General features: G+C 43.3%; 2 protein-coding genes and 1 long non-coding RNA gene across 3 annotated transcripts; 2 read left to right on the forward strand and 1 right to left on the reverse strand.

Moving 5' to 3' along the window:
- Nucleotides 1-19,419: 19,419 nt before the first annotated feature.
- LOC112880788 (putative D-cysteine desulfhydrase 1, mitochondrial) lies at nt 19,420-33,495 on the forward strand. Its single transcript, XM_025945540.1, has 6 exons — nt 19,420-19,563; nt 32,438-32,632; nt 32,783-32,848; nt 32,971-33,165; nt 33,249-33,359; nt 33,490-33,495. The coding sequence occupies exons 1-6, from the start codon at nt 19,420-19,422 to the stop codon at nt 33,493-33,495; spliced, it is 717 nt and encodes a 238-aa protein (XP_025801325.1).
- A 422-nt stretch (nt 33,496-33,917) lies between these two features.
- On the forward strand, nt 33,918-34,747 carry LOC112881805. Its single transcript, XR_003226529.1, has 3 exons — nt 33,918-33,979; nt 34,052-34,165; nt 34,419-34,747. It is a non-coding gene; the product is annotated as an uncharacterized LOC112881805 (long non-coding RNA).
- A 1,566-nt stretch (nt 34,748-36,313) lies between these two features.
- On the reverse strand, nt 36,314-40,865 carry LOC112880789 (primary amine oxidase 2-like). Its single transcript, XM_025945541.1, has 5 exons — nt 40,701-40,865; nt 38,881-39,821; nt 37,820-38,204; nt 37,630-37,743; nt 36,314-37,248 (listed from the first exon to the last, which is right to left on the reverse strand). Exons 1-5 carry the CDS (start codon nt 40,863-40,865, stop codon nt 36,478-36,480), a joined length of 2,376 nt encoding a protein of 791 aa, XP_025801326.1. The 3' UTR covers nt 36,314-36,477.
- Nucleotides 40,866-68,455: the final 27,590 nt, after the last annotated feature.

The raw sequence follows: 68,455 nt of genomic DNA on the forward strand, positions 1-68,455 counted from the left end.
TGGTCCATTGGTCGTCACGGGAAAATGATATGGGGACCTCCGACCATCGGAGCGGTCGTGGCACCGCCGGTTCGACTGATAGAATTTCTCGTAGCAGCAACTTTTGTTCCCTCCTGGAGCAAAAATCTTCGTCACCGCCAAAGATGACATTGACGGTTTTGGAGGCATCCTGGAACTTGGGCGTCTCTGATTTATCCTCCTGTTCCTCGTCTTCGGGCTCTTTGCCCGTCGACTTGTTTTTCTTGCCGTTCCCAGGAGAGCCGAAGGTACGCTTGAGCTGAAAACAGTCGATCGCTGCATGTTTAGAGTTGACACACCACGGGCACTTCTTCTGCAGAAGCTTTTCAAACTGCTCCTGCGTGGTCGACTTCTTGCCACGCGAAGGACGCTCCACAGCCGCGACGAGGTCGTCTGGCTTGCGTTTTCGGGATGAACCCGAAAAGTCCTGCTGGCCTTTGCCAGCCCGGTTGTCATTGTTGCGCTTCTGGTTGAGATCGGTGCGTCTTGGGAACCTCTCGCGCATCTTCTCTTCTTGTTCGGACCAGTCGTGCATCATGTCGCGTAATCCTGCAACTGTTTTCGGCCTGTTACGCCCAAAATCACGATATATACCTGGGTCTGTGAGGCCGTTGTAGAAACAGTCGATGATGTCCTCCTCCGAGATGTTGGCGATGGTTGCCCGTACATCAAAGAAACGACGGGTGTAGGATCGGAGGAGTTCATTACGCTCCTGCTTGCACTGAGCAAGGTCATGCCGTGTGCCTGCTCGAGTTATTGCCCCCTGGAAGTTGTCGAAGAAAACCTTCTTGAGCCCTTCCCAGGAGTCGATGGAATCGTCGGGGAGGCTTTCCAGCCAAGTCAACGGTGCTGGCTCCAAAGCCATCGGAAAGTAGACGACTTTGGTAGTGTTGGAGCCGCCAGCCACCTCAACAGCAGTGGAATAACAGCGGAGCCATTGTTGGGGGGCCTGCTTGCCGTCATACTTGGTAATGCCAATTGGCTTGAAACCCTCCGGGTACTTGTAGTTGTTGAATCTCGCAGTGAACGCGGGGAAACGATCGCTGCAGTCAGCATCGTCTCGCTCGACTACCTCGCGTTCCCGTCGCCTCGAGTCGAGGACTGACCGGGCATCGCGCCCCTCATTGATCTTCTGACGAAGATCAGGTTGGTGACGTGGAGGATTGGGCTGCCTCGGGGTGTTTGCCGGAGGTGGCTGTCGCCTCCCACCGGTGATCTGGCTTCCACCCACGCCTTCATTGTTGTTGCTGCGTTGGGGTCTCGGGCGATGACCCGTGGTTCGACTTGGGGCCTGGCTTCGGCTGTCTCCGACGTGTTCGTCCCTGACGAGCGATGCCGGAGCCTGCTGGTCCAACTGGACCCACGCCCGTTGGGCGTAGACGAGTGCTTGTCGGACATTGGGGTCGTTGCTTCGCTCGAGTAGCGCTGTGACCCGAGCAATGTTGGCCACAGGAGTCCTGAAACCACGTTCATCTGCCGCGGCGAATTCGGCGTCGAGTTCACGCTGTGCAGAACGTATGCGCTCGTTGGCGCGCCTTCTGCGAACCGCACGAGCTCTGTTCCTTGCACGTCGCGCGTCGCGCTCGACGTCGTTCTCGTTCTCGGCTTCTGCGGTGTTTTCATCTTCCGATATGCCATCAAGTGCGCCAATGGGGATGAGGGCGTCGTTGTCCCCTTCTTCCGCCATCAGGACTTGGCGAGCTGCGAGTTCTTCGGAAGGGGCTTCGACTAGCTCAGTCGAGCCCTCGAATATGGCAGCCAACGTCCTGCCCTCCTGAAAAGGCAAAGGCTCCAGATGGGCTACCAATCGGTCCTCATGTCTGAGTGGGTCAGACAAGTTCATCCCCCCCCAATGAACAATTCGTCCTTCGGAGGTGGTGGTGATCATCAGCCCGCAAGCGGCCAGGTGATCCTTGGCCTCCCGACATGCGGTGGCCTCGGAGCCTCCGGCCTGGAGCAAAGAGTCCAAGTCCTTTTCCAACGTGGAAAGAGGATCGGTGGAGACAGACGCTGCCTCGGTTTCCCTGGCAGAGTCAGAAAACGGCAACTCGTCGAGATTATCGACAAAGTCGTCGAGCCTTGCGGCAAGTGTTTTTGGCTTGAAGATGTCGTTGGCGATGTGCCGACGGAAACCGCCTGCGCCGTTGGCAACGCAAACCCATGAGCCAAAAACAAAGGTCGTGCCCTCAAGGAGCACGGGACTGGGGAACTTGAAAACTGCCATCGAGTTCTCCAGCGGATCTCTGATGCGCCCCCCTACCTGGCGCGCCAGCTGTCGGGTTTTATCCGGCTGCCCACCGAGGGGTATCCCCAAGGTGGTAGGTTTTGGGTTGGGATGCGCCGAGATCAGGAACTCGAAGGTGCAGACAACACAAGATTTAGACAGGTTCAGGCCGCAATATGCGTAATGCCCTACGTCCTGTATGATGGTTTGTATTGTCTTGATGTTGATCTGGTGATCTTATGTTTTGATGGGGTCCCTGCCCACCCTTATATGTCCGGGGGGACAGGGTTACATGAATCCTAGCCTGATACTAGCTCAGGAATCGTACTCAAGTACAACTCGAGTAGTTTCCTTCTGTATCGACTAGTTCTACTCCGCATGCGGGTAGAATACAACATAAACGAGGTACAGGACATGTCCTATCCCCTGGTCCAATACGGACTCCTTAATATACACGGCCCCGTGGCCCCGGGTCTGACAGGGATGGCTCATGATCTTCTCGCTCCTCACGTTTTTATTTGATTTTGTGAATTGAATGGGTTGATCCATCTTATAAAAGAGTATCTATTAATCTATTGTATTCCCCAGCTAATTCTGTTCCACATGTTGAAGCAAAAAAAAAACTAGTACGTACAAGCTTTATCGTTACAACAATTTTGTACTAAACAAAGAAAAAGTGAAATAAGGAAAACAACGTCTTTGAGGTCATACAGAGTTTGTACCAAATCCTTGGTGCAGGGTAAGACCATATTATTTTTCTTATGAGTAGGAGTAGCTCTAAATATGGCACATGTTGCTCGAAACCACTGGTACACACACAAAAAAATTTCTAATGGCGGTTCATAACCCCTTTCTACCAGCGGAGAGGGAACTGCCAGTGTCCTCCCATCAGTGCAAATCGCCAATTTCTACTAGTAAAAAACACTATTACAAATGGGGGCATTTCCACGGCAGTGGCTATTCGTTCAAAACTTCAAGCAGGGGACTGCAGCTCGAGGATAGAGGGTCACGTACACGTTACGACAAAAACACGCAACAATATTGGCTCATCCATTCCGGCTAGTAAAGGAGCTAGCAGAGATAAGAGATACCCGAGCCCGCTCTCAATAATAGCTGGCACGGATAATCCTGCAGATGATCCATGCCAGCTCTCAACAATAATTGGAGGCTATGATTTTCTAGTGATTTTTGGAGCATAGCTGCAAACAAGCGTTTCTTGAAAATGGATGTGACTGTACTAAGCAGCAATGCAGTCACTTGGAAGGGCCTCCATGCTGCTTGCTGATATCCTGATGCATGGCAACCCAATGTTGGCGCCAAATAAGAGTAGGTAATGAAATTGATTGATACATAGGACCTGTCACAACATAACTAATTAGTTCAAGAATCTCACGGTATAATGCCCCGCCTAGCTAGTGTCAAATGAAGCAAGCACTACTAGTCTACTAGATATTCATTATAACTAGGAAAAATGTCATAGAATTCTGAGTATCACTTTGGCACGCATAACTAGGAAAGACTCTGGCCAGGGAAACGCTAAACCAAAACGTAAACAGACATGAAGATCAGTAATAATATCGATTCAAGGGTATTATTCTGAGCTTGAACCTCAACATGTGTCCACCAGGCATGCATGAAGTCTAACCAGGTACTCTGTTCACATTATGAAACAAAATAGAAGCCACAGAACAAGAATGACTATACAAGCAACTTTATAGTCAAATAAACTCTTGCATGTATAACCGCTGACATTTTTTTTCCATGGATCTGCACGGTGCTCTTGTTGAGTTTTAATTTGCTGCAGAGAGATCTACAGAGTTTACTGAGTGAGCCAAGGACTGGAATGTCATGCTGTGAACCGTAACTATCACAATATCTTACAAGGAAGAGGATCGGAGGAATTATACACGCTCACACATAAAGTGAAGTGAACATCTTCTATCCATTCTACAGCTTTTGGTGCATGAACCAACGATACCCACTAGCTTTCGCAGCAGGGACGTCAAACAGAGGAAGTTTGATATCCAACGCACTCATCTGTATCTCGCAAAAACTGTCAGTAGCTAGGCGCAACACTGTCGCGTTCACTTGGATGCTGAACATCTGATACAGGCCAATACGACCTCACGCTGACACTGCTGCTAAGTAGCACATTTGTTAAATTCACTCTCCAGGGAGCACACCTCTGTTCTTTTTCATGCTAAGGAGCAGAACGGACAATCACTGGAGATCCTCTTGCTGGCCACTCAATGGTATCCCGAGACCTCCCAATCCCTTGCATCTGCTCGCTATTCGCTGGCTAAATAGACTGATTCAGTTCCGCTGGGGATCGCCACCTCCGGAAAACGTGGTTGGAGGTTGTAGGCGAGCCAAGGGGATTTAATTGTTGCGGATCGCCACCTCGGAGTTATAGAATCGAAGGTTATGGGCGGATCAAGGACTTGAAAGCTTCATAATGACAACCTTATTCGGTCGGTCTACTTCTTGTTAGTTTGACTTTTTTTTAAGGAAACATCATCTTATGGACCGAAAGTCGTCCGAAGACCTGAATAAGACGGTCATGAAGAATGGTGGCCTCCGATCCCTCGGACGTGGCGGCTGAGAAGAATGACGACCTTCGATCCTTATTATGGCGCCCAGGGTGCTTGAAGGATCTCATCCTCTGGGAGAGAAGTCAATCTAGGAGGAAGGGACCTTCGATGAAGAGAGGACTCGATCCACGACGCGAGATATGAAGAAAACATGATGGATAGACCAGCGGCTATCTTTGATCCCACGAAAGAAACGTGATTCAGTAGGAGTAAGCAATTTGGACACTCCATGCATGAGAAATGTCCTCGAGGATAGAATATTCTCCGGATATTCCGAGCAGTTAGGGGTATTTTATGAATCATGTAACGGAAGCAAGGGAGTATAAATACCTCTTCTTTTTACTGTAATCGGGATGATTTTTTAAGATTTTTAGAGTGCATACACGGTTATTTTATTGAGCAAAGAGAACTTCCAGTTATTCTGCTTGGGGTCATATCCTTCGGACCCCAACAAGTTCAGCAGGCGCAGGTCCAGGGATGATCCCATTTTGCAGAGCGAGATGTAGGGATGATGTCTACAGCCTACACATACATTGGTCATATTATATATATGGTGCAGGCTGTAGAATGCTCAAGCCTAACCATGCCATTTGATGACACAATATTGACTGTGGCAACCATCAGTTTGGGATCAATATGTAGTGTTGCATAGGTAGTTAAACTGGGGCAGTTAATATAAGTGGGTACCCCCACCCGCCTGGTTTAATGTCAAAAGTGGATAGCTTCAGCATAATTGTAGTACTTTGGGTTCATTCGTCAAGGATAAAATGCTAGTTACAAACAACCCAGTACTGTAATGAACATACTAAAGAAACTGAACATCACATTCAAGTCCTTCCAAGCATGCCTCTGCTATTCTATATATGAAAGAAGGCTTCACTGCTGATTTGAGTTAACACATATGGTTAGGAATTTGCTGGCCTTGGAACCTTTTTTTTTTGAAGAGTTGGGCCTTCAACTGTTCCCTACAAACATAAATAATGATAAAACACTGTTTCAAAAAAAAATGGTAAAACATAAGTAATGACTTGTTCCTGGCCTAGATGCGGGGCCTGCTAATCCAGTAGCGCTCGTGGTGATCGATCTCCGCCAGCACCTAGATTTCCCTTTTTGAAAGTATTTTTTCCACAACTTTCTATATTTGGTAAGTTATAACTTATGAATATGATTTTTGCACGTAACTTTTGACAAAACAAATTCTTATCATAACTTTTACATATAACTCCTTTTTAATACCTTCTTAATAGATAAATGTTTTAATACAACTTTTATGATACATAAAAAATTAATGCATAGCTTTTTTAAAAATTATAAAGGATAATCTTTTAGCATAACTTATATAAAGATGTTATCGGGAAGATTTGTTGCACAATTTTTTACACACAAGTTCACCATACAACCTCTAATTGCCTCCTCCATATCATTTTTTAGTAAAATTTCTAAAGTAGTTGTCAAGAGAATTTCTCCAGAGAAAACATAACAGAAGGTAAAAGAAAAAACCTGAAAAAAGAAAAAAATTGACAACACTTGCCATTACGGAACATATAGGAAACAAATAGTAGAAAGCAAACTAATACCTGGACGTCAGGACGTGGGTGCGCGCTTCGTGGCTGTAACATCGCGCCGAGATGTTTCGTGTCGAACCGCTCGCTGAGATGTTGCAACCAACGAGCGAATGTAGAATTGGATCTGTGCCTTGATGCACGCATTACAGGCCCCACCTGCCAGTGGATCATGGCCAGGAACATTATCTTCTCATGCGTTACCCTGTCCACGTACGGGAGGTGCCTCAGATTAAGCTCCAGAAACGTCTGCCATGGTTAACATTATCGAATGGTGAATGTGCAAGTGGCCTGGCCATGAAAGGACCAGCACCACCACCCAGGGCGATGACCTCAATACAAGTAGGTTCATAACCTGGCATGAAAGATTAGGATGATATATTTTTTCAGACCAGTGACACATCGGTGGCTCTTTCTCATCATCCTTAGCTTGAAAGAGATTTGGTTGCCCAAACAGAAAGGCTGGATACATGGGCCTGCTTGGTTGGCTACCAAAATGTTGGCATACTAAAATATGGGCATGCCAATATTTTTTACCAAAATCTTGGCAACTTTAGAGTAGGTGGGCTATTTGTTGGGTTCCAACCAAACGAGTGCTAAAATTTTAGGCTTGCGTGCCCACATTTTGGCTGGGCAGATTTTGGTATCCCACGCAGAACTCCTGTCGGTTGTGTAAAAAAAATGATAGAACTCACAACATCAAGAAGAGATGGCACATTGCAAGGTAGGTTGAAACGTTTTTCTTTGTTTCCTTGTGTCCCGATGAATCCATCACTCCTACCCAATTAAAGTAGCCACACCATCAGCCTAAAATCGCGATAAGAAAGCAACATCTCAGGTGCTCGTATATAATTTTGTTTTCATTTTTGGCACATTTAGTGGTAGCCCATGATAAAAATGAAGACAAAGCTAGCTCCATTTATTACTACTGCAAATTCTGTTTCGCAGATTGAAATAAATTGAAAGGGACACAAGAAAAGTTTCGTCGAAGCAATTTGTAGTTCAATAACCTCAGAGTACGGTAAACAAAATTTCATGTTTTATTTACAATACTACATCATTCTCTATTGTATTTGCTACATCGGATTGTGTATTGGAGCGGTAATCCATGATATATTGGCCCAAGATAACCTATCGCCCGAGCATGCGTTCTGATAGAGTAACCACCACCAGCCACATGGTCGCGATGGCATCTTTTACCACCTTACCGCTATCTGCTAAGCTTGTAGAAATTAGAATAATTAGACACGGATGCTGATGCTCAACGTATCGAAGGCACTGCAGCGCGATGCGGTTAGCAGCACCGGTGCATGTGGTATCGCGTGGGAGCTCTCGCGACCATGCTTGGTCCACGATTGAAGCCTGTTTTACATTTTTGTGCAGCATAAAAGGGCTGAGGGCATCCAATTCATAACACTCAGTGCCGCGGTTGCTGACCTACAGCTGCACCAACTGGACGGCTCCGCAAGATTCCCTCCGCGATGCACCATTTTCTTGCTCCTATCAGCAGGTCCATCGTACCTTATGGACATGTTTGTTTTCCTTATGCAGCTCATTCCAACCTCAGAACACACGCACAGTACACACCTCTAACACCTAGCTTGTAGATGTGGACTCATCTTAAAACTAGGCATAAACATCAATACAATGCAATCAATTAAAATGGGAAGAAATGACCAGCAGGTCGTGCTCCCCACTGGTATATATAGAACTGACATGGCACAAGTGAAAAGTTGGCAAGAGGGTGTTGGTACTCTGTGACTCGAAAGTACCTTTCCACAGTCCTTGGGATGAACCAAGATGTACCAGCAAGTTATGATTACGGGAATAAATCATCTAAAAAGGGAAGAAATGGCCGGGTTCCTTTTTAGTTGGAGCACATAAAGACATTAGCTAAGCCAAAGGAGGTACCCTACCTAGATTTTAACCTTTAATTATTTTGCAATATACGGAGTATCATTAATTGCTACAAAATTAAATCATACCAACTTTTGTACACTAAATTATGTTACAAATAAAAATACACCTTACATTAATAGACATGGGAGTATTCATCAAAATGTGAAAAAAATCTGTTATGTTTCTAGACATAGAGCTAACCGCGAACTCTAAAAATACATAGAAATGAACTCCACAAATAAAACTTCAAAGTGATATTGCTCCACCACCCATGCATGTCAAAGAACCCAAATAGGGATGAAAACAAAAATGGTAATTCTTGATTTTCGAAGATTGTTTGTGAAATTTTATCAACATTTAAGGCTAAATAAAAATGAAAATAATTATCGAAATAATAAAAATAAAAATGGTAAAATAATATGGAAATGAAAATGAAAGTGAATTGGGCGTCTTCTGATCGTTTTCGAGAAATATCACATTTTTTCAATATTCTACCATATTTTATCGATAGAAATACCGTATTTAAGAATACGCTCTGCTATCTTCAGATTCATATCTATATTTTTAGTCATGACTCATGTATCCTAACTCTAACCTACAACCTAGTTAACCTGAATTCATGATGACTATGGATAGTTTCATTGATGATGGGATTAATATCTAAACTTTTAGTACTATAAAATGAGACACATATCATGTATTGTTGGATATTTGGATTAATATGTTAATCATTGGTACTTTGTGTATGAGATGTGTCAAGTCATATGGTTAGTGTTGTGCTCTATGGTTTGATATGTTCATCGTTTTTGGAATATCCTCTCAATGGGTTTCGATCGTTATCGATAGGTTCTCAATCATATATTTTTATTTTTGAAATTACCATAATACCGATGCCATTTTTGTTTCCGATAGTATCGTATCATTTTCGTTTTTCGATGATAAAATGTAAAAGTGAAAGTGACGGAGCTTTTCACCGCTGTTTCCGAGCGTTTTCATCCCTGAATCCAAATCAACGAGGCCTTTACTGCAATAGTTGGTACGTGCGTAACGTCCACCTACATACGGTTCCATGTATGACGGAGGGCCTTGAGATAAAGAAGCATGGCATGACATGGAGCTAATGGGACCATAGGGAGCGCCAATGCAGTGCAGGGTAGTTCTGGTCTGCAGTCTGCAGTCGATGAACGGCACCGATCAGGTTGGCGTTGGCACATGACTTGGATCAAACGGTGCATTAGTGCAAGTGCTAACCCTAGGTGTACATCCATGTCTCCGTCTGCATTGCTTAGCACTACTTAAAAAAGGTTATTGCTTAGCACTACTTAAAAAAATTCATAGGGACATGTAAAAATGTATTTTTAGGACGGATCTCAAGTCCTGCGTGTACCTTATTTTCCACCACACTACACAGTCACTTGTGACTCTATGGGGTATGCAATTCTTTTATATTAACTCTGAAATTAATTTGTAGAAGCAGGTGATGCCATCACCCGTCTCTAAAAATATTTTTCTACTTTATTCTGAAAATTCATTTAAATCTTTACATATAGCAAAACAAATAAAAAAGTAAAACTTCTACACTATGGTTATTGTGATTTATAGATAAAAAAATATGTCAAGTATATTTTAATGTATATAAAGGTTAAGATTGTGGAAATCTCAAAGTATGACTTGAGTTGTATGAGATACTATATAGTCATAGGCATTAGACAACTTATAATAATTTTTACTATAAAATGACCTTAAATGAAAATATTATCAAATTTTGTAGGTCTCGTCAATCTCTACAATTGTGGTGTAAAGTTTGACCTCATCTGAAATCATATTAAAAAGTTATAATTTTTTATGCGTAGGACTATTTGTAGAGGTGGCTCATGCTATCACCCGTCCCTAAAAATGCATTTGTAGGGACGGGTGACACCGTTACCCGCCCCTAAAAATGCATTTTCGGGATGTGTGAATTGCTACAGTAACCCCGCTATATTTGTAGGAACGGGTTATCATTTGAACCGCCCCACTGCTACAGAAACGATTTGTAGCAATGTCCCGGTTTTTTGCAGGGGCAGATCAAAAGGTAATCCGCTTCTACAAAAGGAGCACGGTTAATGTACATCCGATCCGCCTCTAGAAAATGCCACCATTTTCAGGGACGGGTGACGGCATCACCCGCCCCTAGAAATGGTATTTTTAGGGACAGATGGTGGCGTCACCTGTCCCTACAAATGGTTCCATGCAAAAAAATTCACAACTTTTTCATATAATCTCGGCTGAAGTTGAACTTTATATTAAAATTATAGAGGTTGACGAGATCTAAAACTTTATAGTTGATAACTTTTTTATTTAAGATTTTTAATAGTCCAAAAGGTTATTATAAGTTCTCATATGGTTATGACTATATAGTATGTCATACAACTCAAGTCATATTTGAGGTTTCCATAATCTTAATCTTTATTTACAGTGAAATATACTTGTTATATTTTTTATCTATAGTTCATAATAAGCATAGTGTAGAAGTTTCACCTTTTTTATTTATTTTGCTATATGGAAAGATTTAAATAAATTTTTGAAGTAAAATAGAAAAATATTTTTAGGGGCGGGTGGTGGCGTCACACACCCCTAGATTTTTAAGGTCGGGCCAACCCTAGAAATAAATTTTGGAGATAATATAAAAGAATACCATAGAGTCACAAGTGACCCTATAGTGTGGTGGCAAGGAGGATACACGCGAGGCTGGAGGTAAGCGGTTCGAACCTCGGTTTACGCAAGTATGCATATTTTGTCAAAAAATTGTACTTTGATAGTAGAGGGGTGGTGGCTGGTTGCTGGGATATTTTTTCTTTTTTATTTTGCTGTTTTTCATTTTTTTCCTATTTATTTCCATATTCTGGACATTGATTTGTAAGAGCGGGTCATACCCTAACCCGCCCTACAAATCGATTTCCAAGGACGGGTGATGCTGTGATCCGCCCCTAGAAATCAATTTTCAGAGGGGGCGGCATTACCCGCAACTAAAAATAGCTATTTTTAGCTGCGAGAAATAGGGGCGGGTGCAGCACCCGCCCCTAAAAATACAATTTTACCCGTCTCTAAAATTTTTTTTTATGTAGTGCCCTTAGAAAAATAAGACATCACTACGAATATTTTTTTAGTAGTGTAGCCCAAAAGCTGAACCATCTTGGTAGCGAAACACCGTTTTCCCAAAACCGCTCATTCCCATGCCACACTATTTTGGGTCACCACGATCGACCATGACTGAGGCTTGGGCTTTTTGTAGGCTGCATTGTGGACATACATATAGCAACGGTTGCTGCAGCAGCAGGCATTACGACGTCCTTAAAATTCATTATGAGCTACTTGCTTGCCAGACTGCACATGACCTTGGCCATGTGGTGCTTTTCATTTGCACGCTGCAAACTGCAATTGCCACATGCTCCGTGTTGACGAGTTCTGCGGATTAAGGCCCGACAGTCAAAGTGTCATGGGCAATGTGCACGTTTGGGAATTTTATGGGCCAGTTCCCGGGTCCCTCACCATTCGTCTTCATCATTTCAGTTCCATTAGCTAGTACAACAGTTTCTCTTCTTTCAGTTCCGCTGCTTGGGCACCAGTAACAGTGCTTGCAAAAATGGCTGCACAGGGGATTCGTTCCATGGCGGTAGGTCGGCCGGGTCGGAGCAAAGGAAGAAAGCTGCTCGTGAGCGCATTGTTGCCACACAAGTATGTCAGGGCATGAGGCAAGCATGTTGCGTGGTCCTGTGTCTACTTGGCGATCAGAAATAAACAGTAGTTATTCGGTCCGGTCCATTTACGACATGTCTTAGGGCGACACCTACTCTGAACTCTGAAGCAGTGTGTATAGTTCTTCACATCTGATACTTGGCTTACTATGAGGACATGTGAATTGTATATTTCCATTACATGAAACACAAACCATGATAATGAAAGGATGCTTTTTTAAAAAAAAGAAAATACACATAAGTGTGTTGATTATTTGTGTTTTTGTTAAAAAATTCTTCCAAACGGTGAGACTAGCGAGCTACGACGCAGGAATGGGTATATTGTATTGGGTTCGTCAAGGTTCTTGTGGAGGCATGAACTGATGAAGAGGCGTGCTGCACTCCGTAGATGCCGTCATGGTTTCGCTTGGGCGAGCAGTGGAGGCCCTAAGCAACTCCCTGATGAATGAAAGCTAGCCAAACAAATTCCTATCCAGAATCGAATGCTCATGTTGGATTCATCTGGAGAAACTTGTTGACAAGCGGCTAATCCACTCGATAACCGCCACAGCAGCCCAGAAAGCTAGCTTGCTCACGTTTTCTCGATGCCGCTCATTCCAAAAGCCCATGATCGTGTCTCCAAATGCTTTGCATTGGACACATGAACTACTTTTCGCTCAGTTTAATCATCCACGCTGCAGGTCTTGGGGAGTTATGTATCTGAGTTCAGCTACCCCGATAGTATTAGATTCACATGATTGCTCGGATGAGAGCGCTAGATCATATAGAGAAAGGAAACATGGTGGGTATATAGAGACTATTGTTTATGCACAGAAAGATGTGTCTCTTGTGGAGGGTAGGCATGTGGAAACACTAGTGTGGGTTCTGTGAACACCTTAATTAGTCACAAACTGAATATATAGCAAGGAGGAAAGATGCAGTCATGGTGATCTTTTTTTGTTGCTGCCCGCGTGAACGAATTGTGATAAAATGTCTTAAAAAGCATCCACAACAAAAAATACAGATGTTCCACATTAAAAAAAATCTGGAAAGGATGTGGAGGCTAGGCCTACGACAACCAGAGCTCATCAGGAGTGCTACACCATGCACTCCATGTGGAGTTCATCAATCTATGGCAGAGAGCTGAAGATCAAAGCTGCTTGATTGGTGATGAAGTGGTTTAGTGTTATCAACTACAGTGGTTGACGATTTTCGACAACCGGTTAACTCTTGTGCAATGCTGATGTGTAATAATGGCACTTGCGGGCTTTCACATTCCTTGTATGCCGTTGAAAGTTTAACTCATCCCCTCTATACCATAAAAAATTAAACCATCCCTTCAATACTATTAAAATTTGAAATATCCCTTCTATACTATTACTGTTATAACACTGTTACATGAAGGTGAAATGGACAATGTTACCCCTACAAGAGAAGAGATGAAATATTTTCTTTCTATCCTTTTTATGCCTACATTAAAACAAGCAATTGAAGCTTTCGTCTCCCTACTCATCTCACGTGACCCTCGCTGAAGAAAGAAGCAATCCAGCAACTACCAATCAATTAGCATAAAAATAAAATCAATCCTCCAACCATGACGCCGAGCCGGGAGGAGGCTGCCCTCAAGCGCGTGCTGCAGTACGCTCCCTGCAGAGCGAGAAGCTGGCCATCCGGCGGCCGCCGCTTCCCAGAGCCGTTGTCCGTCGACCCGCTCGCTGCCTCACTCGGTAGCGACGCTGACCGGCGCGGCTGCTCGAGCTACTGGTTGCTGCCCGCGTGCTTGGATTTGTTGGTTGTGGAGCTCGGCATGGAGAGGAATTGGTGCCGTCCTTCTTTAGCTTAGCCAGAATCTGCTGCTCGTACCAAGCCATTCTTCCGTTCCCATCACAAGCAGAGCGCACTCTCACTCAGAACACTCGCTCGCCGCCGCCTCCGGCCTCTGCGCGGCCGCGCTGGAGAGCTACTACTGGCGGGCGGGCAGGCGGACTGGAGCGATGGCCGCCGCTCGCGGTTGCGCCCTCTGGCACTCGGCGGGTGAGGCGAGCAGGCCGGGCACGCCCCAGCGGCGGTCAGGCGGGGCCGCTCGAGCCGCAGCTACGCGAGCGCGCGGCGGCCAGGCGGGCTCCGCTCGAGCCTCACGTGGCGAGCGGCGCCCACGACGGGACCAGGCGGCGATGCGGCCGTGCGGGACCGAGCCGTCGCCGGGATTTGGGGGCGCGGCGGGGGGAGGGAGATGAGGAGGAGATGAGGTTGGGGAGGGGTAAAATCGGAATAACGCTAAAAGATATCAGCGATTAAACGGCGTTGTTTTGGACAGACATAACGGTAATGGCGCATAGGGGATGAAAATAGAAAAATCAGTGGCATTAAAGGGATGGTTTAATTTTTTATGGTATAGAGGGGGATGAGTTAAATTTTCAATGATATATAGGGAATTTATAACCGTTCAATGCAATTTTTTGATGGAACAGGAGGGGTTGTGAGCCCCTACTGATTATATATTAAAAAAAGAAGAGTTATGGTCAAGAGACCTTACAGCAGAAAAAAGGAAGGAAAAAAGAAGAGAAAAAGGAAAAGGAGCAGAGCTAAAGAGCTAAGCAAGATTCTGAAACCAATCTGAGATTCCTAGGAAATATCTCTTCTTTGCCCTGTGAAGCAGACGGCCAAATTCATGTCTGAAGATTCCTCTGCATTGATCTTGTGTTGGGATGACATTGTGAAAGATCCAACTATTTCTGATGGTCCAAATACTGCAGGCCATTAAGACAATAACTTCCATAGAGAAAGGTTCCCCAATATGTGTTTAGAACAAGTTTAAGAGCTGTAGAAGTGTAGAGGATCCAGGTTCGTGTCAATGCTTATGCCCAGTATACTCCAACAAGATTCTGCCATTTCACAAGATATGAAAAGATGCTCTGAGGTTTCTAGGAGATTATGTGGGCAAAGAACACAGCTGTAACTCTGAAGATGCATATTCTTTCTTTGTAACAAGTCCCTCGTATTTAGTCTGCCCTTAAGTAAAAGCCGGAAGAAGATCTTGTGCTTTAACTTGCAAGAGCTTTTCCAAAGCCATCTGTACGAGGGATGTATGTCAGCTGTTCCTTTTAAGACTCTATATGCTTTTTGAGAGCTGTAGAGGCCATTTCCCCATATGTAAGACCAAGTGTCTCCCTCATTTGAGAGATTGCACTCCTCCATTTGCTGTAGCAGATCATTGTATTGCTGAAAAACTTGCTCAGACAGGGGTAGGTGGAAGCATGAGTGAAGGCTAGGCAGACTGGCTGCTTTCTGAAGTGAAATCTTCCTGTTTCTAGTAAAGGAAAAGAGATGAGGATAAGCAAATTTTGGAACAACTCCTTTCCATAAATCCTCCCGTAGTGAGATTGTTTGCCCATTGCCTGGCATTGGGGCAGCTAGAGTTCAATGCAATTTTACACAATAGACTCAATTGTGGAGCCGTGTAAGCTGAAGACATCGGCTGCAAACAAAATCAGTCTAGCTACCAAATTAGTTGATCATGCATGCCCTGCACCAAGTTTCGATCATGCGTTGGCATGGGATACATCAGGATGGTGCGTACTGCCACATTTAGCTCTGTTTCATCAGTGTGACCAGCCGTGTTGTCTCAACCATGTTGTTGCTACTCAAATACTCCCTCACGCGTGTCTTCAGGTTGCACTTGAGAAAACTGCACATGTTATGGACCTAGGATAAAAGCAGCATGGTTTTAAATCGCCGACTAAGGCATTTAGCGGCAGGGCTACCATTACGGCATTTAACGGGCTATAACCGGCATTTAGCGGGCTAAATGCTATAGCGGCTGCCCTTCCTAGCAGCTATAGCCGGATTGAGCGGCAGTTATAACCGGCCATTTAAAACCTTGAAAAGTAGAGGACATAAGCACTAAGATGAATCAGAGTAGCAGCAGTGGGAACGCTCATCACTTGGGTCCTTCTATCTCCACTCCTGAGAACTCTCATGGGTGTGTTCTCTTATCTGTTTTCCCATAGGAAAGCTTCAGTATTGAGAACATTTTGCTGGTACACACTGATCTCAGCAAAACATTATGCATTCATGTGTAATCTGCTTCTATAAACGAAGAACATCAGTCGGTGTTATTCACAGCAACTATTGATTGAAGATCATGTCCTCCGTTATCTGCAAAACTATATCCTTACTACCTCATTACCAGTAGGAAACTAGGAATCACATAGTCACATGAAATATCTGCAATAGTGGAAGCATATATGTTATTTTCATCCGCATAGTGAAGTCTGTATGTTAGAGATCGAGATGCTTATTGCAGTCTTTTGTTTCCATGCAAACTGTGTCTAGCAGACATGCAGTTTGGACTTGCCTGAAAAGGTCACCATTGGAGAGCTTTGGCAGTACCCACTGTTGGAATTATGCCCAAGAAAGGCTAATGGGCCTCCTTAATGACCCATCAATAAAGGTTATAAAAGGGGCAACAACCCTAGTGATCCACGGGTCTTTTTGATGCTGCCTGCCTCTGCCACTGCTGCACATCTCCTTCCCGGACCAAGGGTTGGTGGTCGGTGCGCATCGAGGAGTGCTAGCACACGCCGACACGCTATTCTGCCCTGTACGTATGGACTTCCATAGAGGTGCTGCTCGTTTGCGCACTACATCAGGTTGTATGACTACCTCCCCGATATCGACTGCATCGACTACTCACGCTTCACCAAATCTTCCGCTGCACCGCGTGACGGGAAGGTACAAGATCCATGATCCCCGACTCGCACAAAGAGAGGACATATACTCTTCATTAGTAATTATTGCACTGGTTGATCTGGATGAATTTATGACGACCGGTGGTCTTCTGTGCAATACTGACCGATGTACTTACATATATAAAGGCTCACTGCTCTAGTTTACACAATACATCCAATCATGGAGCTGTATAAAATTTTCACTTTGTTTGCGAAGGAAATCAATCCATCAAGTTAGTATTAGCTGATCCTGATCATGCATGCCCTATCATGTCTGGATCATCTGGGAGTGAGATGCATCAGGATGCTAGCTGGTGTCCTTGCTACAGACAGTGTTGTGCCATGAAGGCAACTGGCCTTGTTGTCTCATCCATGCTCTTCAGATGCTTCCTTCCGTCTGAGGAGCCACCTGCTCGGTTGCCCACATTTTGGGACCCCAGAGAGCACTTAATTGTACCCAGCGGACGGTGATGGCGATGGTGGCATGGCTCAGTGAGGCTCGGCTGTGTTGCACGAGTGGCAGTGGCGCACTAGCGGCACCATGGGCGGCGCGGGCGCGGGCGCCGAGGCTCGGGCGGCCAACCTTGCCGTGGGCGACGGCGACAGATGTGCGCGCGGGGCTTGGCCTCTTCGACGCGGGAGAACCGAGCTTGGGGTTCGGCATGGTCGAGCGCTCCAACGCGATACTCATTTTGTTAGTAGTGTTTGAGCTCAGCCGCCAATCCTCTTGCGACTTGCTCTAGTTTGATGTTCTCATGTTCCTTCGGACAATCGCCCGTCACTCATGGCAGAGATTGATATATGGTAAATCTACCACGCAGGCTTTTCTTCCTGCTCGATCAGAAAATTCTGTTTCTTCTTTTTTTTCCTTCACTTTTTTGGTTTAACAGAGATTGTAAAAATGACAAGTTATGATGACGTTTCTTCGTTTGTGTCTTTGATCTTGTTTCCGACAATCTGCTTGCCGCACCTGCTCCAAGTACAAACAAGGAGTCCATACCTATACTGCTCATGAACCACCTAACTCGATGAACCCGACCCGGCCCGTCTGAAAAATCCAATCCAACCCGACCAATATGTGGGCCGGACTCAGACTAAAATTTACGACCCGCAACAAAAAATCAGGCTAACCGCTAGCTGATTTTTTGACCCGAAAACTGACCCAATCCGACTGGACCCTAAAATAATACATAACAAATCGGATTTAACCCGATCCAAAAATAATACATAAAAAAATTAAATTTAACCGGACCTAACCCGACCACGTGTCGGGTTAGGCTTGGCCAAAAAAATCTGGCACGATGGTCGGATCGGGCTGGAGAAAAAAAAATACCGAGACCTTGTACCCACAATACCTTATATGTATGGATTGAGCGAGTATGCATTAATCATCAAAATCACGCTATCTGTGTAGACTATGATCATCGATGCCTATCGCCAGAAACCATGAGCATAGTCTACTTACTAAGCTGCACCTTCATATTTCTGCGTTCTGACGAACAGTGCATAATGAGCCATCCTGTCCGGCCTTTTGTTTCTGTAGTGGATGCCCTGGGAAGCGCACCGCCCATGAAAGGGTAGCCGCAACGGATGTCACTGCCCTTATGTCTTTTTTTCTTTGTACTGATTAGAAGCTACGAAGCCGATGGTTTTGCTTTAAAATTGATAAACCTGTATGACTGCTACCATATCTTAACCTATATCTCTCTTTCTTCGCAAAAGAAATATCTGAACCTCTCTCTGTCTTTTGCAGTGCACCGTCTGCATCCTACAGCAACCGGGAGAAAGGATGCACACCACTATGCTGATAAAAACTGCTTTACTAATGTTGGCATTGATCTTTCGAGATAAAAGGAGACAGTTATATACGTACCAGCTTGATTAAAGACCCCTCCCCTTTGGCCTCCTCATTCCACGCGAAAAATAGGACTCAGTGTCGATCCTTACAGGCTCTGGTTATTTTACAAAAATACCCTCCATTTTTTAAAAATTTTAACTAAATGCATTATGTCCAGAACGAATAGGAACCGTGTTCTTATATTTTTCATATAGGTTCTCATGTTAAATCTTAATTCAACGCCAAGAAGAAAAAAATCCGATATGACTGTTATTTTTACAACCCCCCTCCCCGCAGCCCCTCCCGCAGCCCCCCGCGTTCTCTCCTCCCCGACGACTTCTTTCCTTCTCCCCGCCGCCGCCCTCTCTCACCCAGCTCTCTGACTCTCCGCCGCCACCTCCCCTCCCATTCTCCCTCTCTGCCTGCCTCCGGCGCAGGGGGCAGCGGCGCCCTGTTCCTCCGCCCGGCTCTGCCCCAGAGCTCCACCATGTCGCCCCTCCTCTGCCCGACCTCACCCTGGCGCTCCTCAGCTAGGCCTCAGGCGTCGCAGCCTAGGATCTCCGGCACCGCCTCGAGCTTGGACGCCGTTGCAGCGCTCCCAGACGCAACCCTAGCTTTATTTCCCTCCTCCACATCACTACCGCCGCCGCCGCCCCATAGATCCAAGAGGGCGAGCTGCTCCTCGCCGAGGCTCATGAAGCTCGGGATACAGTAGCCGCGGGGTGAGGTGGAGCGGTGGTCGGCATGGGGCAAGCCCATCTGCACTGCAGCCTTCATGGCTGCGCGCGCGCGGAACGGTTGCGGCAGACTCGGCACGCGGAGAGCTTGCCCCGAGCAGCCACATGGCTGATGATGCCTTGGCGCTTGGCCTCGCTGCCTGGGAGAAGGACGCCGCCTTCGTGGGGGGACCCTGGGCGCTGCTTGCCTGCGCCACCTGCCGATGCCTCCAAGTGCCGCAGTTGCAGCTCTCTTTCGTGCTCACAGGGGTATTCCTCCCCGGCTAACCTTGACAATGTACGGTACAGCGCGGTGACAATTCCTAATCCTGTCAGGATGTGGCTTCTTCCTCTATCCCGTAATATGTACTCAATCTCTTGCTTCTTTATAGGAGTCCTCGATGATTTGTTCTGGAGCTCGGATGTGGAGTCTTTTAGTTTCGTCGAGGATCTTCAGCATTGGCATGGAGTCTGCTACCGCAGAGACTGAGGCCAAGGCTGTCGTTTCCTTCATGGTTGGCTAATGGTAATTCCATCAAACATTGGAGTGCTTTTGAATTTGTAACGACAACGAAATTGGTGATGCTAAATCTACGACACTGGCTCTTATAGCTTCAATTGGCACCCATGCCATAATCTTGTAATTTATGCTGTATTCTTTTCTCATGTCTTTGGCTCCGTACCCCTCTCATGAAACTTCAGGACTGCTTTGCTCCTATGTGCATACGTGGCTGTATTATTTTCCACATCTTCTGTTAGATTAGGTTTTGTAATGAAGTTTTCCTCTGGAAACACTTTACTTAGAAAATCTGTAGAAATATCAAGCATTGCTTTTGGGGGTTTCAGTACTGATACTCTAGCTTTTTAGTGTACATCTTAAATGGTTGAATCAAGACCTTTGTTTGCACACAATGCCCTTTGATTGACTGTACCTTCCTTTGGTAGTAACCTGGGAAATCGTTTAGTCTTTCAAATAAGCTCCAGCTATTAGTGAGGTGATTCATCTGGTCTTCTCTCTTTCAATCATCTTTTCCATTGTTTTCTTAGTAGATAATAATTTTACCCAAATTTCCTATTGATACTTGATGTAATTGATTGTTGTCGATTGAAAATATTAAAATCTGTCCTTTTTTGACTTAGTTGAATTCGAATCTTCTATGCTATGTTTTAACAATTGGAAGACATTTTTTTAAGAATGTTTAGCAATATCAGTCCAAACTTTGCTTTGTGGACTGATGCCACCTCCCAGGGAACATGGATTTTTCACATGCACTTGTGGCCGCATGGTCTATCATAGCCATCCATTTTGAAATCAACAGTTCGAGATGGTTGAAAGAATCATAGATAGGTGAGAGAATCTGGGGTAAGTGAGAAAATCAACGGTTGGAAGGCATCTCATGTAGACGAGATGAACGATCCAGATAGATCATGTGGTCACAAGTACATGTGGGGAGACATTTCCCACCTTTCAGGAATGAAAAGGCAATATGGTTGAGAAGTAAGAAAACACTTCCTTGACAGCTTATGAAAAGACTCTATTCTGACTGGCTATTTATATGTCAAAATAACTAATTAGAAGTTGAACTTCTCAAATATTGACTTCTTTTTTTGTATGTTTGCTGTTGATGCAAACATAAACTCCTCTGTTCCAAAACATATTGCCGTCTGTTTTTCTTTATCTCTTTACATTGACTTCTTTTCTTGTATCCATTATCTGAATGTTTTTTTTCTATCTTTCTAATTTCTCATTCGGATGAAGGCTATTCTGAACGTAGTTTACATTGCTGATTACCTGCTGACCTTATAGCAAAATGTTATATAGTGCAAGGTGAGTCATAAGTACTCCTTTCTTGCTATGTTCTGATCGTTCAGTTGCTGCGTACCTTATCAGTTTCCTTCAAAATTTAAAGTCTATTGCTGCTTGCCTAGGAACTGCTTGGGGATTCATCCTATCGTCTCACTCGTCCTCTATGCTCCATTACTGACAACCCAAGGTCCGTCTTCTCCCATCTCTTCCCTCCATTGCACACAGTGACTTGGTTCAGTTATCATTTGATAAATTAATTAGTTGGTCATGAGATTGTGACCTGAATGATTGACCTTGTACTTGAAAAATTGATGACAGATTTTATCATTTTATTTGCTACAAGAGTATCTAATCTGGGCATATGTTTAGTTAGATCTCAGTATGATTGCATGGCTGCTATTTGCTCAGCCTTTTATGAAATAGGTGCTGCACGCAATCAATAGTAACTGGTAACAAGACTTGAGATTTAGCTATCCTGGAATAAGTTCAAAAATTCAGGAAGTTAACAACTTGCTTTTCTTTGGTCAAGATGTAGAAATTCTGTATACCTAAGCTTCCTTCGAACGGTTGTGCCCACAAATGAGTTGTATTCTGACTTGTGGGAGATCTGAATGAATATGAGTTGGCCTGATGTAAGTTTGAGATGCCCAGCATAATGCTACTGCTATCGAAATGGTGATGATTCTCATGAGTGTGTGTTTGATTGCCAACTAGCCATGAAATTGTTGATCGATGAGAGTGGGAATCCTTCTCAGATTGGCAAGGATTGGAAGGACTTGGAATTGATTCAATTTGTTGGTAAGAAGCCTAACATTCTCGGATGGATTTTTTTCCCCTTGGGAACCTTTGGAATTGTTAGCTGTACAATGATACATTAGAGCTGGATTAACCCAACTGATTTATATTTTTGCAGATATTAAAACATGCATTGAGAGACAAGATGATGGCGTACAACTGTGATAGATTGCTTACCTTTCAAGCGTTTATGCTCTTGCTCTCTACTGACAGTATTTAAGCATGTTTCATGTATATATTCTTTTTTCTTGGGTAAGTATGTGTTTTAAATTATTTGTAGTGTTTTGCAAGCAATGAAATATTCTATGAGCATTCTAACTGTAACATAAAGTTATATTGAACTTAGCAAAACAGAATGCAGTCAAAATTGTCAGTCTTCTAAAGTTCTGCAATGTGTTTCATGCGGAGCCTCAAATATCGCTTTGATGTCAGGGCGAATCACTTGCAAGTCCCACCATCGAAGGTGTGTGGTGTCATCACATCTTGTTTTGTTTTTCTACTAATTTTTCCTGAGTCAATCTGTTGGTTGTGCCTTGATTTGCTAATTTCGGCATGATTGATTTTTATTAGGGACAATGGATGTATATTCTTCAGTTGCAAATAATGAAAGAAAACAACAATAACCTCACTGAGCTCAATTCCCTTCTCTATTCTGAAGAATGTTTGAGCTACAGTTTGCCAAAAAAATTTAACACCACTTACAACAAAATTGAACTGTATGCGGATTCAAAGATGTTTGTCTCACTGAGCTCAATTGCCGCCTCTGTTCTTTTTTGGGTATTTGTGTGGTGTTCAGTGCACTGAAGATCGAAAAAGGTGGATTACCAATATATCTCTAGAGATCTCATATGTTTTCGCTTCACTTTTCAGGGTACATTTAGGAAAGCAACATAGAGAGGCATTCTGCTTGTTGCTGTTAAGAAGCTTGATGATGAAGAATCATCGTCAATGGCTGATGTGCTAGACTTACCATGACCAAAGGACGAGGCAAATTATTACAATCATTTGATGGGTATTGCCGGCAGTCTCCTGCTTTAGCTTGGGTTGCATTCTTAGGAAAAGATTGTAATTAAAAGTTAATATGTTTTTGCACTGGTTGAGTATGTAATTTAAGTTAACAAGTAATGGAGTGCATATGCCCATTTTATGTAGAAAAATTATGACTGCTATATAAGATATGGTGTGCCTAATCTTTGCTTTATATTCTGACCATAACCAGACATATTGCAATATCTAGAAGAACATTTTCAAAATAATAGCCATAAAGAGATTGTTTATATTTTGAGAAAATAAGAAAAGTGTTTCTGCTTTAAAAATGTTAACTGCATTAGAACATCTCACATTCCAGTATCACAACTTTGGCTTATCTATGTATAAGTTCAAACTAAAAAGTATTGCATCAAAATGAAACATTTCAGTTCCAATTTTATAATTTTCTATTATTGCCATGATAGGGCGCGCAACGCGCGCCAAATGTTCTAGTCTCTTATGAATTCTCTTAGAATGAAAATATACATGTACTCCCTCGATCCTAAGGATGGAAGTGGATCGGATACGAATGGAATCGGATTCGGATAGCACTTTTTACCATATTTTAACTCGAATACGGATACAAATTGGGATATTTTCGAATACGAATGCAAAATGAATGCCTCGGATTCGGATTCGAATTCGGATATTTACTCGATATATAGGATAACATTTAGCTATTTTCTTTATTGATAGTTTTAGAATATAAAATCGTTATATATGTACAAACTAAAGTATGACAATATAACAAAGATAGCTAAGTTAAAAATAGCTTATTTATCAATAAATATTTTAATAAATAAATATATAAAAAATAAAACTAGACATAAAAATGTATTTTCAATAAATATATAAATATTTTTAATTACAAAAATTGTAAAAGTAATTTCACCCATAAATAGATAAAACAAGAATATTTACGAGTAAACTTAATCTTCTTATAACTTTGTTATAAAAATTAATAATATTGGTTATGGAAAATAAATATGACTTGTTAAATAGTTCCATGGAAAATGGATACGGATAGTGTTGGATATTGTCGAATACAGATGTGGAATCGGATAGAGAAAAATAATGAAAATCCGATTCGGATGTATCCACTTTACTACCACATTAAATTCGAATACACAATATTGATGTTTAAGCGGATACGGATATCGGATATTTCGGATATCCGCATTCATATTCCCATCCCTACTCGATCCCACTGAGGCACTGAATATCTTCTATATGCGGCATGTTGTCGAAGGCATACAGTACCTGGTTGCAGGAGCTTTTGGTGTCACACAAGACGGCGGTAGTGTCCAGGCAGGTCGGGCAAAACTCACGCATCTGCTTTGCTGCTGAACTCCCCCAACAGATGGGACCAGCAGAAGACTCCGCTACTAAGGAGTGCGTTTGTTGCATGCAGCAGCCAGCAAGAAGACAGGATTCACATATCGGACAAAGGAGCAGAATGGCCAATCACTAGAGATGCCATGGCCTGCCGTTCACCTGAGTCCCGACACATCCCAGTCCCATGCATCTGATCCGGTATGGTCTGGGTAAACAGACTGGTTCATTTCATCATGCACAACTTCAAGCATGACCATCTCGACCTTCTAGCATGTAATGGAGGGATAGCTACATCTTTCAGAGACATCCTTCTTATAGCCTGGCGCGGTTGTAGAGAACGTGCAACCCATTAAGATGGGCTTCCGAGCATTACATCCACATGCTATTTGTATGACAGACTTGATTGCGGCAGTGTCAAAGTTTGAGTGTAGTGTCAGAGTTAATAAAGTGCCCCAGTTTGGGACAGTTAAATTGCATTGGCACCTCCTGGTTTAACCTCAGAGTTAAATTGCTTTATCAATTGGTGATTTGGATCAGATAGGCTACCAATTTTCTTGACATAAACATAACACGGATGAAAAACCAAAGCTAATAACATTTTTCTTTATTATTTATTTTGTCTCCTTTTATTTTTTTACATCAACGCATATTGAATTTGAAACCGATTGTATTCTACATATAAAGATGTGGTAGAGAAAACAAAAGAACTTGCATCTATGGTTTCTTGATTGCCCTAAAATTTTCCATGCTCATTTGCTGAACACTCCTGCGTATAACAACTAGTTTGGAGTTTGGCGTTAATTTCCAAGACTGCAAGGTATACATCATTGCAGCCAGCAAATCGATATCAGTAATATATGTATCTGGCTGACAGGTCACATATGTAGTGACCGAAAGAAAATAGTATAGTATGCAAATTAAAGTTTTGCTCTGTTGGCGTAGTCTACCGACGTGCATCTTTGTCAAATAGGAACGTGTGCGTCAATCAAGGATGGACACATGATCTGAAGTAGCAATTGCAGGGATTTGAACATCTTAGTTTAACCCATATAGGTTGCTAACCGTGGTTATTTGGATGGTGACCTGTTATTTGTAGCAAAAGAGTGCAGACAGAGATATTATACATTTATACTAGAGAGTTCATTTTTTTCAGAGGTTTGACTCCCGGTATTGGAGGCATCTATGTGAAGAGGCGCAGCCGACGGCCGGCAACATTGGCGGAGGAGGAAGATCTCTGACTTAAGGATTGCAGGATTGCATACTAGTCTCTGTTAGGTTGTAGTTCAAAAGTAGGCCGTTTGATCTTTGATGGTTGAAGCTTTAAAATGTGAAAGTAGACGTCCAGTTGCAGGTGAACAGTTTGTGTCTGCTCCAGTACTGTGACCACTACTGATCATTGGGGATAAAAGGAAGTCCATCAGTTCTACCTTCAACCTTTTCCTTGGCTGGCACAATTATTGCTCCAGCGTTGCTCTTGCTGCCTGAACGAACGATAACCACTAGCTTCAGCAGCAGTGATGCCACTTTGGTATCCCACACACTCCTCCCTTTCTCACAAGCTACCAGCAAACATCCGGCTGATTGACCTAATGCTTGTATAATCAGGTTCACTTAGGGGCTGAACCACTTCAAGAGGCTGTCTCGGACTGCCGATAATCTTGTTACTAAGGAGCGTGTTTGTGAAATACAGCCTTCAGCGAGCAGAGTAGGGGATCAGAATGGCTAGCCACCGATAATCTGTGCTGGGCATCTCATTGACATCTCGACACCTCGCAATCCCTTGGACCTGCTCGAAACAGATTATGATCATTTCATCATGCACTGCTCTAGGGATGGCCCTGGCAGCTCTCTTGTAACACGCAATGGAGGGTGTGGGCTACAGCCTACACCTACAGCATTTATATTAATTATATACTTGTATACGGTGGGGCTGTAGGATGTGCAAGCCTACAAGTGCCTCTAACTGCATATTAATTAGGATGGGCATCCGAGCATTACATACTTGTATTTGGCTGAGTCAGTCATCAATTTGGGTTCAACTTGGAGATATAATCAGTGAATTGGAGCAGTTAAAATGGTGCCGCATTGGTTTAGTGTCAGAGGGGGAAATTCAACCCTACATGTAGTACTTTGGGTTCATTCATTACAAGTGAAATGTTAAGTCTTTTTTGCTTTGTAGGGCACAAGCGATATATATGTTTGTTACAAACCGCCTCATGGAAATAAAATGACAAATAAACTGCACATTACATTCTCAAGTCCTTCTATGAGTAGGCTTCCCTGTTAATGATTCTAGTGAACATATCTTGACATATGTGGTCAGGAATAGTTAAAGTACTTTGTGAGTACCAACATGATGGCTCAGGGTGGGCTGCTGCCCCTATGCCCATAAAATCCACCATCTTTAGGAATTTGCGAGCCTTGAGACCGTTTAAGGTCTAGCCTTGAGACTGTTCACCACATACATGAATCATGATAAAGCACATACTAAACATGAAAAGGCAAGCTATAATGGTATGGCAATGTATTGTATTGGAATGTGTTCTTTCTGGTTTCTCTTCATGTAATTGTTTAGGTTTCAAAGTGCCATGATTTGAAGTGGTTATTTCTTTTATTTAATTTATAGCATGCTCCTCATTTCTTTTATTGTTTGTCTTTTAGACGGGTGGATATCTGTGCCTCATTAAATTGTTGCAAATCTTAAAAAAATGTGGATGTCTAACAGAAATTCAAACCTAGGGTTGCCATTTTGTAGTTAGAGGTGTAGACCCTAGGTCAAAAGTACGCAAATAAATGAGTACAACACCAAAAAAAAATCCAATGAATAAATCTAACAACATTTCCTATAGATGCATACAAGGCTATATGATCCCGTTGATTTATTACAGGCACCCAAGATAACTCAATAGGCTGAGTTGTGTTGATCATAGATAGAGAGGCTTACGAGCACGTTTGTGCATCGTAGCTCGCTCCGAGCAAAAAAACTTGATCCACCTCCGCCTGTGAAGAGATCATGCAGCACAAGTCCAAAGGAAAGATGCAATAAAGCACTTGGACTTGACTATAAAGCGGATACTACAAAAACGATTTGCATGATGCTCCGTTTTTTAGGTGCGGCTTAAAAGATAATCCGCTCCTACAAATGGAGCGGGGTTATTGTAGCCATGCATCCGTCTCTAAAAATGCATTTTTAGGAGCGGGTGACGCCATCATCAGCCTCTAGAAACACATTTTTTTAAGGGCGGGTGGGCGGGTGATAGCAGGTCCAACCGTACAAATAGTCTTATGAAAAAAAATCACAAATTTTTCATATGGTCTCGGATGAAGTCAAATATTATACCAAAATTGTAGAGATTGATGAGACCTACAATTTTGTAGTTGATAAATTTTTCATTTAAAGCTATTTAATAGTCCAAAAAATTATTATAAGTTGTCTAATAGCTATAATTATATAGTATCTCCTATTCTCGTACAACTCAAGTCATACTTTAAGGTTTCCATAATCTTAACCTTTATATACACTAAAATATATTTGATATATTTTTATCTACAGTCACAATAACCATAGTGTAGAAGTTTTACTTTTTTTATTTGTTTTGCTATATATAAAGATTTAAATAAATTTTTGAAATAAAGTAGAAAAATATTTTTAGGGCGGGTTGTGGCATCACCCGCCTTTAGAAACGGATTTTTAGATGCGGATGATGGCGTCACCCGCTCCTACAAATTAATTTCAGATTTAATATAATAGAATAGCATAGCCTATAGAGTCACAAGTGACTGTGTAGTGTGGTGGAGAGGAAGGTACGCGCGAAATTTGAGGTATGCGGTTCGCTAGGGGCTTGTGGTAGTGGCTAGTTGGCTACAATATTTTTTCTTTTTTATTTTGCTATTTTTGATTTTTTTATTTTCTGAAAATTAATTCGTAGATCCACCCCTAGAAATCGATTTCTAGAGATGAGTCATGCCGTGAGATGCTCCAGAAATTATTTTCAGGAGCACCTGCCCCCTAAAAATAACATTTCTAGCTGCGAGAAGTAGAAGCGGATACTGCAACCACTCCTGAAAACATTTTTTATAGTGGGATCACGTCTTTGTGAGCATTGGCTGCTTCCTGATATCCTAATGTATCCCAACCCGATGTTATGCAAACGATGGCGACTAACAGACTAAGTAATGGAATTAGTCGATACCTATATATGTAGTTCAGCATTAGGATGAAGGATAGGCTCCCAGCTTTCCATGTATATATTACAAGTTCCTCACAGAAAAAGGTTATTTATTACAAGTACCTCTGCCAATTGATGGGAGGAAAAAAAAACCTTTAGCCAGTCAATTCAAATTCAATATCAAAAAAACCTATATATGGCACTCTTGAACTTCTCGGATGTATCTAAAAGACATGTCTTCTTTAACGAAGCTTGATTATTAAGAAATGGTTGACATTATTGAAATCCATTATGCACTACTACAGAAACACCCATCACTGCCACATATATTGTGTCAGTGTGGCATTGAAGCCCATGATTGTGTCAAGGTGCCTATAAGTAATCATGAAGGATTGTGAAAGCACCAGATAGCGGTCACACTATTTGGATCATGTGAGATGGATATGAATGTTTCTGACAGTCCAGAACAGTTGCAGTTCGTAGGTTGTTAAATCAGCAAGGTTTTGTAGACATAATGGGAGGAACGATGAAGGGAATAATCTCGAAGAGAGAAAAAAATTATCGCAGCAAGGAGAGGGAATCATTCCTCCTAGAAAAGAAACCAAGCTTGATATGTAAACGCCACCGGTCTTGTAACATTCATATGTTTATGGGACAAAAAAAAGGACAAATTTTTTTTGTATTATTAGTGCATTTTGTAGCTAATTAAATCCATGTAAATTCAAATAAATAGCAAATCGTTGAAGACAAAACAATATTTTTCTATCATATATACAAGAGTTAGATGCCCTTCAAACACTACTACAAAAACAATTTTTCTTGACCCTCCTATTTTACTACACAGATGGTTCAGATGGGCAACTACCAGTGCAGTGTACCATGAGGAACAGGTCCCACGAATGAGCCCTGTCTCTGGAAATTGTTTTCCAGAAGTTGGCTTTACAAGCAACTACCTTTAGCGATAGGCCTAGTTTTAGAAGTGGGCCACATAAGCAAGCGCATCTAGAAGTTAGATTTTCAGAGGCGGCCCAGTACAAACAATAACCTCTAGAAATGTAAACAAAAATATTTAATAATATTGTAAATAGTGGGCTACCAAGTGTTACAAAATAGATGATAAAGAACAACGAAGAAGAACCGATCACCCCAGAGGACACGAGGATTTAACATGGAAAATCCTTCCAAAGTAGAAGGGAAAAACCACGGGCACCACCTAGCAGAACTTCACTATATCGAGTGCGGTTACAAACGCCGGAAATTTACAATGATCTTTCTGTATCCCGAACGGCGGCTTACAAAAGGTATATATATGGAAAACCCTAATCAATCTCTACGACAGCCTTTATATATGAAAAACCCTAATCAATCTCTGCGACGGGCCTCCGCTTCGCGACGACCGAAATCGACCTTTATACGTGTATTATTAAACAAAAATATTTAATAATATTGTAAATAGCGGGCTACCAAGTTTAGCGGCAGACTTCTCTAAAAGCTATAAAATGCTATAGCGGACTATAACGAAAGTTAGCGGAATGATAAAATAATCAATAATCATATATAAAATTTTAAGCATTATTGGTCTAATACCAAAAAATAAACTCTAACATATCTCTTAACTGCCCAACAGTGCCCATACTACGTTGTCTAGGGTCTACACTATGTTCATTTAGTTATATGAATTCTTTTGACTGCGTCTTTAAGCAATGACACTAAATCTCGCAAAAGCCACTTTAGCGGATATTTAGCACTGCTAAATTTCATAAAACCCCTGTAGCGAACGTAGCGGACAAATATTACATATCATAGTGGTAGATCTCCTAAAAAGCTAACAGCGGGCTATAGCGAAGCTATAGTGGGCTATTTCCAACATTGGTATTTTAAGAAAGAGATCTTAACTTTTTATATGATATCAGATGAAGATATTTTATAAAAGATTATAGCTCTCGAAGAGCTCTTCTACCGTGTAGTTCATTCTTTTCATTCAAAATTATTTAGGGTAAAAATATTCATTACAAGTATTGAGGGCGTTAATTTAGAAGAAGAATTTTATTTCAGGATTCGAATCCTGCGTACCGCACATGGGTGTATTTCGCGTTAAAAAATGTGAGATTTGTTACTGTGTTGATACTTAACAAGGTACAAAATATTTTGCTACTTTTCTTCCCGCTTGCAAACATAATAAAATGAGATCTGAAAATTTTATTTCCACAGGCAGGTCACACATCGAAGAGACCACCTCTTGAGATGTATTTCTAGAGGCAGTTGAGTAAAGATAACCGTGTATGCAAATGATTTCCAAAGACGGTTGTTTAACCACCAATGCAAATGCAAGATTTTCACAGTTGCTCAAATGGAAAAAGTTCACAAAAACACATTTATAAATACTGTTTTAGCCGCCAGTTAAAATATTTTTTGTAGTATCAAAATACCCTACGAGGTTTAAACCACAACAAGGAGAATGTGCTCCTGAATGTTGTGCACCGTGTAATTTGTATTTGAGCACCACTATTGTACAAATCTTGAAAATACTTTGGCTAAGGAAGAGCTAAAGAAATCACTAGGCAGTGATCCTAGCTAAACTACACACATTACTAGCTGGTGGTGTTGGTATCCGAGAATTTAGAGGGTCCTGATGCAAAACATGCATGTGTCCACCATATCCACCAGACAGTCTCACCACACGTAGCTCTTTGCGACCTACTTACACTGCGATGATTCCTACGGCAGGCCATGAATGAACTCCTAATATTCGGTGACTGGCTAGTCGTTGATGTCCTGATGCATCCCAGCCTCATTTGGATCTGCACTCATGCTCCGGTCAACAGGACTAGTAGCAAATTAAGCAGACTCATAACATTGTAGTGCTTGTCTCTCCAGTAAAATGAAACGGAGCAACCATCAGGGGCATTTCTTATATATGTGCGTGGTGCCGTGTGGGAATTGGGAAAGCCTGGACATGGTCTTCATCGCGCATCAGGTGTGGTATATATAGAAAAAAAATGAGAGAATATTTTGTTTGTATTGTGTCAAAGATAAATGTGAGAGGGATCTCACTGCTGTCTCCTGCTTACATTAACACCAGAAATATCACCAAAAACGTATTAGGTATATACAGGTTACCTATCTCATATATACATATATATATATATATATATATATATATATATATATACACACGCCCAATGCAATATAATAGAACTAAATATCATCATTACACTGCAAAATTAATTGAAGTTGATTAACTTTTAGGTTTTTCACCGGGAGGTAGGAACACTGTTAGGGCTGCATGCTGTTGAGCACGAGGTCTTGCCTGCCAGGTATCCAAGTGCTTTAGTAGCTCCTTCATCGTCTGCATCTATCTGCATTGCCATGCCACACACATCACACCTTCTCAGAGACCACACACTCTCATGAGACCAGGCGCCCTGGGCGTCCATCGACAGGACAGGAAGACGAGAGAACCGGGGGTTTATCAGCAAGCAGAATACAACACTGATATGGTTTTAGGTGCGGTATCGATTATGTAAAATTAAAAGAAAGTTTACGTGGGTTATGTGGACTTGGACATACTTCTGCGAGTAAAATGGATTTTTTTCCTTTCTTTTACAAAAGTGATAGGATATCACATAGTGGTCACAACAAAATCAGGCTGATTATTATCTGAATCTGATACAGTTATAAAACTGCTAACAGTACGTAATGCCACATATATAGACGGCCATGCAAGTAAGATTTACTGCGCTAATTAACTAACTAAATTGCAGCTTCAAACTGCTGTGTTCTGGAGCAGTGTGCGGATGAGTCATCGACCGCAAACTTTCTCGCTTAATCGCTTTGCTGTAGTGCATGCCCCCGAGCAGCGCATGCATGTACACCAATGTAATAAGGGAAGCTGCATTGGATGCCATCCACACTGGCCTTTCCATTTTTAAATTAGATAGCATCTTTGCTTACCCTTCCCACTTACCCTTTTTTTCTTTCAAATTATTGACTTTAACTTGTATGAAAGCTACCACCGGAACCGCTGTCTTCTTCACTTGCACTCCTCGCTCTCCCAGCTGCCACCGGGAGGATGAACACAGCATCTGCCTGCTCTTCCGCAAGCGCACCGGTGGGAGGCTTCCTCTCAGAGAAGCCATACACGCCGCCATCCTGGGCAAGGCACCTCTCCCTTGTCCCTTCCCACGCCTACTCGCTCGGCCATGTAAATTTCTGCATCTCTCTGCAGTGCCAGTTATTGGGTTTAGTACAAACTGACTAGATACCATCAATTCCACATGAATTTACCACTTTTCCCTGAGTCGCGACTCATGTGTAACTTGTATTTTTTTCTTCTTCTTTTCAACGGAAGCAGTTCCCAACACCAATTCATATATGGAAACTACCCAATCTGCCGCAAGGCACAGAAATATGGATCAAGGTGAAGTGAAAAAGCAGTCGCATCTTACTCAATCTCCAATTCTTTTAAAATCACTGCAGATAGCAAAATGATTTAATTCACCTTCCGTTCTGATATTTGGAGCTTTCTTGTGATATTTGCAGCGAGATGATCTGTCTGGCATGCAGTTGAGCGGAAACAAGGTCCGGAAGCTGGAATTTCTAATGGCAGATGCCGTGGCACAGGGTGCGGACTGCATTATCACCCTTGGTGGTATCCAGAGCAGCCATTGCCGTGCGTCCGCTGTGGCAGCCAAGTATCTCAATCTTGACTGCTATTTGATACTACGTACAACCAAGGTGATCTTGTGGTACTGTGAAGTGAATTCAGTAGGCCATGTAAGTATGGCATATGAACGTGTTTATTTGGTGGATATTTTTAGGATCTTGTAGATAAGGACCCTGGTTTGGTGGGCAATCTCCTTGTTGAGAGATTGGTTGGCGCACACATTGACCTTATATCAGAAGAAGATTATACCGAAATCGGCGGTGAGGTACACACTCTGCAGAATCCATGCTTGAGCTCTTCATCGTATTACAAGTCCCTATAGCCAAACCCTTGTCCCCATAGTAATATTACTATTTGTCCATGCCTAGTCAATTGGTCATTATTTCTTGTTATAGATCTGATCAAGCAGTCTGCTGATGATACAGTAATAGACTCCAAGTACACACTTTAACATGCTCAATAAAAAGGATTAATCTAAAATATATATTTTAAGAATCTTTAAAATTACTGCCTATTCTTTGGATACATACACATCTCTGTTGCTTTTTTATGATAAAAAAAGCTTTATGACTTTTTGCATGGTAATCATCATTACTCACATCATCCAAGTGCGTAATACAGGAACGGGTTGAAGGAAAAATAAAACACATACTACAGCCACATCAACATACTCCCTACATTCCAAAAAGATTGCAATTATATTGTTATTTTTTGTGATAGACGGAGCATATATAGTGATCTTTTGTGAAACTGCCACCATCTGGAAATTGTAATTTGTAAGACCATTATTTTTAAGGCTTGATGATGTTAAACTTGTATTGATGCAGTGGTGGAACCATTGCTGGCCTCGCATTAGGATCAAGGTTAAGCAATTTGAAAGCAAAAGTATGATCCTATTTTATATTATCCTGCTCCATTCTCTAAACTAATAACTAATCATCCACTTGTAACATATAGGTCCATGCATTCTCTATTTGGAATGATCCTGGATTCCTCTATGACTATATCCAAAACTTGATTGACGGACTTCAATCTGGTTTGAATTCACATGATATTGTCACTATTGAAAATGTAAGTTACGCTCTTAGTCAATCGGAACACTTGTAGTTGTAGCCATCATTCACCTCATGATGCACTGGCTGACTATGAACACGGTGTAAGTGCTAGCCAGCCACTAGAGTTGAACACCATAATTGGTAGACATGTGTTTTTCTATAAAAATATATTATATTATATATAATAATGAGCTAGAAAGGCACTTTTATGAAGGTGTTGGTTGCAACAAAGGATGAATTTTAACATTTGTGAACCTTGCCATCAGTAGGAAAACTATTTGGCTGTCGGGAAGAACAAACACCAAGGTGCCAAAGTCATTTCATTGAGCATGGACGTCCCTGCTACAAGGAAATTGGTGATTCCAAATCATCATGGCCCGATCAGTATGAAGAGGCTACTATAAACGCTTGTTTCTTCACCAAAGCGAACAAGGAGACCACTGGGCAAGTAGTTAAGCTACGATTTATCCATCAGCTAGCATGTAGCCTCTGTTGAAACGTTATGTGATCTCTTGTTGTTCAGTGTGTAGCATATATATATTTATTAATTTCAGTATCTAAATTTCATATAGAATTGGGATCAGTGTGTACAGATGAGGATGGCCTATTTGAATTATACATCATACTCGAAATGAGACCAAAGCAGTATCGTCTGTATTATCTTTTCGAATTCATGACCAACTTTGTAAGTGTCAACTGAAGGTCTAGGTGGGCTTGTATGTGCAGCAATGTAAGTGAATGACGAGGATCGCCAACTTGAGGAAGCAGAAACCTGGAGCTGAAAGTGTGTGAGCTTCATCATGCTATAATTGGAACCTGTAAAAATTTGAGCAGAAAATTTCCATTTTGCCCAAAACACTCTGTTTTTACATTTGGTTTACAGGTTCAGGAAACTCTCAACATGGTATGCCTACGGAGATCCTTTTCTATTACGATGAGTATTGCTTTGGAAAATAAAGTCTATTTCGATGAGTGCTAATCGTGATAAACTTACTCCCCAATTTTACATTTTGTCCTGTAAAATAAAATTTCCCCCACATGTCACACCAAAATTACGACATAACTTCAGGCTGCTGACGCCTTCACTCACTGGCTCTCCTTCCCAAGATATGGCAAGCAATTAAAAAAAGTTGCAATTCATTGAAGTAGTTGTTGTTTCTACAAAACGTCGGGTAAGCAAGGGATCTGTTTCACCAAAGTCGAATAGTTCCCCTCTCTTGACAGATAGCAACGATGGTTCACGGAAGGCTATGCATGATTAGTTCATCAGTCCCTAGTTGCTTACTTTCTCTAGAAAAATCATGTTGCATTTTGTTTGTTGTTCAGGGCGTAGCTGCTAAAGGGCAGAGGAGTGCAGAGATCGTGTACCAGGTAGGCTCTGAGCCCAGCACCGTTCCGGATAATGCGGTGGGGTGCCGAAGTTAAGACTACTTGTTCATTGCTCAGGTTCCAGACACTACACAATGTCCTTATCAATTGCTAACTTGCATTGGTAGGATCGCATCTCCATGCTCTACAGAACAACCAAAACATAGGGCAACGGCTGGAGATCTGCTAGGGTGTTTAATTTAATTTACCGTTAGCAAACACTGGGCCAGATCCCAGAGGGCACCAATGAGGTGATGAGACACAGACAGCATGGATGGTAGTAATGATGATCCAACATTATATTGCTAGTCGTAGTAGATAACGGCTGCTATGCTGATGCATCCCATGCCCATATGATCCTATTTTGGTGGTGAACATGATCATCCAATTTGCTACGTAAGTTTTTTTCCTCACTACTCACAGCTCCACAAATTGCTACCTTTGTCAACCTGAGCAGCGGGACAGTGACTATATATATATATATCATAACTTTTGCAAATGTCGAGCCAATTTTCATTAATTTCAGTGATACTTATAAAGGTGAGGCAACCGACAAACCGATGTACCACAATGTTTCCATGACATCAAACACAAAGAAAATGTGACATTTTCTAACAGAATGTGGCTGCCAACATTTTCTAACAGAATGTTACTGAAGAGCAGAGAGCAAGGTGCATCAAATACCAAAGATGGAAGGGTGAGAGAGCATCCGAGCATCGCAAGCATTCTCGCTCTTTTATTTCGGAAATGCTATTGCATTAGGTTTCATCTAAATGATTATTCGCGTGCCTGAGTCTGCAACAATAACTGTTAAATTTTCAAATATATATCACACTGCAAACAATAACCTTCAGGGTTTGATCAATCGAGTCCAAATACAAGTGGTTGCTTTATCACAAGTCAGTTCTAGTTCAGAACTTACTCTGAAAAGATGCATGCATCATTATTACACCACCAGGATCAAATGTGGCAGGAGCAGTTTGGGAAGTTCGCGTTGCTGGGGGGCTTTGTTCTGATCAACGGGTTCCTCTCGAAGAAGTTCGACGGCCGCAGCTCGAAGGCACCACTCACCGTAGGCATCACCGGAAAGTCCTCCTGGTATGGGAGGTGGTGCACGCCCAGAGTGTACCACAGCACAATGTCCTCCTCCTTTATCCTCCTGTTCCTCCTGCTCCAGGCGGCCAGGTTGTCGTCTCCCGTGCTCTGCTCAGCGTACAGCCCGGACGCCCACTTCTCCGACTTGTCGTACGGCGTCACCCACACCTGCTTCTTGGAGTAGCTGGCGCGGCGCTGCGGGTAGTCATCGTCGGCGAGCAGCGAGGACGCAGTCGCACCCGCCGGGACAAGCCGGTAGCCGACCTCATTGCCGACGCTGGTCTTCTTGCTGGGGTTGACAAACAGCAGGTCCGCAGGACCACCACTACTGTTGATGTTCACCTGGCCGTCCGCCTCCGTCTCCGCCACCTCTCGGCGCACCGTCCAATAGCTCCTCCTTGGAGTGTCGGCACCACCCGTGGCGGGGTCTCCGGTGTTGCGCATGGGGGTGATCGTGTTCTTGACGAAGGAGTTCTCGGTGCCATCGACGTCGAGGTCCAGGTGGTACGTGATGAAGTGGTCGTGGTAGACGCCGACGGTGTTCGCGGCGAGCAGGGTGCCGTGCGCGTCCTCCTTGATCTGGTTGACATGGGTGTAGGACGTGGCCTTCATCTCTAGGATGCCACTGAGAGACACCTGCAACGCATGTGTATGCATCGACCTGATGAGTGACCGTGGTTAGGGGAATCGAAGAAGCAGTGATTGGAATTATTACACAAAAAGATTTTTCATCGGAAAGTGGTCTACGAAGACTTTTGGGAAAACATCAACGTTTGCTGGCTTATTCGATTAAGAAAAATAGAGTACGTTATGAAAAAATAATCAGTCAGTGGATATTGGGGAGAAATAATTTAATCGTTCGATTATTTTCCTTATATTATTAGTAGCTTAGTCTTAGATTTTGCATTTGAGACGAGCCTTATATATTTTGAGGAATTCATGGAATAATTAATCCATTTTTGGTGTTATCTGCGTCCGAGGAATCCATGAGGCAAATGCTCAATAATCGATACATACCACACACTTGATGGAGCCCGCCGTCTTGAACTCCCAGTCGAAAGTGTAGTCGTAGTTCCCCGCCGACACCACCGTCCTCACCACCAGGGTCACGTCCGGCCTCACCTCCGTGATCTGCGTCGGAAAACAGCATCGTGAGACAGTATGTGTTGTCCCCTGCACCCTTCAGCACTAGAGGGCTAGAGGTTACCAGTTGGCCTGGAATGCCGGCCTCGGTGTGGCGCCAGGCGACGTCGCCGGCGTACCTCTCGAACACGCAGATGGCGTTCTCGGCCTTGACAGGCTGCCCATCCGCATTGGCGTAGAGGCCGTCCATGTAGATGGCGTTCGCTGGGCAGTCGGCGCCGGGCTGGAGCGGGAACGCCGAGACCCCCAGGCCATAGTCGCCGGCGTCCATGAACCCGTGGAAGTACCACTCCTCCTCCGGGTCCATGTACGGCACGAAGATCTCGGAGACGAACCCGCGGTAGAGCACCTGCCGCCGCGTGCCGGCGTCGCCGTCGTAGACTGATGCCATGGAGATGACTGTGCTGGCGCGCACGTCGAAGCCCACATGGAACTCCCAGTTGGCCCATCTGCACTCAAAGGATGGAGCGGTAGGATTGTTTTTTTAACGAGTTTTTCCGTAGTATTTATTAGAAGAAAATATATATATTATTTTAATTTAATTAAGATATAAGCCAGGCCGAAATTTTTTTTGCAACCTGTAGGGGTTAGTTGCACTTGTACGGAACTAGTCATCGGCTGCTAGGGGTTGGGGTTTGAAGTCTTTGAACCACGCCACTAAGCTCCCAAAAACAATCAGTACGGTGTTAAGATTTTCAGTTTGTTGACAAACGTGAAATTTAAAACTCTCTGTTACCATTTTTTACAAAATTAAGGTGGCTGCTTAGAATATGCAAATTAAAGTCCAAACAACCTAGTAGAATGTGCTAAGCCTTTTTATGCAAATTTAATTTGTTACGGGTGCCAATGCACAGAAATAAAGCGGATTAGTTGGATAGTTAGCATCTCGATCGATCTTCTGAAATAAAAATTTGACCGTGACAGCAGCGCGCCGTCCAATTCACTAGTGCAAGTTGCTTTTGTTATATGCATGACATGCCGTTGGAATAATTAGCCAAAAGTCTAAAAGACAGTCGTGGAGATAATCCGAAGGGATCGAGTCGCTAGTTGACTTCTGTGAAACAAATTAGCCATGTGACCTTTTGCAATTAAAAAAAAGAGACAACTTGAGAAGAAGCAAGTTACCTGACAACGCGCCCGTCTATCTTCACGCCGCTGCCCTCCGGCTGCACGACCACGCCGGGCGCCGTGACGGGGCCGGTGAACGGCGGCCCGACCTTGGCCGCCCGGTAGTCCGTCCCCTCCGCCTCCGGCACCGGGTGGACCACCCTGTCCCTGTACCCGACGACGGCCATCCGGTCGAGGTCCACCACCAGCGTCACGCCCTCCACCGGCCGCGCGTAGAAGTTGGCCGTGGCCGCGCCGAACACGAAGCACTGCATCTTCGTCAGCCTGCCGCCGCCAGCCTGATGGTGGCCCGCCTCGCCGCCGAACCACCCCATCGAGAACACCCCGCAGCCGACGTCGCTCACGTTCAGCCCGCGCCGCCGCACGGACTCCACGAACGGAGGGTACCTGGGCGGCAGCCCCGCCGCGGCGGCCATCTCCTCGGTCGTGAACCTCGGGAAGCCGGCCCCGCGGTGGACCGCGTGCGAGGCGACGGACGGGGCGGAGGTGTTAGTGACATCGACGCGGAGTTCGTGGGACCGGCCCCCGGCGCGCGCGACGACGAAGGCGCGGCGAGGGAGGACGGGGCGGCGGCGAGAGGAGGAGGAAGCGTAGGAGAGGACGTCGGCCTTGTCGGGCTCGTCGAGGCCGACGTAGTGGAAGCTGATCGGCCGGTCGGGGACAAGCGGGGACGCAAGCACGGCGGAGCGCACGGCGGTGAGCTCCACGGCGGAGAGAGGATCCAGCGGGTGGCGGCGAGGACTGCAGGAGACCGTGCCGGCGGCAGTGACCAGGAGGACGGCGAGGAGAGGAGGAATCATGGCGAGGAGGTAGCTATCAGCAGCTGTGTGGATGCAATGCAAAGGGTATGCTTGATCGAGCAGAATAGTATTCAACAAACTATGAGCAGAATAGACAACATGCTCAGATACATATAGCTTGATGCATTGCCTTGTACGCTAACTAAAAGTCAAGCAATGATCACATTCACCTATTACTTCATCTTATCCTATTGTGTTCCAAAGAGTCGTCTCCCTATCCTAGCTATATATGAGACAAGAATAAGTTCGACCTAGCGCACGCCAATTGGCAGAGGTGCCAGCACTATCCCAGTAATGAAGCAATGCAAACTAACCCATTTTGTCAACGTTCTTGGCTTCTTGGGAAGAATTCTGCTATAGTGTCCCTGTCCAAGAGTTCAACGCCGCCATTTGGCCGGCGGAGATGCCCAAGGCGGCTAAGTGACTCACACCACCATCCTCTAGCTTGTACAATACTGAAGAAGTAATCCCTGACATGGATACTTGCATTTGAATGGTATATATTGTTGAAAGAAAACTTATATTATGTAAAAATAAGGAACATTGCAGTTTTTGTTCTGTAGATGGTTATGTAAAGCCCAGGTAAGTAACTATTTCCTATTGTTGGGGCATTGCAGTTGTTGTGTTTTGTTTTTCTCCACCTGAAATAAGCTTTTAATTTTTTTTCCTGGGTAGTTGGATGGATTGGATAGGTCTGGGAAACCATGGAAACAGCTTTTATATCTGCATAGGCTGCAACTAGTTGCTGGTTGCTAAGGAAGGCACGCAGGTCCTGGTCGGTATGAAATTTTTTTCCTAACCAACCCAGTCAGGTTAGTTTTGTTATTTGTTATTGATTCGGTACTGGATTGCCCTGCTGAAACAAGGGAGTGCTGGCTGTGGGCACACCATAACTGTCAGATTTGGCACTGAATTTCCAACTTGGTTTGTCTGGAACTCTGAATAATCCGAGAACTAGACACTGTTTGTTTTTGTTCAGTTTATCTGAAAAATCTGTCAGGATTGACGTATATGTACCAGTTCTGACCATCGATAGAGCATTGGATATATGGGCTCTGAATTCTGAAACTGAACTGCACGCTGGCGCTTGTTGGTTGCCAAACTTGCAGCGTTTTTGGATCGTGGCACGCTGGCATTTTCTTCGATCGGAGGCCCAAAGGAAAGGCCCCAGTCCACCAACATTGCACGTGTAAAGGCCAAGGCACATTTCACTGGTTGCAGGGATGCAGCGGCCGGTCGTGTTCCTCTTCCTCCCTCGAGCTCAGTCGCCTGCTCGCTGCTCGGGACTGGCGGCCATTGGAGGCGGCGAGCAGCAGAAGAGTGCAGAGCTTGAGCGGGTGAGGTGGGGCTTTGATCTTACCGCCGGGATGGAAGAATACGGCGGAGGCGGCGCCCTCGAGCTCAGTCGCCTGCTCGCTGCTCGGGACTGGCGGCCATTGGAGCCGGCGCCCGATGAGGGAAACAGAGAGAGCCAAGTGGGGGGCACCATAGAAAATTCCCATCCGAAATAGGGGCCTATTTGCATATATCTAGATCGCGATTATTAATCGCGATCTAAAATAGAGGCTATATGCATATTTTAGGGGGGTAAATATAAATAATCGGATCAAAATTATTAATCCCGATCCAATCCAGGGGGCTTCCTGCAAATTTAATCGCCGATGAGGTCGCGCCGCCTCCGGTGAACCCCGCTGGCTTGGCCACGAAGAATCTCATGCTCTCCTCCGCCAACTTCGCAGGCCAAACCGCTGCATCCGGTCTCGCCCGCGGGACGCATCAGCCTCCGCCGTAGTCTACCCTCCGGTCTGGGAGGAGGAGACAGGAGAAAGGAGAGGAAGACATGCTCGCCCAAGATCGCCTCGCGAAAACCGGCCACGCATGCCAGATCTTCACCTCCAGGTATTCCACAGCTCAAACTCTGCTAAGCATGCAAGTGTCTTTGTCCATCTCAGTATCTGAATTTTTCAATCTGAGTTCTGTCTTTCGTTCCAAATTGCAATGCACTCCATCGTTAATCCTTTTCCTCCAATCGAACTTCACCGTTCTGAGAGGTGGAGCATATGGTGGTTGAAATGAATCTCATTGCATCTCAAATGCAAAAATTGCTACTACGAGTTTTGCAGTTCATGTCTATGATTTATTGGTGATTTTGATTATGTTGCTTTTGAAGCTGGCCTTATCTTTCAATTTGATCTTATGTGCCAAATCCGTAGCTGATTCTTCCTCAGATCAATTTTCTGATCTTTTAAACTGAACGCTTTCCCCCAGAACTTCAGATGGGATTATCCACGATCAAGAAACCCTAATTAATCGATCTCTTTGCACATACCATCAAGAAAATGCGATAAAAAGGAACAATGCCCTTGCAGTTAAGAAACATCATAAATTCGGATAAACTAGCATGTGGAAATGCCCAAACTTATTAGTTGCTATTTAGAATAACTCATGTTGCTTTGCAGTTACATCACAAAAATTTGGACCATCGTACTAGTAGACTATGCATTTTTTTGAAAAACATGGAGCAATAATGTTTCGTTGCTAATCAGTAATCAGATGCAAGTAATCGTGGAGCTGTGCTCATAAGACTGATCCACGTTGATTTGTTAAAGTATAGTTGAGTTTTGCATTGGTTACATCAGTAGTGGAGTCGAGTCCATGCCCAGGTCCACTGTTCCCTTTGCTGAGTCCAATCAGAAGCAGTCTGTAGAACACCCAACAAATCCGACTGCTCCGCATCTCGCTTCATGTCATCTCGGGTGAGCAAGCACATTGGTTGCCAAGGACACGATGCCTGCAGAGCAGGGCAGGTTTGACAGATTGCACAACTCTGTTTCAGTCACTGTAGATGCTAGCAGGTATCCTGATACATCCCATGCCCATAGAAAACCTTGTTTGTAGTTGAGCATGATCAACTATTTCTGTGGACTCGATCACGATGACCAAGGTCTTTGCAACGAACGAGTCTATCTTATCAGAGGTATCGGCGACTGTACATCACATATATGTTGTGGCATGTGAAAGACAGAAGATACCTTGCCTTCTGCATAATGTTAGCATCCCACACTGTTTCAGCAAAGATGAACAGAAAACTCACTGCGGCGCTGGACAAACAGTTCTCCTTGTGTCAGATAGCGGATTGGAGATGGTGAGGGTGCAGACTTGGTATGGTTCTACTGGGTGTAGATTTGTGAAACAGGATATGCTCAAACTTTGCCCCTGGCATCGCGAAGAGTCAACTACATGGTTCAGGCTTCAGGCTTGAGGGAGTTAGTCTACATGTAAAGGGGAACATTATTCAAGTATACAGATTTGCTCACCTTTCTTCATCGACTTAAATCACAGGGTGAATTCACTTGTTGTATGTTTACTACACTTCTCAACCACTTTTCCAAAATCATCAACCACTTTACTTGATAAAATTGAAAAAATGTTTGTGCATTGAAATTAGTGATACATGTCGTACTATCAGTTATTGATTCCCTTCCTGGCAACAAACGACACAAATGTCACATTTCTGACAAAACATGGATGCTAGAACCAAAATTTTCTTACTAGTATTTTCCCGGTCAAAAAGAATTGTTGTATGTTTTGGATTGTGAAATTAACCAACCATTTCAAAAATTGTTTACAAGTTATTATTTTTTGTTAAATTTGGATATGTAAAAAGGAAATTGTATATTTATTTCAAACATAGTATCACAATATTCTAGTTCTACTATGTTTCATAAAAAATATTGAATAATTAGTCAAAGTTATGTCTCTTAGACCATGTAAATGTCCAAAATAATACATATTTGACTTGTGGGCGGAGCAAGAAGTAGTGTTTACAGGAATTGAAATACACTTTGGGACCGTGACTTTGTAGATCTGCTACGAAACTGGATCCTCGAGAATTCCAGACATCCCGAGAACATGGCCCTAGCCTGGTTGCCACTAGCATGCTGCAACTCTTAGAATGTACTGTTGCCTGATCACGGCGAAGACAATTCTCCTACGGAAGTTTAGGTTTCCTGGTGCCTCCCAGTCTCATGCTGTTGTAATTTGTCTATTGTTTATGCAGGATCAATTTTCTAGTGTGTTAGGATTTTTCTTTTATAGTGTGGACGGCAACAACGATCGAATCAAGTTTTAGCAATTGAGAGGAACTCAGCATTGTTATGTATGATACCTCCCGGCCAGTGAGCATGTGCACCTCCAGATCAGGTTTTACTAGAATATATGGTTGTACCTCAAATAGTTCACTAGAATTGTACCCCAGCCACACAGGGAGTTCATTATCCACACTACCAACCGAGGGTAATTTAGTCAATTTCAATAGCTTTCCAGTAAAATAGAGTATAATATTACATGTGTGTAGCAGAAAATTACCACATATTTATAGTGTCTTGTAGCAAAGACAGTTTTTTAGTGGCTTATAGCAAAAGTCACCTTTGGACAGTGTCCATGAGCCAATTTTGCCCCAATTCAATGTTGTAGGGTTGCAGTTTCCCTCCTTCCTTTTCATATTCCAGTGTTGAGAATAACGGGTGGTTGTGCCTCCAACACAATCTTAGTGCTAATGAATATGAAAGAATAAAATACACTATTTTGTGGAAATAATATGTAAAAGTAACAAGATAAAAGTTACTATTATTGGAACTACAAACAAAACAAGCATGAACAGAAAATCCTTATAATTGTTGTGCAGAATGCTGCTCTTGGGCTGTTAAAATGCAACTTCCACATTCATGTGGCAACTAGTGTCGTAGTCTTTTTCGGAACTAGTCTAGTCTTTGGCAACTTCCACATTCGTGAGGAACAGTGTGCTCAAAACTGGTTGCTTGTTCTTCCTGTGTTTTTGCCAATATAGCGAGATCATTTGAGGTTAACAGGCGGTGAATAACTGAGATTATAATCTAAATTACTGCTAACCTTTTGTTTTCAAAAAATATTTGGAGAAAAAATCTGAATCAGTAAAAGCATGGTGTGAATTAGTATAGTCCTTCGTGTGCAGCCAGATTAACTGGGATGAAAGTACTCAGATAACTTTTCTGCTCTAAAATGCCATGAAACTAGTCTTGTTAACAGGCGCAAGTTGCCTACGTCGAATTAATGGAAAGGTGTTACCACTACTAGAAAACGGTCTATCGGTCTCGGCCAAAAGTACCGGCTGCTGCTGTTGCCGGTATCCAAATAATCCAACAGTATACTGTACAGATATATAACCTGTGCAATGCTCATAATGTGCAGTAACTTGTTTTTTCTTTAATCCTTGTGTGCTACGGTGATAAAAAAAAAACTTTCCCTTTTCTTTTCATAACATCTGCTAGTTATTCAGAGTACATCAGACTTATAAATATGGTACAAATGGATTATTTGAATAACCTGATCATGCAGAGGATCAACTCCACTATGCAGCCCATCTAGCCCGATCCACCAATCTTAGCTTCAAAATTGGTCCACGCTTAATCCAGCAATGCGGCCACTTTCATTGACTTACATAACTCAGATCGCTCCCTTCTCTTGCAAGCAATCCGTTTTCCTCCAAGACTTGATCTGATCCTCGAGGATTGGTGACAACTCGAGGACATGGCCCTAGCCTAGTCGCCACAATACTCCTGCCAGTCCTATAATTTACAGTTGCCTGATCACCGGACACAGTACTCCTATAGAAGTTTGGGTTTCCTGATGCCTCCCAATCTCATGCTCTTGCAATTTTTCCGTGGTTCATGCAGGATTAATTGTCTAGTGCGTCAGGATTTTTCCTTTTGATTCAAGCAAGCAATTGAGAGTGACTCAGCACTGCTATATATGATACCTCCCGGTCAGTTACCATGTGCATCTCTGGAACTGGTTTTACTAGAATATATGGTTGTAGCTATAATAGTTAACAAGAATTGTAAGGTCACCACAACTTCAATGTTGTAGGGGCGCAGTTTCCACCCTTCCTTTTCATATTCCACTGTTGAGAAAAACTCGTGACTCCAATATAATCTTAGTGGTATTGAATATGGAAGAATAAAATACACTATTTTGTAGAAATAATATGTAAAAGTAATTTTCTCGGAAAAAATCTATGTAAAAGTAACTAGATAAAAATTACTTATTGGAATTACCAGCCAAACAAGCATGAAGACAAAAGACTTTGTAATTGTTTTGTAGGATGCTGCTCTTGGGATGTTGAAATGTAACTCCCAAATTCATGTGGCAATGGTAAAAAAAAAAAGCAATGTAACTATCAACAGAAAATGCAAATAATAACCTTGTAATGTTAACGTTTCTAACACTACAACACAAATGTAATGTAGAGACACTTTTGTAGAGACATTTTATAATTTGTCTTTACAAATATGTCACAATGTATTGTAAAGACACTATTTGTGGCACTTTAGAAAGCTCACATATATTGAGACACTATTTGAGTCATTTTAAAGCATAGACATTTTTTTAAGTCTTTTCATAAAATGTCAATACAGATTATTAGGGGCAAGTTTGAGACACTTTAATTTTTGACCTTAGCCACATAGAGGCATTGTTTGAATCATTGCTTTTAATATCTTGAGACACTATTTAGATCATTGAGGCATATTATGGAATACTCATAAGAATTATACTAAGTATATGTGTAACAATTATATTGCTGTAAGGTTGAGATGGCTAGCAAGCTGAGGATTATGAAATATGGTGTGAGGTCTTGAGTTCGAAGCTTCAAAGCTCCATCACTCAAGTATTATCATGCTTTTTAATATTTTTAGTGCACCTAGAGCGTAGAGACATAATAGTGTGTCTTTACAAGTTGTCTTATAGAACATAGAGACTAGTGTGTCTTTACAAGTTGTCTTATAGAACATAGAGACAATATTGTTCTCTCTGTTCTATCTAAAAGTAACTAGATATGTAAAAGTAATTTTCTTGGAAAAAATCTATCTAAAAGTAACTAGATAAAAATTACTTATTGGAATTACCAGCCAAACAAGCATGAAGACAAAAGACGTTGTAATTGTTTTGTAGGATGCTGCTCTTGGGATGTTGAAATGTAACTCCCAAATTCATGTGGGAATGGTAACAAAAAAAACCAATCGTAACTATCAACAGAAAACGCAAATAATAACCTTGTAATGTTAACGTGTCTAATATGAGATGACACCAAAGAACCGTGTTGGGGGCTATATTTGGATATCAATGATATGTACTCTATTCGCAAAAAAAAAAAAAGTAATCAACCCCAAAGAATGAAGAGAACAATTTTATCTATCCTCCAGAAAGGCAAGAAGAACATTTGTATATAAAGTGACATGATTCCAGTAAAGCATACTTGACCACAAATCATTATATGTTTCTGATGCTTTAGATCTTAAAACTGACTTTAGAAGTGTTGACTAGATCGAGACCAAAATTGGCTTTATGTGGATAGAAAGTAGGCAGCAAATTATTAGATGCACTCACAGATGCACCAATAGTCTGTTCGAGTTGCTACTGAAAGGGAGCATCTGTCATAACTATTACTGTTTTCACTTTACAATTACAAGTTGATACCGGAACCTTCCTATGTTTTTGTTTGGAGCAAATGCAGTGACTACTGAAGACCACCATGTGAAAACTGCCCGAGTAATTGTTGAGCTGGCACCCTTCAATGGAGCTCCCAACACAGATGAGAATAACTCGTTTCGTTTTGCGAGTCCTTTGACAGTTTGTACATGTCATTGGAGATTTTTAGAGTCCTTTTGAGGCACCAAAAATGACATGAATGGTACCACCAGATGCTGCCACATCTAAGAGATGCCTGTATGCAGCAGAGTTGGTGCTGAGGTATCAAGGTTACTGCTGACGTTACCCGCAAAAAACAAAAGATTACTGCTGACGAAAGACATGGAAAAACTCTTCCGTTGTGAATCTATAACCTATGCCTGTATGCATGCAACAGAGCTCCAAAGATTATATTCACTTCGTCATGTTAAGATAGTAAAGATTCCATCATATTCTTGCCCTTGGCTTGTGTCGCAAATGTGAAATTCTGGACAAATAGTTTCACTGCTGTTGTGAGATAATGAGCCAGGAGGGGACGGACTTGTTCATCAGTGGGTAGTTGCTGTAAATGACGTCGGCTATTGTTGTTCACTGTGTAGCTGCGATAAAAAATATGCAATTTAAATATAGAAATCTGGTGCCAATTTGGGATTAGTATTCTGCAGTCATCAGTGCTTTCTAGCAGCAATGTTCTCTGAAATGGTTTGGCAAGTTCCAGAGAACAATTAAAATACAGATGAGGGAGACCCGAAAGAGTTTCCAGCAGCGCATAGATCATTTACCAGGTGAGTCTGAAAGTGGATCGTGCATCAAGAATTTTCCAGGTGAGTCTGAAAATTCACCCGTGCACCTGACACTGCCAGTGGTATATGTACCAGGTCCACTCCTCACTTCACTGGGTGAAACGCCAACTTCTGTGTGGAACACCCAAAAATTTAGGTAGCTCACGGGCTCCCATCAGCTTATCAACAGTGAGCAAACAAATGGATCCCACGGCCACGGATGCGACTTCAGCGCCCAACCAGAACATGGCACAACAATCCAGGTGAGCGCAGGTACTTGCTACTATCCTGATGCATCCCACACCTAATTGTGGTAAGCATGGTCGATTGAGTACCTATCAAGTTGCTATTATATATCAACAACGGTGCTTTTACTGCACATAACCACTTGCTTCGGTATACCCCCTCGTTCCTTTTATACTCCTCTGTCCAGTAATATAGAGCATTGTAGCATTTTCATAACAGATTAATGAGATAAAGAAATAACGTATGTACCCCTATTTAATACCCCATTTGGTTCTCTTTTTGCTGATTTCATGGCTGGATGGGAATAATTAGTTTACAAAACAATCTTGAATGTACAAATTTTAAACCCTTCAACGGGTTATATTTCAGGACAGAGGGAGTAGATATGAGATACATTAAAACAGTCCATTTTTCTCATAACTAGGTTAGTTCCCATGCATTGCTACGGGCGCGTGCAAGATTTACAGCAGCAAGGTAATAATAATTTTTTATCATGGTCTATCGTATCCAACGAAAATAGTTAATTCAAGAACATATTTGAGATAATTAAACAATGCTACGCGGACAGGGTATCCGTGGCATTTGAGTTCAGTTAACTAAAAACACTGCCGCATTAAGCAGCACAACATCTTGTGCTTTCCTTTCTGTTGTATGCATCTCCACAGGACCACAACTCACCGGAGGGCCGCCGTCGAGTTGAAGTCCGACGACGAACCTATGACAAACCTAGAGGCGTCCAGTGAGCCTGCAGTTTTCATCTTGGTGTACGTTCTTTAATTTGCCTGTTCGATGTCTACGGCAACGACTTAGGATGGGGCAGGCTGGCCACTGTCCGGAGAGGCCCTGGGATCAAGATGGACGGTGTGGTGAACGGTGACTGGGTACGAGGGGTGCAATGGACTCCGGAGGCGCTCACCAGGCTCAATACGCACCGGTGATGGCGTCATTCGTCCTTACAAATAGTGATCATTCTAAGAAATAGGTAATACCATCACCAGTTCATAAAAATACATTCCTATGGACGGCTGAATTGCTACAGTAACCCTGCTCTAGGAGCGGGCTATCTCTTGGGCCGCCCCTGGAGAAAAACGGAACGTCTCTGCGTAGTGTCGTGGAGGTGGTGATGGTGAGCGTGGCGTAGGGGGCCGGTTGTGTTTAAAATTATTTGCGTGTTCTTCTTCTATTTAACAAGTATGGCTAGATCTTTTGCCTCTAAGCACATCAGAGATTACAATAAAACCTATGCTTTTCATCGGTATCTAGATAGTAGTCATTTGTCTACAGAGTCACAATACAACCTCATATCCTCTGCATGAGTTAGTAGTCATTCGTCTACAGAGGCTAAGCCTCTGTAGACGAATGACTAAGGCTGTATCGTGAGTCCGTAGACGAATGACTGCTAACCCAGACAAAATTAATTCATATATCAATCACGTATTTGAGGGCAAAAAGGATAAATTTTGTGCTACTCATATGCAGGGAGGCGTCCTACACATTTTCACATCCTATGGTGCGATAATGTGTTGAACCTATTGCTCTACTTCATGCTATATATAGCTCAAGAACTCCAGCCCTCTGCAGCTAAAACTCATTGCTTTGGTAGCAAAAGAAATCAGTCTGCTTTCATGAGCAAACATTTGACCAACGAGCAACAGAATCATCATATTGGAATGGGATGCATCGGGATATAAGCTAGTATGCCCTCGCGCGTATGCCCTCCTAATGGCGTTGCCATCTCCAGAAGTTGGTTATTACATTTGGATCAAAGCCTGCTTGCTTGCAAAAACACTAAAGAACAGAGCGGCCAACTGCAACATAGATAAGCCTCCGGACAGGTGGGCTGCAACGTCGTGGAACTTTGGGGCCATTGGGGCTGGTCATTTTGCCTGTGCAATTTAGCAGCAACAGCACAAAAGAGAAGCCATCTAGCGCTTGAAGGAGATCAATCAGACCCAGGCTATGTCCTCTTCCTATTCCTCCCTCGAAATCTGTCTCCGAATCCCTGATTCATACTGTAGCACAAAAGACTGTTCTGTTTATCTGAGTCGCTCCAGCCCTGTTGTACCCTTGACTTCTTGAATCTATCGTGGAATTGGAGTACTTGCATTGTGCTTGTGTTAATTCGGTGATTGGGTGTGCCAGCAAGGAACCTAACATCGAGTCATCGACCGAGTTGCACAAGGCAAGTGTTCCATGGAGTACCTCAGAGCTAGGTCATGAGCTGGTTCATTAGGCACATGGTAGATGCAATCACGGCATGGCCTAACAGGCAGTGCATCCGAGAAACGTCGTTGCTGCAACCGCAGCCACAACGAAGAATCAGACTCGAAGGGTGACAAGCAGAGAAGGGGCGACAACATCGTGCAATTTCCACCTCCTTATCTCCATCGTCTTGTTTATTTGGGTACTTCTACAGAGAAAGAGAGCCCATTCAGCATGTTGGAAGAATGCAGAAAGTAACTGCATGAGCAAGTTACGCCACATTTGATCCACAGACCAAGTTCACATCAGAGGAACGACGTACGGCTTGTTTACGAAGCAACACAACATTGAGCATCCCGACTTATCTTCACGATCAGGCATGGATTAATCCGTCGAAGGTAAGTCTCCTTCGGGGACTAACCGCTCTCGGACCTGCTGCTTCTTGGATTTGCAAACTCCATCGTTCTTGCCATCGCTTCTCACTGTGTCTCCTCTAATGTATCTACAGCTCTGCATATGTACTGCATCCAGGGAGTGGTGAGTGGTGACAACCCGCGAAGGCGAGAATACTGCCCAGGTTTTCCCGTAGCGGGCAATGAAGGGATTGGAGAATACAGTGTAGCTAGCTTAGTTTGTAATTCCTATTTTGGGTGACAATTTAGGAAAACCATCAGAATTTTGTCGACTAATCAGTAACCACTTCCAGACTGGAGACTTCTTCGACATGCAAACTGCATCTTTGACATCTCTTCTAACTGTGCCTCATGTACGCAGTATGTGTCACCTCTGCACTCTTGCAGGCCCGGACATTGATTGCGCCCAGCAGGCGTGGTCAGATTGCGCCCAGCAGGCGTGGTGAGAACACTGCACAATCCTCACTGGCATCTTTGGGTTTGCTGATGCTTCCTAATCCCATGCTAATTCTGCTGTCTTTAATTTTGTGGCGTTTGCTCGAGTAGACGAGTACATTGGGTTTTCGGCCCAGGCGACAAACGTGCGAGCAAGCAGTTGAGACTTGAGAGGGATTCGCCAATGATAAAGGTGTAGATGAGTTCACCCATCAGTGAGGCACATGCATCAATCCGGAGCCGGTTTTACTGCATGCTGCATCTAATACCACATGCCTGTACGCTGTACATATCAGATGAAAAGATGGTGGCCAGTTAACTCCAGATCGAGTCTTTTTTTTTTGTTTGTGTGTGATCCGAAATAGTGCACAGGAACTGGGTTGAAAGGAAAACCATAAATTCATTTCTGTAGTCGTATGTGGTTGCCGGGCTGTCTTGTGCACTATTTACACCTTTGGTAGCCAAGTTGCCTTATAGCAAATGCGCAGGTAGATCCAGACATATATAATATGTATTTTTATTATTGAATCTTATTATGGAACGTATAAAATTTATTATTTTGTTAAACTAATAACCCTGCAACATCAAGGGGATACATCTCAGAACTATTTAGTCATGGCAAAATGCTCGAGTCTTGTTAAAAATCTCAAATCTCAGAACTGTGTTTCTCAAGGAACATAGAGAACAAAGGGGCTTAGCTATTGTACGGACATATAATAACATGTGCAAAATGCGCATAATGTGGAGGCTTAAGGATTACATCCTTCCATAGTCTATAGTTCAGATACTTTCTTCCTTGATTATTGTGTATGCTTCTGTGATAAGAGACTTTTCCTTTTTATCCAAGATCAATTACCATCTTTTTTTCTCACCTGTTCTTCATACTTGAAATGTGATGATTGTATAACGCTGGCTTGTTACTCGGAGTACATCGCACTTATTAATATGACGCAAATGGGTTGCTTAAATAACCTGATCATGGAGAGGCTTACAGTTCAACGTGAGGATCAGATTATGAGCACCCTTTGCACCCGATCATAGCCCGACCCACCAGATCTTAGCTCAAAAAGCAGTCCACACTTAATCCCTGCAAGGTGGCATCCATCATCGACTAACCTCTCTAGGATCGCTCCCTTGGAAGATCTGTAACGTTACCACCCCTTCTAGTGCCTTCTCTGTCATGGACAAGTGACAGTTGCCCTTGGAGCTCTACACCAGGCCGGACAGGGTTCAGCAGGATTGATGCCACCAGATAACTAAGTGCCTTAGAATGTACTGTAACCTAATCAACAGGCACAATCCTCCAACAGAAGTTTGAGTGTCCTGATGCCTCCCAATCTCATGCTCTTGTAATGTTTTTAACTATGCCTATGTTTATGCAGGAAATGCTCTAGTGCATCAGATGTTCACTGTGGACGACAACAATGGATTAAGCAAACTACTGAGAGGGATTCACCAGAGTCATATATGATGCCTCCCCAGCCAGTGCGGCATGTATATCTCTGTAGCCGCCGGTTTCACTAGAATATATGTTTGTGACCTGAAATAGTTCATTAGAATTGTAAAAGGGCACCATCAATTCACAGTTATAAGGGGCGTGGTTGTCCGATTTTTTTCATATTCCACTGCTGAGAATACTTTTGACCCAAAGGTTCACCCACCTCAGTCAGACTACTGTGAATCAATGTACTGATGGCTGCCTGGTTTCACATGGTGATTTTCTTGGCGGGCATGCTGACAGTGAGTTTTGCCCACATGGACTCCCCTGTACGGCAAAAGCACATGTCGGCTGGTATAATAATCCTCCAAAACACAATGCTAAATAACAATCTGTTGGAGGTGTCCCTGTCGCTCAGTTGTGTACAATACGTGTCGCGTTGCGTTAGCATCTCTACATCGTGACTGCAACTTGTAAAAGGTGGTGACAAACTTAGAGGCACTATAGGAAAAACCGTAACTTCCGACGGCTAAACCGTCGGAAGTTACAGCTAAACCGTCGGAAGTTACTTAACTTCCGACGGTTTAGCCCAAGGCCGTCGGAAGTTAGTTGGACGGAAAAAAATCATCGGAAATTTTAAACTTCCGACGGCATAGAGCAACACCGTCGGCCTCGAAAAACCGTCGGAAGTTAGCCCGGCAAACGGCAGCTGACGTCCGTCTGTTAACTTCCGACGGTTTTACGTGGCCGTCGGAAGTTTGAGGGGTTTAACTTCCGACGGGCATAGAGAAACCGTCGGAAGTTAAGCTTATCCCAACAAACAGATCAATTTCAAACCCTAAAACCAATCTAAAACCAACCACAATCAATATATATAATCAAATTTCATCCACAAACCAACCACAAGCATTATATATAATCAGATTTAATCCACAATTATAATTCACAATCAGAAATTGCACGCAAGTACACAATTCATATATCCACATACATAAACTTCAGATGTTCATAATCAAAGTTCACAAACTTCATACAAGTATCATATGGAACAAATTCATAGAACAATAATGTTTCACTTAAGTTTGGCCGCCTCCATCACCTGGTTGAATTGATCCGCCACTTCCAATGAATTGATCCGCCCAATTCGATGTTGGATCAACGTGTGAGTCTCCCGGTGCCGCTAGGTTAGGTGGTGGGGTGTGAAAAGGCTATAAAAGATAAATGGACAAGATTAGTTTGAAAGATAACTAATTGGATAATATTTATTTAGAGTGACCATATTTTGCAATGACTATGAACTAACATTTGAATCGTTGACTATCATACCTGAGGTGAAGCTGATGGCCAACCGGCCTGTGCAAAAGGTGGAGGTACCAGTGGTGGCACTTGTATATTCTGTTGCGTCGCTATTTGCTGAAAGATCAAATTTGTCAGTAAGAATGTAACTTAACCTAAGTTGTAACAATTAAGATTTACCTGCAGTATTGCATTCTGATGTGCAAGTTGAGCTTGGAACCACTGCTGCTGTAGCTCCTGTTGTCTTACTCTTTCACGCAGCCTTACAACCTCCGCGCTGTCGTCGCCACTACTTGTGCTACGCCTTGCTGACCGCGACGATCCCGCTCTTTGACGCGACGGCACCTGACTCGAGTCAATGACTTTGTCGAATAATGGATACCTACAAATATTGACCAAATATAGCAAATTCGAAATATGTATTTTCGCTTAAATTATAAAATTAGATTGAAATTTAAAGAAATCTAACCGGCCATGAGGTTTTCCACCACCACTACTGTAAACGGCCTCAGGATCAATAGGCGCGTTTCTCCAATCATAACCCTCTCCATGGCGAGCAATCATTTTGGCGGCGGCGCGGCGGGGCGGTGGCGGGAACGAGCGGCGGGCGGCACGGACAGCGGCGCGGCGGCGGGAACGGGTAGCGGGCGGCACGGGCGGCAATGCGGCAGGGCGGCGGCGCGGACGGGCGGGCGCGGGGGCCGGCGCGGACGGCCGGCGGCGCGGGAGGCCGGGCGGCCGCGCGGCCCGGGGCCGGAGGCGGGCGCGGCCCGGGGGGCGGCGCGGGAGGCGGGCGGCCCGGCCGGGGGGCGGCGCGGCGCGGGGGCCGGCGCGGACGGGCGGCGGCGCGGGGGCCGGCGCGGACGGGCGGCGGCGCGGGAGGCCGGGCGGCCACCCGGCCGGGGCGGAGGCGGGCGCGGACGGGGGGGCGGCGCGGCGGGCGGCCCGGCGGGCGGCGCGGCGGGCGGCCCGGGGGCGGCCCAGGGGGCGGCGCGGACGGGCGGCGGCGCGGGAGGCCGGGCGGGCGCGCGGCCCGGGGCGGAGGCGGCGGCGGGGACGGGCGGCGGGCGGCGGCGCGGGAGGTGACGAGAATTGGGGGAAAAAGAGAAGGGCACGAGAGATAACGCGAGCCCTAACGGCGTGCCCCTAACTTCCGACGGCCGCGTAGTAAACCGTCGGAAGTTTGTTAACTTCCGACGGCTGTTACTGCAGCCGTCGGAAGTTAAGAAACTTCCGACGGTGCTGCTACTCGGCCGTCGGAAGTTATGAAACTTCCGACGGCTGCCTGGTGGCCGTCGGAAGTTAGTTAACTTCCGACGGGGCCGTCGAAAGTTAACTACGGCCGTCGGAAGTTCGCCGTTTTCCTGTAGTGAGGTCAAGTAGATCGCCTTCCACAGGTCACATGGAGAGGATCCTAGAATGCACAACATGCCCTACTCGCACACAAGTTTGGTTCCCTGATGCATCCCAATCTCAATCTCTTGTGTTCTGTTCAAATTTGTTTGTTGCTTCTGCAGAAATGCTCTACTACATCGTGTCCTCTGTGTCGATGACACCAGAGGATCAAGCGAGCAATGGAAAGGGATTCACCACACTGTTATATATGAGCTCTCCCACCAGTGCAGTGAGGCATATATCTGCATCTCTCAACTGATTTATCTTCATGCTGCACCAGTTACTTCACATTTTTTTTACTCGTACAGACCAGGAAAAGGTTTGGCGGACTTAGGACTACGAAGAGTATTATTCAGACCAGAAAAAGCTAGCTGGAAATGCGCGGCCACCCGTAGTCCACGCTGGGCCGTAAGGTCAGCTGCTTCACATACAACGCCTCCAAGTTCTCACGGCTCGCCTCGTCGATCAGGGCCGCCGTCGTGCTGGCTTGCCGAATGCCCGACGCGGACGCCAGCGCCTCTGAGGTCCGGGACGTCATCATATGTTCCCAAGGGCGCCACTTGCCAAGAGCCGTTCCAAGTTCCATCTGTGGTTAGACGCTCCTTCACCGAGCTTACCTGACTGCATCGTGCCCGTGGCCATGAACCTAGCTAGCCGCGACCGACGTACGCGGTCACGTTCCTGCGGCGGCGGGCGGTGGCCGATCGAGCTAGCTCACAACTACAAAGTACTGTTTAATTATTTTGAGAGAAATGTTCATGTGTTTCACATGGATGAGGTTCATTATTTTTCAGTTCAGAACTTGAGTAAATTAAATTAGTTTCTGAGGAGATATCCACCGAACAATTATTCTAACTAGGAGATCAAGGTTTATTTGGTTTGACAACCCACAATAGCCAACTGACCCAGGAGATTGCTGGAAAATGATTATCATTAATTTTCTACAAGGAATCTAGCTAATCCATCATAAAAGGAGTGAATGTGTCAACATGAAGTTGAAAAAAGTAACAGAATTTCCCATTCCACTCTAGAAAATTAACTACATTGTAACAATTTGTTTACTCATACATTAAGGCAAAAGGGACTTCATACACATCTCCATACTATTAAGTCAAAAGGCCTAAGACACTTGTTGACATTTCCACATTTCTTATGTGTAATAAATATTAACTTTTCATAATAAATACAAAACACAAAGGGCTAATTATTGTACTGCTCATAACAAGAGCCTTCTATAAACACCTTCCATTTTTTTTAGGTCAGCACTCACCACCTTGTTTTTTTATCATTATTTGCTGCTCTAAGACAGCCACTTGACATTTTTGTTCAAAATTGGTTAACATTTTTTCTACCATGTTTAAAATTATAAATGTCATGTTTGAATAACATTGGGGCACACAGGGGTATTCAAGTTACCTAACATATTATTTGGATGGCCGGAGATCATGCTAGAAAATTCCCTGTCATGGAGAAGTTTGTGCTCCAACACAATGATAAGGTTTGCAGAGGCTTGTTCGGCCGTTCGGGGCACACTTTTGAACAGATTATCAGCACTTATCAGGCCCGGATTAAAGCATACCACAGTGTCTCCCTCAGTTACTAACCGCATCTACGGCATCCTCACAGTTCATTGTCACCAGCTCTGCACATCTACTGCGCATCGAGCAGGAGTGATGACAACCCGAGAACACTGCCCAATTCTTGTCACCGAGAGCGATGGAGTGCTGAAACGCAGTATAGCCAACTAAGCCAACCTGATCTTCCCCAGCAATTTTGGGATTTCCGATGCTTCCTAATCCTATGCAATTTCTGTTCTTTTCCTTGTGCTGTGCTCAAGTGCATTGGGTTTTCGGCGCTGGCAACAAACGTGCAAGCATGCATTCGAAAGGATTCTCCAATGTTGCGCATATATATATATATATATATATATATATATATATATATATATATATATATATATATATATATATATGGCAAGGCTAAAATGCAGCAAGGTGCATTCTCTGTACAAAATGTACCCATCTTGCAATTGCAACCGAGACACTGCATCGATTGCAAACGGGAGAATAGATCAATTGCAACTAAATAGAACAGATTGCAACTGGGCGCGAACCAGTTGCAAATGGACGCGAACTGGTTGCAACTCAGACCGACCCGGTTGTAACCAGACGCGAACCAGTTGCAACTCAAACCGACTCGGTTGCAACTTAGACTGAACTGGTTGCAACAGGATACAATCCAGTTGCAACTAGAACTATCACAGTTGCAACTGTTGCAACTAAAAGGGTGGGTGCACTCTCTGTACAAAATGCACACAGATGTATTTAAAAAACATTATATACATGTATAGTGAGGCATGTGCATCTCTGGATCCGGTTTCACTGCATGCTCATCTAGTACCACAAGTCAAAATGATCAAATGATCGAAAAGATGGTGCCTAGTTGACTCCAGAATAATTTTTTTTATTTGATTTGGTACACAAGATGGGTCTAATAATGTGGGTTGGCTAGCTAGCCCATAACACAGTCGGGTTAGCCAACTAACCCCAAGAACGAGATTGCTGATATAAACAGAAGGGATTATCTCCACCATTCTTTTCACAAACGAATATCGACATTGAGTATGTAGTCAGCATGCAGGTCAAAAATCTATTAGAATCACATTCCAACTGTTTTAACAGTGTTTACTAGTTCATTAGACTCAACCATCACGCAAGGGTTGCGCCATGAAATGGAGTGGTTGGTAGGTATGAATCTGTCACACCCGATTTTAAAGTAATAAATCGAGCCATAAATCATATGTGCGCTAAGATCAAAGTTACACGCATATGTTGACGAAAATGAATAACAGAAGTAATATCATAGCGTACCGTAGTCATTTATTACAAACCAACAGAGTTCATGAATATAGATAAATAAGCGTTTCAACGTCACATTTATTCTAGCAGCGGAACGACCAAACTCTACGGGCAGCCGACTGGCGGAATATACGCCTAGTACTCCTGTATATCCTCTAGGAACTCCTCAAACTGATCTTATTCTGAGCAACGTTGTTTAGCAAGAGTGAGTACATTTATAGTTGGTACTTAACAAATATATTAGAAAATAAATAACATGCAAAGCTTAAATAATGATAAAGGTTGGCTGAATAAAACGGTAAGCATTTTAATGAACAGTTAGTCTTTAAACAATCAATATTGCCCATATTTATGAGAAACATAGGTAACTGAGTAATAAACAAGCTTGAAGCCATTAAACAACTGAATAAAACATAATTTCCATTTAATTAAGTTATGTGAGGGTCCCCGCTCTTAACCGTGAGCACAGCTGATATATCAGTTTTACACTCTACAAAGATTGTACATTTTACCCACAAGTCGTGTCTCTCTTGATGCCTGATGTAGCTAGCCTCTTAAACACTTGGTTAAACACTTCCAAGGTGAGTGGTAGGGATTCACTATAAGATCTTTACAAAGACTCCGTAACAAGTGATAACCCGCTAAGGTTCAGCTGCATGAGTGAACCTCCTCCAAGGCATAACCATAGCCATGCGTACACCCTTGGCAGGCAGCGAACTCCTTATCACAGGCCCCTCATGTGCCTTTCGGTAAGCTACCAACATGCAAGAGACGTATGATTAATTAGCCAAGACCAGAGCCATGTAGTCCCTGTGGTTGGACTGTTCTCCCGGGTGGTCACTCCATGATTTAAATTAATTATCACCATCGGTTCGTCATAGTGGTTCCAAAATATGTAAAACATGTATCAAGTATTATTTTCATAAACCACCCAAAAATCAATATTCAGCAACTTACCAAACTACCCCGCATAATTTAAAATAACCTGACTTTTAAGGCCAAAGATATCAAATATGGATAAAGTAGAACCCATCAAATTAATGCATGCAATCGTAAATATAAATAAGGTTATTAAGATGAAAGTATGATCAAACAATATACTTGCCTTCGGTCTCTCGCTGTTGTTCAATCACTTTGAATTCTCGCTCTTGAAGGTTCTCGAACGGCTCCTCGTCTACTCGCCACGAACAAATAATAGCCACACAAGTACATAAATGCAAACGAATAGAAACGAATCATTGCAAAACAGAGGCAAAAAGCTTAGAAACTAGTTCTACGCGTTATAACGATCAAAGAGGTACCAAAAACACTTAAAAATAATTTAAAACGCTAAAGATGTGTTAAAAACAGCTCTGCAGTGACTTAAACGCGAGAAAAACTACCAAAAAGGGTTAAACAGAAAGAAACTGAGGGCTAAAACCTAATTTTATACAAAACCATGAGGGCTAACGTGCTAAAACTCTACTATGGACGGCGGGTTCTATTTCTGAGAAGCGTGGGGAGTTTTATGCAAGAAAAGGGACTAAGATTGAAATACATTTGAACTGGACAGGATTGACAGATTATTTTAAAGAAGATCGAGAGCTTTTCTGCGAAAAGGTCACGGCTGATCAGCAGCCCACTTCTTTGATCGTCGGGGCGGGCTGGGCGGCGGCGGGACGCCGGCGCACTGCGGCGCCGCCATGCCCGCGGCAAGAGCTCGCAGGAGCACACCCAGTTGGGCGCTTCGGTGCGCTAAAAATAGCACCGAGGGGCGCTAAAGCACGGACGTGCCTCGGGGAATCGGGCGCGGTAGTTGGAAGGGACCGAGGCGGCCCCTAAGTGGCCGTCGGTGGGACCTCACGGTGGCGCGGCTCCGGCGAGCACGGAGATGAGCGGCGCGGGGCGGAATTGGAGGGAGAAGGGGGGAGGAAGCTTCCTCTGCCCACCAGGAAGCTAGCAGGGACGACGGCGCGGCCGGAGGGGCTCTCGAGCGGCAGATGGACGGTGGCAGCCAGCAAGCTCAGGTGGCGGTTGGCGCGAGTGATTGCACAGCATGCGGGCGAGGAAGGCGGCGTGTGCGGTAGGGCAGAGGTGCTGGGGGTTCGCGGCAGAAGGGAAAAAGGGGCAAGGTGAAGCCAAAATCGGGTCGGCCTCGGCATGCAGGCCCGAGGCTGCCTCGGCGTCCGAGTCAGGCCCGACTCGGTCTATCCCAAGGAGAGGGATGACGAGCGGGTCCCGCTTGCTAGCGAGAGGGTGAGGAGGGAAAAGGAGGGAGAGGGAGGCGCTGGTTGGGCCGGCCTTGGGCTGAAAGAAAAGGAAAAAGAAAGAGGGAGAGGAAAGGGGAAGTCTGGTCCGGGTGAAGGAAAAAGAGGAGGGGAAGCTGGGGCCGGCGGGGGAGAGGGTGGCCGGTGGCCAGTTAGAGAAAGAAAAGGAAGAAAAGAAATAAAAGAGAAAAATAAATATGAAAAAGGGGTTTCTGTGCTTAGAAAATGAAATAAAATTATAGCAAATAGAATTTGATCTGGAAAAATTCGGGAAAAATTCTGGAAACAGCTAGAGCTCAACCACAATTATACAAAAATATAATATGCACCAGCATGAGTGCAACAAATCAATTTCGAGCTTATAATGGGTTTTTAAATATTTCCAAGTTGAACTTTTGAGCCTTAAAAATTATAGAACTGAGGTAGATACTGCTAAGGGTGAAATTTAGGATGTTACAGAATCTCTTCACCATGGACTGGATCGATGACAATTTAATCATCAGTTACGTGGCTGGTCAACCATGTAATCCCTTTGTTTTGTTTTGTTTTGTTTAGCTTTGCTTCTTTCTCCATCATGATGTAACAAGTTGGTGTAATAGTTAAACAAATGGCTGTACTCATAAAATGCCAGATTGTTTCCCTTTATCTTAGAAAAGGAAAATATAAAACAAATGAAGTGGCCAATTGTACGGACATATGTAATCTGCAAACTGCTCCGTGAGATGGAAGCTCGGAGAATATTACATCATTATTAAAAAAAAATTCTAATTGAGCAGCTATTCTACGAATTTAAGATGATCCTTCTCTGTATGATGTGGAACAAAAGGGGTGTTAGAATAGGGAGAACTTTAATACATTGCCACATATCATGCTACGAGATTCCTTCTGGGGTCTAGATCTAAGCACTTGACCCTATATTCCTCTGCAGCACTGCAGGAGAACTCCACGCGAGGGCTTGTTCGTGTCAAGGCCACATGGTAGTGGGCGCTAGTCCCATTACTGTATTGTAATTTATTTGGACCCCTTTACAGTACTGTAGAGGAGGGCATGAGGCTCGTAAGCATTTTACCTTAATTAGCTCAGTTAGGGGTGGTAAAGGGTTCAATAATTTATACTGACAAATTTAAGGATCGGCCACAGTAAGGGTCGGGTCAAAACAATACATGTTTCTGAGCTAAAATTGGATTGGACTGTGAAGAATGCAGAAGGGCCGTGACGCGTTACCAGAACCTCACCAGAACTTCCCAAAACCACGTAAAGCTTGGCGCTGCAACATGGCTTCCAAAAATGACATATATCTCAGACCGGTCCCTTCTCTTTTAAGCAATGCAACCTGCAACTCTGCCACCGCGCCTTCTCTTTTTCTTGTCTGCAATACGTGTGACAATTGTATATTTGCAGCCCTGTCAACACCGATGCAACGACGTATCCTAGAATGAACTGTGGCATAATTGCCAGACACAATCCTATCACAAAAGTTTAGGTTTCCCGGTGCTTCCCAATCTCATGCTACAATTAATGATGATGAATAATGCTTTTCAGTGGCAGAATTGTATGCCAAGGCAGCAAACTGGATAGCAGATATTCTTGGTAAGTACTTACCTTATGTTTCACAAGTCAGCCTTGCATATGCACTAACCTTTTGTGAGCATGCTCAACTTATTGCTGATTAGTATCAGATTTTAAGCTGGATTATATAATCTCATGGACAAACAAACAGGACCTGAGTTACTTGTTACCATCTTTCTTATGACGACTATCTTTATGAATACCTTATGTCATCCGATGCTTTGCATTTGAAGAAATCAATGTTTATGTCTTGTTCTGTCGTCTCTGTTTACTTTGCGTTATTTTCTGATATTAAGAATGTATTCTGAAACTGAGATGTCAACATTTGTATAGGTTAGCTGTTTTGATGGGGATGAACTGTCAGACACTGGTGACTATTGGAGGTATGATTTACCTACACATGTAATATGGATCTAGGTGTGTTGTTTGTTGCTTAGCTCGTATTTTTTTTTTCCTTTGGGTATTCTCAGGCTAGAAATTGAAGGAAGCGGAAAAATTGAAAAGGGATAAAAAAAATAAGGCTTAGGCATGTTGATACTGGAGGTTACCTGCATAGTCACAACAAGAAGTACAATCGCCTTGGCGGTGGGCAGCAAGAGGTGAGATTCAAAGCAGTTGGAGAGGAAATGGGAATAGGATTTCTTGGACTTGGCTTTCAGTTGAAATGGGCATCGACTGATAGTGGATTTGTATGAGTTCAATAAATTAGAACTGCATTTATAATATATATAGGGGATAAAGCATGTGAATTTGTAATATAAAGAATGGATAAAACATGTGTATATGTGATGTATATAAGGGTATATTTTGTCCTCCTTTTTCCTTTTTTTTGTTTTTTCAATTCATCATAGGAGACACTGGTTAGCAACCTGCATCTCCTACGTGAAGTCACGTCTCCTATGTGTGTAATAGGAGACACGGGTTGTTTGGAGACGCGGATTTGTAAAAACGCGGAAAAACCGCGTCTCCTATGTGTTATAACCCGCGTCTCCTATGAAGCTTTCTTACATAGTGTTCATATATATATACACCATCAGGGCATTACTAGATGGTAGTTGAGTAGCTGGTCATTGACATCAATACCTTGCATCTATCTTAGCTTTTGTAGCCTATATAAATAGGAGAGGAGAGGCGCTGCAGCAATGCAGCCTCAGTGCAGCAGCAGCAGTTTCTTGCGTGCTATCTCTGTTCTCCATCCCTGTCCTGAGTGTGTGCGTGAGTAGCAGAATCCTGAAGGGCTAAAACAGGTCGCGCTAGTGTGTGTGCTTGAGAGTGAGTTTAGGTGCTGATCAAGTGCTGATCAGGTTTAATTTGGTTGCGTGCAGTCTGAAGTGTAGAAAATGGAGGTTTATAGCAGTAATAGTTCAGAGTTGCATGCATGAACAATTTCCTTCTTGTTGTAAAAAAATAATAAGACTACCGGCATCGTTGGCAACGCATCAAAAATAATGGAGTCATGTACAGGATAAGAAATGAACAAACACTGAAAGTTCAGAGGAAGAAAAATAATCTTCTCTTAGTAGGCGTTTGCAGCATAATTCAATTCATAAGTGCATTATAGAACAGATGATGCGATTGATATAAATCTATAATCTCATACAAGTTCAACATCACACAAACCTCGTTTTGTAATGGTTGGTTGCATTTCCTTGGGTATATTGTTCATCCTGGAATAAAGTTAATGCATTGCCTTGACACCGTGGCCATGAAACAGGTGCTAACCAGTTAGTTATGGGTTTATATTAATTAGGTAGCTAAGGCTCGTACAGAACGTCTTGAGGTATTATAAAAGACCAAATAAACACAATATTTTGAAGAAATAATGTTCTAAATAAGAAAGTGAAGGGTCCTTACTACACTGCACCAGAAAAATACTAGCGACTGACCTAGACCAGTAAATATTAGTAATTATATGTTTTTATATTGTACTTGGAAACATTCATGATGCTTTCATAAAAAAACGTTCATGATGTTTTGTCTCTTCGGCTGTTGAATTTCTTGATTAATGCAAGTGTTCTTTGGGATGGTGAAGTTGACATAAGGAAGAGGACCGAAGCAGTTCTCTTTATTGCCTTTTTCTGAACGATACTAGCAGGAAAACAATCACCGCCTCGGTATAGTTTATATCGAGCTACAGAGTTCAAATTTCGATTGGAATAATTTATCCACAAGGTTCAGGTTTTTCAGTGGCTTTAACTCGTTCATACACCTGAATTTCATAATTAAACGGAACATATCTCGAAACTATTCAATTCTCAATGAAACCACAATTCTTTATACTGAGAAGCCAGGTGGCTATAGTGTAGCACAGAACTGACCCAAGTACATCCCAAGTACCTAGATTTGTTAAAGTTGTTATGTTTGTACATTATTATCCACTCTGTTTTGCAAACTTTATGTGTCACCGCTCTGAAGTGATCAAACTTATCTTGCTGTCCGATCTCTGAAGTGCAACTATCACCACTGCACTTGCGGGTCCGCACATCGACTGCATCCAGAGGAAGTGATAAACCTGAGGACACTGCCATGTCTTTGCCACCATGAAAATATGGACTGTAAAGAGATCACTCTGTAGCCAATCCACAAAAGCCTCTGAAGCATTTGGGATTTCCGATGCTTCCTATTCCCAAACTATTTGTCTCGTTTTCTGTGGTGTGTGGTTGAGAACATTCTGTTCCCAGCGTATTAGGTCACAAACATGTAAAGGAAGCAGTTGCTGGGAGGGATTCTGCAATGTTGTATGTATAGGTTGTCCCGCCAATGAGGCATGTGCGTGCATCTACGGAGCCGGTATGCATGCTGCATCTATTATTAGCACAAGTCTGTACCAAAAATTTCCACAAAGGAATTGAATTTATCTCCACCGGTTATTCACAAAGGCGATTATCTCCACCAATTTTTCACAAAGGAATTGAATGTAATGTTGCATGCCAAGATTATCTCGATATAAACTGTACGCTCGGCAGGTCAAACCTCAATAGAATCTTATACTACACTCCAAAGTTAACTTCATGTAGCATTTTGTTTACTTGTTCATTAAACTCAACCTTGAACTTCAATGGGCTCTCTACCTCCGAACTATTGCGCTCGAGGCAAATGGCCCAAAAGTCTTGTTAACAGTCCCGCATTGTATGGATGTGTAAGTATGTACACCGTGGTCTGTGGAGGCTTCTAGAGTACTTTCCATGTTTTCTAGTTCATTGAGCGCTAGTTCTTGTCCTTTTTGTCCAGGATCGGTTACCCTTTTTTCTCACCTACTCTTCAAATTTTAAAATGTCAAGTTTGTATAGTTATTTGAAGTGCATCACACTTAATATGGAACAACTGGGCTGTTTAAATAACTTGATCGTGGAGAGGTTTACAGTTAAACACAAGGATCACGTTGTCTGCACCCCGTTGTAGCCCGATAAACCAGGACTAAGCTTTGAAATCAGGGCAAGCTGAATAATCCTTGCAAGGTGGCTTCAACTTCCCCCAGTGACTACTGACTACTAAAAACTCTCGGATTGCTCCCTTTTCTTGCAAGCAATCTGCGGCGATACCACCCAACTATGCATCAAGTTCCAGCAGGATTCGTGACAACCCAAGAATGTGTCCCTATCCTGGTGCCACTGGCGTATTGAAATTCTTAGAATGTACTGCAGCCTGATCACACCGGACACAATCCTCCTAGTTTGGGTTTCCTGATGCTTCCCAATCTCATGCTTTTGTATTGTTTTTTAACACTCTGGAGTAGTACATGCAGGAATAATGGTCTAGCGTGTCATGTTTGCAATGTGGACAAGTAGACAAAAATGGGTCATACAAGCAGTTGTGAGGAACTCACCACTGCTATATATGATCCCTCTCCAGCCAGTAAGGCACGTCCATCTCTGGAGCAAGTTTTATAAGAATATATGTTCCAGTGAATTCGACCAGACATTCTGATCTGTTAAATAGCACGAAACGGATGACAACTTCCTAGAAAGATTCCAATGTCTTTGCAAAGTTCCAAATACCTTTCTCAGTGGCGGAGCCAGTGAGGGGCCAGCAGGGGCCATGGCCCCTCCCAAGATCAGCAGCAGTTTTTTTATGAGTGCTGATCTACCATAAGTATGCATGGATCACCTAAGTAGTTAAGAGACGAAAATCAACTATGACCCTAGAACTAAATCTTGAAACTTCCATTCCTCCAAGAAAGAATAAAACTGCTCCAACTCAGGCTCCCCATTATCATTCGCATTGTAGCGATACTATATATAAATCCGTTCCACTCTCTCACCCTAAAATTAACCGGCTTCTATAGCAACTGTAGTAGAAAATCACACTAGCTAGGATAAATCATTCAAAACATGCTCATAGTTGTGGCTGGGTAGTAGACATATAATTTTGGTTCGTTGAAATATTTACGGAAGTACTAGTAAAAATTGCTTTCTTCTAATTTTTCCCACGTTTTGCATTCCACAATATTTTGGTGCAAATTGATGCAACGCAGTTTTCTTTGTTGACACAAACGCATCTACATGCTCAATTAGTGATCGCACCTAATAGCTTAACTGGTACGCCATTTCATAATATTTTTTTGTCCATACTATATTGGAGTCATATATACTCTATTGCTTGAATTTTTTTTCTTGTAAGTTCACTTCTACTCAGTCTCTTGGCCCCTCCTATGGTTAAATCCTGGCTCCACCCCTGACCTTTCTCTAGCTTCTATGATACTCTCGGAACAAACTCTATGTAGGGTTTAATGTGACATGCGCCTGCTCAATCCAATCTTACATTGCGCCAATAGTCACTCTCCTGAACAACACGATGGCATGCAACGCAAGATACAAAAATGTACAAGAAAATTTCCAAGAAGCTGAATCTCTCAATGCATCGCACAATCCCATATGATGATGTGTTGATGGTGAACAAGTTGTATCGCCCATCGATGAAGTTTTGCCAACTGTGCTAGAGAGTAGAAGGTTTCATAGCTGTTTGCCCGTTCCAATGGTTATATACATATCAAACATGAGGCCATGCGGGTAGTTGTATGTCATATACATGGACAGGTGCTGGATTGTATCTTTCTCTGTAGGACGAGCAGATCTGTGCATCAGGCATAGCCATGGTCATAGAAAGTGTATTGATTGATCTCGTTAAAGGTAGCCAAACTAAATGTCAGTGCAGTGTTACATTTATCTAAAAATGAGAATAAATTAGATGTGATTAGTATAGTATATATAGAGCAGCATAAACCGGGGTTGCCAAACTTGCATTGACATGGCCCCATGGACAGTTGGAAATTCAGTGTTAACTATAGGGAATATGGTTATCAAGATGGGACCTAGATATGATGAACTCCTCACACGCAATAAACAAAGGGATCGAGATGCAACTCATCAAATGCAATATAAACAAATGGAGCGTGCTTAACCGATTTGGCCACACACCTGAGGTTTAGAACCATAAAAATATGTTAAAGCTCGAACAAATGAAGGGCAAAAGGCAATGCCAAAATGTTTTTTCCCCTTCCAAAAATCATTAGGTGGTGGCGGCGGGTTATTTAGATGGGAGTGCACACCATCTCATCAACATGCACTTCACACAAAAACACAACACACCCCATGCCATGACCAACTAGTCATCAGATCAAATTGGTGAACAGTAAAGCCGAGCGTGACTCGAGTCCTAGTAAGCACCATTCGCCAAATTAATTATGTCCCTATATTTAAGGCTCATTTTACAATTCTGATGGCATACCTGTTCTACAATTTTAAATACAGTATTTTTGTATGGCCAGAGAACATGCTGCGAGATTTCCTTCCGCGGTCTGGTTATTGTAAGCACCAGTCTGTAGTCTGTACTCTGTAGCCCACATATTAGCCTAGTCGAGCAGAAGTTCCACAACCAGATCACAAGGATGGCGCCACAACATGGCAGCTGTACTTGCAGCTAGCGAAATTCTCATAGGGTAAGTTCCGACCCGCGCGGGATGACTTCGTCTGGCAGGACGTTTGACAACTCCAGAACACGGCCCAAGCCCTGCCACCACCAAAGTGGAGTGTCCCTGGAAATGAACTGTGGCGTGATTGCCGGACACAATCCTATAGTTTAGGTTCCCTGATGCTTCCCAATCTCATGCTCTCGCCCATTGGGTTTTCAGTGTGGACGACATCAGAGGGATCAAGCAATGAAGCAAGCAATTGAGAGGGATTCACCACTGTTATATATGAGCTCTCTCGCCAGTGAGGCATGTGCATCTCAGCAGCCAGTTTAACTTCCTGCTGCACTATTACCACAAACTGTACATGCAGATCAGAAGAAAATAGCTAGGGCGGAGAGTTAACGCCAGAAGAATTCGGTTGTGATTTGAAATATTTTACAAGAATTGTAAAAGGACAATATCAATTTATTGTTTT

This window comes from Panicum hallii, chromosome 2 (assembly GCF_002211085.1).
Source record: "Panicum hallii strain FIL2 chromosome 2, PHallii_v3.1, whole genome shotgun sequence".
Taxonomy (NCBI): domain Eukaryota; kingdom Viridiplantae; phylum Streptophyta; class Magnoliopsida; order Poales; family Poaceae; genus Panicum; species Panicum hallii.

What these genes read in the sequence shown, in the direction of transcription:
- LOC112880789 (XM_025945541.1), bottom strand. Translation starts at nt 40,865, where the DNA reads ATGTTGGTGGACTGGGGCCTTTCCTTTGGGCCTCCGATCGAAGAAAAT. An exon ending in CCGGCATTCCAGGCCAACTG is followed by an intron (nt 37,744 to 37,819) that starts GTAACCTCTAGC and finishes TTTCCGACGCAG; the next exon opens with ATCACGGAGGTGAGGCCGGA. An exon ending in CGGGCTCCATCAAGTGTGTG is followed by an intron (nt 37,249 to 37,629) that starts GTATGTATCGAT and finishes CATGCGTTGCAG; the next exon opens with GTGTCTCTCAGTGGCATCCT.
- LOC112880788 (XM_025945540.1), top strand. Translation starts at nt 19,420, where the DNA reads ATGGCTGATGATGCCTTGGCGCTTGGCCTCGCTGCCTGGGAGAAGGAC. An exon ending in GCACAGAAATATGGATCAAG is followed by an intron (nt 32,849 to 32,970) that starts GTGAAGTGAAAA and finishes TGATATTTGCAG; the next exon opens with CGAGATGATCTGTCTGGCAT. An exon ending in TGATACTACGTACAACCAAG is followed by an intron (nt 33,166 to 33,248) that starts GTGATCTTGTGG and finishes GGATATTTTTAG; the next exon opens with GATCTTGTAGATAAGGACCC.